At 31.8% G+C, this 72,089-nt stretch overlaps 4 protein-coding genes across 6 annotated transcripts in view; 3 read left to right on the top strand and 1 right to left on the bottom strand.

The window, feature by feature from the left end:
* Window positions 1–22,767: 22,767 nt before the first annotated feature.
* Window positions 22,768–36,615, top strand: LOC139485668 (mucin-2-like). The gene is made up of 6 exons (XM_071270299.1): window positions 22,768–23,996; window positions 24,462–24,541; window positions 28,295–28,561; window positions 31,247–32,180; window positions 32,644–33,359; window positions 34,089–36,615. The coding sequence occupies exons 1-5, from the start codon at window positions 23,836–23,838 to the stop codon at window positions 33,281–33,283; spliced, it is 2,082 nt and encodes a 693-aa protein (XP_071126400.1). The 5' UTR covers window positions 22,768–23,835; the 3' UTR covers window positions 33,284–33,359; window positions 34,089–36,615.
* Window positions 36,616–38,725: 2,110 nt separating this feature from the next.
* LOC139485666 (endonuclease 8-like 3) lies at window positions 38,726–59,852 on the bottom strand. Of its 3 annotated transcripts, none has more exons than XM_071270295.1 (10): window positions 59,664–59,852; window positions 53,718–53,839; window positions 51,814–51,957; window positions 50,746–50,923; window positions 48,613–48,648; window positions 46,093–46,167; window positions 45,155–45,324; window positions 42,052–42,245; window positions 39,741–40,036; window positions 38,726–39,074 (listed from the first exon to the last, which is right to left on the bottom strand). In XM_071270295.1, exons 1-10 carry the CDS (start codon window positions 59,760–59,762, stop codon window positions 38,913–38,915), a joined length of 1,476 nt encoding a protein of 491 aa, XP_071126396.1. In that variant the 5' UTR covers window positions 59,763–59,852; the 3' UTR covers window positions 38,726–38,912. The 3 variants fall into 3 exon arrangements, with proteins under 3 accessions (XP_071126396.1, XP_071126398.1, XP_071126397.1); XM_071270297.1 differs by having other exon boundaries at window positions 59,744–59,852; XM_071270296.1 differs by having other exon boundaries at window positions 42,055–42,245; window positions 59,664–59,851.
* Window positions 59,853–63,336: 3,484 nt separating this feature from the next.
* On the top strand, window positions 63,337–64,894 carry LOC139485667 (UDP-glucuronosyltransferase 1-2-like). Its single transcript, XM_071270298.1, has one exon. It carries the CDS (start codon window positions 63,677–63,679, stop codon window positions 64,643–64,645), a length of 969 nt encoding a protein of 322 aa, XP_071126399.1. The 5' UTR covers window positions 63,337–63,676; the 3' UTR covers window positions 64,646–64,894.
* A 6,042-nt stretch (window positions 64,895–70,936) lies between these two features.
* LOC139485665 (UDP-glucuronosyltransferase 1A7-like) overlaps window positions 70,937–72,089 on the top strand; it is a 4,127-nt gene continuing 2,974 nt past the window's right edge. The window contains exon 1 of the mRNA XM_071270293.1: window positions 70,937–71,011. The gene's annotated coding sequence lies outside the window, so the exon portion shown is untranslated. The remainder of the gene's footprint in view (window positions 71,012–72,089) is intronic.

The following is a 72,089-nucleotide window of genomic DNA, read 5'->3' as shown; positions in this document are numbered from 1 at the left end:
ATCGTAAGCACATACAAAAGCATTATTCATTTTTACCGTTAAAAAGAAAACGATAGGTTATTTTTTAAATAACCTGGTTCGACTTAATTCATCATTATATTCAAAGGATTTATTTTTAATTTGGTTTAGTATCAAAGTTTAAATTCTTTGTCATTCAGGATGATGCAAACAGGTCCTTATTGTGTCTGTCCAAATTATAACAATGAAGAAAATTTTAATTATATAGATATAAGTATAAATCATACGGTTACCCATAGTAAAATGTATCAAAAATCAAAACAAATAAAAACAAAATCTTGTGTAAAGAATAGGTAGTGTTTCTACGCAGAAAATAAATTTATAAAAAAAAATAAGTACGGATTCAACTTTTAAAAATCTTATCTCGATTTAATTACTTCAAATTCAATTTCTATATTTGTAATGCGAGTAGTAGTTAAGGATGTTATATTGATAATTACAAATATTTTATTGTAAATATCAAGAGTTTTACCGTAAAAATCGAAAATGACAACATTAAAAAGCAACGCTTAAGTACAAATTAATAATTAATTATATTTCAACAAACATGCATTTATTGCAGGTAAAATTACCTAACTTTTAGCTCCGTATTCATTGGTATGAAACGCATCAGAGTTAAGCTTTCATTAATTACGTAATAAAAAAATGCCAAAAAAGATTATGTTACAAGAAACTTAGTGATGGATCTAAAACTTTGAAAATAAGGATAGGCACACAGTTTTATATACAAGTAAAAGTATACGTATTTTAGAATTCATAATGAATTACCTATATTTGGTTTTTCTAAAGGGCTACAAAGTCTCCGATAGGAAAATGAAAATATTGTAAATACCAAACTGGAGGCAAAATAAGCAAGAAAGGAAAACGGACAACAATTAGTAATATTATCAGCAGACTATCTGTTATAAGTTTGATTAGAGGAAAAGAATTAAAACAGCTGAACATCATGGACATTTTTAATTTGATTTACTCTTAATCGATCCCATTGCCAGCAGGTTGTTACTTTTAAATGTTAACATTTATGTATAGTGTTAGTTTTGGAGGGTGTCAGCGAAATTTACCTTTTTATTTTAAAATAGATAGTTTGACTTAGTTTTAGAGGGAGCACGGAGACTTGATAGTATTAGACTTTGCTGTCAATGAAGGTACAAGATGTCTGGTTTGGGGGGGGGGGGGGGGGTGTGATTGTTGCTTTCGAAAGGTAGCAGGAGACCGTGGTTTCTTACTACATTCCTAGTGATGTTACTTTATAATGACAATCCCGAGGTTTTGAAAGCAAATGTCGTTTTTATTAGTGTAGAGAAATTCATATTCGATCGCGACCCTCTAAATAAAGTAAAAAACCATAAATGTATGTTCAACTTTACTAGAGGGCGAGGAAAGCATCAACACTGAAAAGATGTTTTTGAAAGCAAAAGTCGTATTCATATGTAGGGATTCTCAATAATCGCGACCCTTCTTATAAAATCGCAAAATATACATGTATGTTCAACTTTACTCGAGGAAGTTGAAATCTTAGTTAAATTCGAAAACTGATGGTCAAAGAATTCAATTTAATCATAGGCAATGCAGAACCATTTATGTGCAAAGTCATAATGATAATAGCAAATACAAATTACATGTAAAATGTTTGTTTTGACTGATTCTCTTTTTTCGCTGAAGTTGGTATTACGCAATCTTGTATTGTTTTCTTATTTTATTTGTTAGGTTTAACTTTTAAACAATTTTGCTAGATTTCATTCGTGAAAATGTGAATTTTTTATAAATTCTACATGCAGAGGAAGTGTAGTTATTGCATATCAACTATATACAATTTAACATATCATTTATAAAATCCTCGTGTTATATAAAATATTTAAAACGAATTATTATTTTAATTTAGATAAATTAAATTAGACCTACCTTAACTGAAAACCATGAGCGAAAATATCCAAAATAATTCGAAAAATAAAAAAATAACTTCTACATGCATTCATGTGACGAAAAGGGACAATATTTCATCTTTCTATTAAATTTATGTCCAGAAATTCATTAAGTGTCCCACCGGAATCAGATATATTTGCGAAGACGAAAATCTATAATATTTCACTTCATCAGATGCGGAATGATAAATGACCAATTGTTTGTTAAATTGATTAGATTTAATTGCATTTTTTAAATTTAATGGTAGATTTAGTACAAAAGGTTAAAATTCGGATACACGTCAGTGTTCTCAGCTTCCATTTAAATGCTTGAAATACTTTAAACGGGTTCGATCAAGATCTTAACCGAAATATTTGGAATGTAGCGATGACATTGGTAACGTATTTTATTCCTGATTTTGTTATTTTAAATAGTAAACAAATAGTATGAATTAAAATTATATAATATGATCTGTTCATAAACAAATACGTGATTTAGTACATCTGACTTAACCTTTGTCTATTTGTTAGTCTTTTTTGTGTGCTTAGTACCAATTTGATCAGTCAAACCATCTTAATGTTGTACTGATGCACCACCAACATGGCAAGGTGAAGGTTAAGTGTTTACAAACATGTTTCACCCTGCCACACTCAGTGTGTGCCTGTCACAAGTCAGGAGCATGTAATGCAATGGTTGTCGTTGGTTGATGTCTGTCATATGTGTCTTTGTATATAGTTTTGCTATACAGCTTGCCGTTTATATCTGGACTAGACGGTACCATGGTTTTTGCCTATTGATGAAGGTCGTACACATGCTACAGTGGTCTATAGTTTCTTACATTCAAATTATTTGGACTCCAGTGAATAGTTGTCTCTAACAAGCAATCATTCCTCACCTCCTTATTTTGATTCCCATGCTTTTTATATCAGAGAAACACTTTTCCAAAAAAAAAACTTGAGTTTGTAGTTATTATGTTGATTTGAAATGTTTTTTTAGATACTGGAGCCGGATGGCACGATTTGGAATGTAGGACGCGAGGATGAACATGTGAAATCTTGGAAAGAGATGAAAACAAGTGAGAAGTTTGAAAACAATACAATAAGCGAGATTTTTTAAATGATCACACTCGTGTCACTCCCCTAATTCTTATACGTACAGCGTATGTATTAGCGTAAATAAACCCGTATACTGACGTTTCTATCATGTTTTATTAATCCTGGTTTTTTTTTAATCAAGATAACATATATATTTATATACTTAGTAAACGATGTTGCTTCATGAAGTCTTGAAAGAAATACCTTTTCCGATGTTAAAAAAGATTATTTTTCAAATGCTATATATAGTGCTGAACTTACTTTCAGTAACATTTAGTAACATTTTTTCTTTAGTTGTAGCAGTTTTCTGTTGTTTTGACGTATAAATTGACTCAAGTCCTCTTTCTTGTTTTATTTTTCTTTTGCGTTTTTTTTTAATTTTACTTATAAACCACTAAAGCATACATCATCAAAATTGGCATTGCTCTTAAATGGTGATGTATTAAAATACACTTGATAGTGAACGGATGTTCTGATTTTTCCTCATATTTACTGATTTCATAAATCACATTCACCATAAAATAAAATATGAACAAATCTTCCTTACTGTTTTTGATTACATAATGCGTAAGTTAGTTCGATGAGTTCAATGTCATGATTTTTAAGTTCAAGGTCAGACAAATCATCAATATTATAGGAAATCATATACCTTTGTTGTTAGTATTATGTAAAACTTAACATGCATGCAAGCACGTCGTACAGGTATTGTTTTGCTCCTTTGTTCGATCAAATTAAATCTTGTGAAATAAAAATTTTAACATGCCAGAATAAAAAAAAAACCCAACATGCTGTGCAGGATCATCAATAGATATAAGAAGATGTGATATGAGTGCCAATGAGAGAACTCTCCATTCAAGTCGCAATTTATAAAAGTAAACCATTATAGGTCAGGGTACAGTCTTCAACACAGAGCCTAGGCTCACGCCGAACAGAAAGCTCTAAAGGGCCCCAAAAAAAACCCATTCAAACGGGAAAATCAACGGTTTAATCTATTAAAAAACGAGAAACGAAAAACACTTATGAACCACATCAACACACGACAACTACTAAACATCAGATTCCTGACTTAGGACAGGTGCAAACATTTGCAGCGGGTTTAAACTTTTTAATGGTAACAAACATCGCATAGTTCACATACGTGGATACAAAAAAACAAAATGCTTTTGGTTTTTTTCGTAAGCAAGCAAAGTAAGCAAAGTAAGCAAATTATTTCATAATTTGTGTGCATCTATACTTTTAAACATTCTCAAGGGAGACCGATTTCATTGAGCTGCAACTCCTCTGAAACCATACAAAGTCGGAAATATTTGGGATATGACGTATCAATGTAGTGTTTTGTACTTACTAAATTAGTTCTTGAAACAATCTTTTTTCAACAGAAAATTCCAAATTTTGAAATAATATCGAAATTTGGAGACCGTTATCGATCCGTACTGCCCGCGAAATCCAAGTGAAAGTAAGAAGAAAGTTTTTAATGATGATCTTCTAGTTACATGTTAATATGAACAAAGGAGATATATGGTGTATATACGTCAACCCGCCATAACAACACAAAAACAAAAATGTTTTGAATAAATGCCACAGAGACCATCCATTATCTGTGATCAACATCACGTAATCAAAATGACAAAAACAAAGATTTTCAAAATAAAGAGTTGACTATATAGGATTTTGAAAAAGTTCGTATGATTGCATGGGTATCAGATTTCAATGATTTATTATTTTGAGAAATCATCATTTAAAAATTACAATTTTCAAAGGATATAATTAGAAATAGAATGAATGGTTTTATTCTCATAGACTGTAGTACATAGCTACAGTAAAAATAACATTTATATATAATGTATTTTTTGTTTGTTTCACACATGTGTGAAAATAATTAACAGTACAATAGTATTACAGTTCCTGTAACCAGGGAAGATAGACTTTCACTGATATGTTCGTATAAATCTTCATATTTTTTCTCTCTCAAGATACATGTTGGATGTCACTTTGCCCTGACGGGAATTAGAACAAACTGGTACTTCGGGGGCGTGGGACCTTTTTCTTTTCTGTTACATAGTAATCATATGTTATTTAAAATAATCTTTAAAATTCATATGGGGATATGATTTAAAAATTTGATAATTTTATCGCTTTTACTACTCCATTCAAAATCTTAACAAAATCAGTTAATAAAATCTGTATACTGTACCTAAATTGAAATAATACAAAACTTTAGTCATGTAGTTTTTTTTATTGATTCCTTTTTTTTTTTCAATAACCAGATATTTGATAAGATAAATGAGGTTTTATTTCTAGTTAATTCATATTTGAATCAGAGATACGTTATCTCTTAAGAGCGTTACAATGAACTATAGAAACATGTACTTTAAATATGTCATAGTGAATTCTTTTACGCTATTTATATATTTTTATATGATTTATATAATACGTTACGCCTGACCGTTCCGGCGAATCATATTTTAATTCAGATTTTTTTTAAATCTTATATATGGACATCGTTAAAATTTATGATGATGTAGATGGGGCTTACAGAATGGAGATTAAAGAACAAAAACATAATGGTGCAATAAAATCGGTAAATGAAAAGAGAAAGAAAACATTTCAGCGATAAAACATAAAAAGAAAAACAGAAATTTGGAAGAAGAAAAAAGAAGAGAAAATTAATAAACATTGGAAAAAAAAATCTCGTTCTTAATATCGATGAAATATTTGTCACTGAACATTCTAATCTTATCAATTAATCGTGAACAATTTTGTGACACTTTTGTTTTAGTGAAGTTGCTTTGCATAATGCATTTCGTCTCTTGCATTATATATTTCACTGAATTGTGAAAATAAAGTGGCAATTTATAATTAAAATATTTATCAACCATAACTTGATTATATGAGTATAATGCAATCCGACATTTTTCTAATGTATTAAGGCAGTTCACTGTTGTGAGCTCTCTGCGCAAGTGTTGAAATTCAGTTGCATGCGAAATGGTTGACTTGCCTCGTACTTTTGGGATATATATTTTAGACAAAAGTGTATCTATATATTAAGCTTACTGAAGCATAATCACATGAATCAGGAGCTTAACAAACTTATGGGGAGAATTTTCTTGTATATATCCTAAATTTTGTGTTGTATGTGTCAACTGTTATTCATATTTTGTATAACCGAGATTGAATTTCACTCGACAAGGAGTCCCGTATTCATTTTTAGACTTTCGGACATTTCTCAATCTGATGTCGTTTTCAAAAATATATTTTTTACTGTACATACTATATATACATCAAGGAATTCTAAGAAGCCATCGACACTAAACTTAATTCAAGCTTAAAAAGTTTGTTCCAAAAATGAAAAAAAAATACACTTGAACACGGTTACACGAGGATGAATACATATCTACGGTAATTTTTTAAATATTCGTAGGCCTTGATTTTTCAAATTTCTACATTATTCTGACCCTTGACAGGAGCAAAGCTCTGTACATGTAAGGTTTTGTTATGAACAAACACTTTTTACATGGAAACTTTCCCTTACATGAACACACAAGATCCTGCAAGAATTCTGCTGACATGTGCCCTTCAAAATGAACGGGGTGTAATGAATAAGTTAATTTTCGCCAACCGTATTTTAAGGGTGACGGAACAGGGTTTTTAGCAATGTGCGATGCGGTCAAAATTGCCGATTCACAGAGAGGTAATCTGACTATAAACCTACATCTTCACTGGTGGCAAGCTTGACACGCATTTAATTCACATCATGATTTATAGAGATTCTTCAGATCATACATTTTCGAAACTATATTCTTGCACAAACAAGGGCTTCATCTTCGTCAGTACTCCCAAAGCTCTGTAACTATAATAGTCATGCGTGTCCTTCAAAATCTTGTAGACTATTTTTTCACAGAGACGAAGTTGTGTCGCATCCGGTAAGAGTATGTACAGCAGGAGGCAGTTTATAAATTTTTTGGGGAAAGCAAGCACAAAGTTGGTGACGGGTAAAAATCTTCAACTATTCTTTACACTGCTAATGTTCCCCATCTGCACCTACAACTCGCCTGTATGTGTCATCTGTTTGTAGTAGTGAACACACAGAACAATCACACCCTCATCAGAGGTCCGTATAATTATTCTGTCGCTCTTTCTCATTTCTGTTAACTTCATGTCAAAGTATAAGGCATTAATTATCATACGAGTATTGGCCCTTGTTGATTGCTAACCAAGTTACGACAGCCATTAACTTTATTGTTTGAAATGACTTCGACAATTTCGGATTTACAAACGTTCCCGCTAAGTAAAGTTCACTGTAAGGTGGAATCCTAGGGGATATGTCATAGTTTTGGAGAAGAAAAACAACAAAAGAAATTAGGGAGAGCCTGTTGGTTTTCTTTAACAGAAAGAAACTTCTTCCAGTCAGGAATCATTCTTCCTTCAATAAGCTGATACACTTTGGTGGAAGCTGTAGTCTTTGTGTGGCTTTCCTTTCCAGCAGACAACTTTTTTTAGTTTTTCATGTCGTAGCGGTAAAAAAAATGGCTGCTACTGTGTGCGCTAGAGAAAAGCATTGGATAATATTTTTTTTAATAGTCGCTGCAAGGTCGCCAATTATTTTTCCTTTTTTTTTTTTAATCATCAATACATTTAAGCAATGTCATACCACCTCAACAAACGACTCATACTCTTCAACACATTGCTGGCAGATTCCATCATTAAGTCTTTCAACAGAACTTAAGAGGCAACGTTAACTCTTTACAGTAAATGAAGTGATTCAGTACTTCTTCTCTTGCACACGATACATTTTTCAAATTAAAACACATGTGTTGCCTTTTTTAACCACTAGGACCTAATCGCATAGGACTTCCTAATTCAAACATTTTCCAGATAACTACATGTCCAAATTCAGACTTGGTTGTTATTTTTTGAAATATATAAAAAGAAAAAAATCCATATCAAATAAACATACGAAAATAAGAAATCTTTTAAAAATACATAAAAAAACACGATAACGAACACGAAATGGTACCATGAACAAACAAAAAAGATCGTATTGAACAAATTTTAGCAATGAAAAATCGTTGTGATACGAAATAGCATTTATAAATTTAAAAAAATGTATCGGTCCGGTTCAATATTTTTGTACAAGTCGAATTTCAAGAGGAAAACCTGTATCTTCATTTTGTAGTGTATATTTTGTTTCAATGCACAAGTCGAAATAATGCTTCTGAGATAAATGATTTTGAAATTGTTGTTTTATAAAGGTTTGAAATATCATATAAATGTTGATTATTTTACATTTTGCGTAAAAATAAATGAAGAAAAATGAATTGAAACGTACTCTATTAAATGCAAATTATTCGTAGTGTTCAATTTAAAAAAAAAAAAAAAACTCTTCAATAACGGATTAATTTTGCTAAACTTTGTTTGAAATTGTTAAAATAAGGTGTTACAACGTATATAATAACAAAAAGCATATCACGAATGTTCTTTTAGAATGTAGCCCTAAAACCTTTTGAAAGTTATTTTTTCTTTAAAGTAAGGGAACGAACTTCGAAGCCCATTTAACAAAAATTGCACCGTACGATTTTTGACGACAAGTCAAAATGTTCTAGTGTAACGTTTGAACTACCGATACTGTGATTTAAAGCCATATAGTCCGAATGACGACTAAACTCCTTAAATAAGCGACTTTTTCTTACTTGGTCACCGTACTATAGGAACGGGAAGATGGAGAAACATTCCAAAAGAAAAAAAGAATACGTCACACATGTCGTTATGGTATTTACTGAGTTATATTATCTTTTTGAAAGTCGTATGTAAATGTGAAATAAACATATTCCTTTTCATTATACTCGATATCCAAGTTATCAAAAAATGATTTATATGCTTATTAAAACTATGTTATTAAAACTATTAAAACTATGTTATTAAAACTATGTTATTAAAACTTAGAAATTTGTAATTGTTATTAGTAAACTCATAATTAACATTTTGTGAATTGACTGGATAGTCTGATATTCTTTTTTTTTTAGTAATTCCGTCTTAGATTCATTAAAACGACTTTGTTACGTCCATGTAACAAAATCTGCATCCGTATACAATTGTCAATTGAACAATATCATATAAATTAATGTAAGCACGTGTAATATCGACGGCTCATGATATAAACTATTTTGCTCTTGAACTGTCATGATATTATCATTTTCATTTATACGTATTACTCGAAATAACTTTAATATTTATATTTTTGTTATTAATGTATTAATTTATTGTTCATGATAATATATTAAGTGAAAAATTACTTCCTACCTTAAAACCAAACACCCAAATTTTCACTATACCAAAACACTTGCGAAGAGATGGCTACTGTTGAAAAGTTATATATTTATTTGGAACAATTGTTAAATTGGACTTGAAAAAAATATATATTACATCTGATTATTATTTCTTATTAAAATTTCCGCTACATTAATTCATTGCAGATATATTAAACAGTGTATATATTTTAAACTTTCAAACACGATTTTTTTCAAAACAAATGTAACAAATGAATATAATAAATTTGACACCTATAGAAATTATGTTAATGTAATTCGGTTTGGACTCCTAACGAGCATTTTTATTTATATACAAACAGATTTTAATTTTGAATTATATATGAATTGATTTATCTTTTAACTTAAGTCGTTCGACTTAATGATACTAAATAAAAAAGATAATTTTATTCAGGTAAAGGCAAAATATTCAAATTATTAATACATATAAGATTTAGAATCTTAGATAAATACAACCGTAAAATAGAGTAATGATTGTGACTTTAGGTACATCTAATGCCTTAATTAACTCAAGAATGACCCATGAACGCTTACACGCTTATTTCCCATGGGATCCTTTTAGTCTGGTTAACATAAGAAAAATCATGTATCATTTCTGAAGGTTTTTTTTTCTTATCGACAAAGAAATGGATTAAATTTTAAAGATATACACCCCAGGGGCCGTGTCAACGAAGCTGTCCTAGGACTAGGACATGTCTTAGGATGGTCTTAGGACACGTCTTAGTCCTAAGTCAGATTAACGAATGTGTCCTAAAATAAGATATGTCATAAATTTGGTCCTAAAGTTAGGATATATAAATAGGTGTCTAAGGATAGTCCTAAAAGTTACGATGTCCTAAAACGAAATAAAAACAACAAATATGGCATAAATCCATTAATAAAAATACTAATACAATAATAAACTAGTATAATGTTATAAAAAATTAAATAATTACACATTTTTTTTCAATATTGCTTAAAGATTCAATTGTGTTACATTATTTTCAATTTGTAGACAAATTTAATATTTTAAAATACTTTCAGATATAAAAAAGAGCGTTATTTAAAATGCTTCCAGATATAAAAATAAAAGCGATCATAGTATTAAGTTTACGTTTTGGGAATAATAAGCATATCACAAGACATTTGTGTGGGTGTGCTAGAACTTACATTGAGATATTGCGAACAAGTCATTTGGTGAAATGCTTTTCTGTACACAACTCTATATATATATATGAAATGGACATCAAGAGAGAATCTCCAAAAACTATGTTTGACGAAGTCATATCGTTACGCTCATACATTTATATGGAATAAATGGGGCTGTCCTTTTTGGTTAAAAAAATACTATCATCATGAGTAACATGTTTTGCACCTAACCAAACGGTGCTACGTTAATTTAAATGTGGGGGAAAATGACTTCCTTTTACTTAATCCTTATTCAATACATTTGCAATGAAATCGAGTGGACCCAAAGACAAAACAATTTACATACTAACATAAATTCTAACACGAATCGAATATCTCATTTATAAACAAAGTTGTGTGACTATTTAGCTTTGTTGTCGTGTGAAATTCATTTATATTTTTTGTCGTGTATAATAACGTTCTATAAGTATTACGTTTAAACTTTTATTTTGAACAAATTGTTTTCCATAAAAGAGTCTTTCTGCCTTCCTTTACACATATAGTGAAAAAGAATAAAAATATATGTCATTGAATTCCCTACATATTTTTTTTTCTCAATTGCATACATGTGCTAGGATGATCTTAGGACCATCATAGTTAGGACTGTCCTAAGATACTTTGTTTTATATCCTAAGACATATCTCAGACACGTCATAAGACCATCCTAAATAATGTCCTAAGACATATCTTAGGACATATCCTAGGATACTTTCATTGACACGACCCCAGATAATTTAAGTAGAAATCACAAATGTGTCAAAAAATTGGACTTTTTCGTAAGGAAAACACATTTTGAGTGCAATGTAGAATATTTATGAATAACATTACAGAATATATTGATAGTGCCTCGGTTGTTAATATTATTATGTCTTAAATTTTTAATAAATATGTTGATCAATGATGCAATTTACAGTCAGAGAAAACTTTATCTGAAAAAGATGGCAACAAACTTCGAACATATAATTCTTTTTAAAACAGTTTTGAAACTGAAACCTATTGTGCAATTACAAGCCATTTGCACAAAAGTTCTCTTGTCAAATTTCGATATGAAGTGGCATCATTTTAAAAGAAAAAAAAAAGAAGATTTAAAAAAAATACTTTTAGAGGAGCGAGTCTGTGATAATTGCCGTGATATTGTATCGTTTCCATTAAATGACGATTTTGGAAAAAAAGATAATTTGATAAAGTAAAAAAAAAACAAAAAAAAGTTAAAAATTGTAATAGTGATTTTTTTGTCCTTTGATGATAATATAAAATTGGAGATTTTATTTGCAGATATTAATATGATTCGTAAGGATTTATAAAAAAAGTATGTATCACTATTAAAGACAAATATTAACTCGATTTTTAGTTTTTGATTTGGACGCTATGTTTCTATTTATATGCATGTATTAACGGTGGGTCAATATTTAAAAAAAAAATCCAAATACTACCGTTATATATAAATTGACGATCAATATTAAAAAAAATTCAAAATATAAAATAAATACGAAACATTGAATTATTGACTTTCGCTCAGCTAATACGTTATATGGATAACAGACACATGTCATGACCACTTTTAAAAAGTGCGTCACCAGTAGATAGTGGTCATGACGTTTGTCTGTTATCAATTTTTGTCTTCTAAACTACACAAATTGTACCTAAAGATAATGACATATATAAAAACTGGTTTTGGGCTTTTAACAGATTTTGTGTTTTAGTAAATATCCGTATTTCTTGGATATTGAAACCAAACTTCACTAGAATTCAAATTGTTTGTGTAACATTTGATCGTTAAAAGAAATTTTGCAGTTTTAAATACCAAAGCACTTACTTCGAGTTTAGTACAAAAAGTTATTTATTTGGAATTTTTGAATAATGTATTATATCGGATTGTATTTCTAATTAAAATTTCCGCCTCATTACTCGATTGCAGAGATATCAAACCGGATATATTTTTTAAAATTTTCAAACATGATTTTCACTTTTTTTTAATATTGAATGAATATTATAATTTGATAACTTGAGCATAGTAGATTAATCGAATTCAGTTTGAATGAAGAATTGTTTTTATCGTCATATGGTCTTTTGTTGAACTACTAAGGCTTTTCTACCCAGGAATAGATTACCTTAGCTGTATTTGGCAATTTTTTTTGGAATTTTGGTCCTCTATGCTCTTCAACTTCGTACTTTTTTTGGATTCGAGCGTCACTGATGAGTCTTTTGTAGACGAAACGCGCGTCTGGCGTAAATACAAAATTTAATCCTAGTATCTATAATGAGTTTATTGTTAGCGGGATTGTTTCGGATGTTAAGGAAGGAGTGCATTTAGTTTGTGTTTTACTATTTGCAGATTGGCTATCAAGAAGATGCCAAGTAGGCGAGTCAGACAAGACACATCTTCCCAGAGTCACGAAACGTTATACTAGAAATAATTGATAAAATGCAGAGGCAAGGTTGCATTTTTCTCTGTATGTTACGCTGAACGCTGGCGTGTTGTAAATTGTGGTCCTGAAAGTTGGTCTATTTATGCATCAATGGTCTAATTTATAATGAACACAATGATAGCTGTTTTTATTTGCATGCGTACAATTTTATAGTGTTAGCTTTTAAAAGGTATAAGAAAAGTTTTGGCTTTATTTTTAGCAGAATCGAATTTTCTTAAATAAATATTTTGCTGAACCGTGCAATGGTTTGCAAATTGGAAAAAAAAATGAGCATGCGAGTCTAATATATTCATTATAATTGTCAATATATCTAATTATATAGTTAGGGAGTTACGAAAAACAATCTACATTTTATTAATTCATCATCGTATTATTGTTTGGACATTATAGCCGTATCCCCGACAGGATTGGATGTTTGTTAATACGGGCACAGGACGTTTGCGCTTTTTTACCTGTAAAACGATAGGACATTTGCGCTTCAAATACTATGGACATTTGCGCTTTTAATTTTGATTCACCTGTATTAAATTGACCGGACATTTGCGCTTTTTACCTAAAGTGGTCTACCTGTAATCTTAATGAGAAGTAATCATTAAGTTAAAAAAAATAACTTATATTTGTCATTATAGTTAGTTCACATTTACACAGTCTTGAACATGGAGTTTAAAGTTATAGAGACTAGTAAATGAAAAAAATGTTTATGATTAGGTACATTAATGAACAGGCTCCCCAAACAAGAATTGAGAAGTAGAAACTCGATCATTTATTTAAGTACCAATCAGGACAGATAACAAGAGCAAGATTTGTTCACTCATTGGGCTTCGAATATCAAGCTATAACTGACCTGTAATTGTGATGACAGTACATGCATGGTTTTATTTCATAAGAATGTGTACTTTTAGCTGTACATAAACTTTTAAACAAATATCAACAATATGACATGTTTGTGCTATGAAATGATTTTTAAACTTTTAACCATAAAGAATGACTTTAACTCTGCCCGGTCAAACCTGCCGGTCCCAAGCCCGGATAAAAGAATAGGGAAGTCATAGATATATATATAAAAAAAGCGCAAATGTCCTATGTGAAAAGCGCAAATGTCCATTTTTAAAAAGCGCAAATGTCCTATGTTTTGAAGCGCAAGTGTCCACAAAAAAAAGCGCAAATGTCCTATGAAAAAGCGCAAATGTCCCGTGCCGGTTAATGGGCAGTTAATACCTACAATCGTTACGGTTCATTAATGACGTATGTGACAGCACCTTGGATGAACGAATAAATTGACCTTTTCAAGAACATATGACAAACAAATATTTTTTTAACTTTGACACTAATTGATATTTGTTCAACTAATGTTTAAAAATTGTAGAGGTAGAAACTCTGACTATATCATGAAGTATTTTAAATATTGAAAATGTACCGTTATAGAACTGTGAGCAGTATCATTCACAAAACTTCTCGTTATAGAACGTTCATAAAACCGAGAATGGAAATGGGGAATGTACCAAAGAAACAACAACCCAACCAAAGAACTAAAGGTAGCCGAAGGCAAACAACAATAATTCTTCAACACAGCGAGAAAATCCCGCACCCGGAGGCGGGCTTCAGTTGGCCCCCTAAAAAAGAGTACTAGTTCAATGAAAATGAACGACACACCAAACTAAAATAACATATAAATGACCTAAATTTAAAAAAAAAACATGCAAGACTAACAAAAGGCCAGAAGCTCATAACTCAGGACAGGCACAAACATGCGGTTGGGTTAAACATGTTTTGTGATATCTCAACCATCCCCTTTATCTCTAGCCAATGTTGAATGAAGAAACACACAGGTCACACAGCAATACGCTAAGTGAAAATATCTAGTATCAATTGCCCAAATATTTTAAGTATACGCCTGCGTCATTTTTTGTTTATTATAGAAAAATAACCCATTTTTATTTAACCCGAATAATTGAGTCCCTCGGATCCCCGTAATCGCGATCTCTGCTACTTGCGAGGGTTAATGCGAGGGTTAATGTAGTAAAAGAAGATCAGCGGAATATCACGACTGAATTATTCGGTATAATTTTTATTATAACAATGATACCTTCTTTTATCCTTGCATTTAAAGCACTGTCTCTCCACACTGGCTATGTCGTAGTGTAGAAATAGAATATAAGTTTAAACAATATTTTATTTTATTTTCAAAGTGCACGAAATACAATTATATAATATAAATACTGGCGTTCGGAAACATTGCAAAAGGATGCAGAGAAAAACAACCTTCTTGTTAGACGACCTTTTGAGATTAAAAACTTAAGGTTTCTTAAAACGGAAACGTGTTCTCTACAGGTTCGTTGTCTTTTTAATACTGTTAAATACATTTGGAATTGTTATTGTTAATTTAATATCTGTAGTTATGTCTGGTACTTACGTTGATTGTTCCATATGTACTGCGAATTATTCAATGGAGGTTTTGTATTATATACATTTTTATTAACTTTAATTTCTTTAAGACGAGCCCATCTTCAAACAACACTTGAATGTACAATCAGCAATTATAACTTATAGCATCCGAATGTGATAGCATATTTAATTAAAACGGCAATCGCGCGCTGCTTATCAATTAAAGGATAGCAGTATTGACTATGTTGTTCAAAACCAGCTTATTTGTCCACTATTCTTTTAGGCCCATTTATTGCATAAACATACAGGCGGAAACCTTGTTGAAATTAAACAAAAGAAATGGAACTCTTTGTTAGAGAAGGTAAAAAGCAATATCGGTTTATTTGAATTGTCAGTAAGTTACATCGATGTATTTAAAAGTTCAATAAAGATGCATAATTTATGATTGTATGCTTCTTATATAAATGTTTTTATTTTACTTGAATTATAGTATTGAGCTTCGAGATATTTGTATAAAGTTTTAAATTATAGACACCTTTTCATAAAACTGTCGATTGTGGCAGGATCAAATCGATGAGGATGTTTTTTGTGTGAACAAGCATAAATTCCGTCGAAAAAACCTTTTTTACAGCATTTATTTGCATCTCTGTCCCCGGCGATAGACCCAAAACTCAAAAAAAAGTTGTGCCAATTATAGCAAAGGTAATCTAATAAATCAAATATTGGCGGAAATGATATATCTTAAATAGCAATGGGCACAAAAGGACTGAAGCCATGGAATTTGCATAATTTCCCTAAGTTAACTATAATGTTTCTGACTAACCTTTACAGGTAACAAGTAGAATCTGAACGACAGCAACTTTAGTTTGTTGAGAAATGAAGATATATATTCCGTATATAAGTTACAAAGCATTTCCATTTGCACTTGGGCCAAAGTCTATATTAAAATAATATTACTTTTATAACATTAATTTATATTAGCTTTCTTACGCAAGAATGTGTATAACACTCAATTTATTATGTGTTTTACATGTCGATATTGAATACATAAACTCTATATATATTTGATTATTGGCTTGGGTGTTGGAGAATTTTCACGCTCCAGGTGGGATGACATATCCTCCCCTGAACTTTCATGTCATCCAGTGAAGTGTCTACCATGTACGCTTTACGCGTGTCGGTATAGAACAACGAATTAACAGACACTCATATATAATTTGGTGCGTACGCGCTTTCTGTGTAGAATTTCATTAGGTCCCATCGGTTCTAAAATTTTTTAAAGAAATTAAAAACAAACATAGTTTTTTTTAAAGAAATTAAAAACAAACATTGTTTTTTATAGAGATATGAAAAACCTGTGACGGACCTTTAAGAGAAGATGGGCATTTATCAATTTTTATGATGTTGTTTTGTAATTTTATAAAAGATCAATATGTGAAAAATAAATAAAAATAATTTATTATATAAATCCTGCAAGATTAGTGAAGTTTATTATAACAAATGCGAAACATAACATGTGAAAGCTGTCATAGCTTTCACATAACAATCTTGCAGGATTTATAGATACGATATAATAAATTATTTTTATTTATTTTTTCACATATTGATCTTTTATAAAATTACAAAACAACATCATAAAAATTGATAAATACCCAGATTTTAAAAAGACTTACCAGGAGCCTGTAATTCAGTGGTTGTCGTATGTTTTTATCTTACATATTTGTTTTTGGTTCATTTTTTGTATTTAAATAAGGCCGTTTGTTTTCTCATTTGAATTGTTTTACATTGTCACATTGGGGCCTTTTATAGTTGACTATGCAGTATGGGCCTTGTTCATTGTTGAAGGCCGTGCGGTGACCTATAGTTGTTAATGTTTATGTCATTTTGGTCACTTGTGGACAGTTGTCTGATTGGCAATCATACCACATCTTCTTTTTTTATATATTTATGGCACACTGTATATACAAATAAAAGCTATAAAAATAAAAATACTAAAATATCTTTAACAGAAACATAGTGATGTTTTACATCTTTTAAAAATTTATTATGTAAGAAATAAAAAAATATTAAAAAAACAAGTTATAATTATATTATAAAAAAAATAAGTCCCATAAAACATTTATTTAGCATGAGAGCCAAACGTGGTTGGATTTTAACTGAACGTGGGATGTTTTGCTTTATATATTGTTCTGTTTTATCACTCATTTCCAGTAGGTTGATTTCTGTCATTAAAGAGATGCAAGTTCATATTACCATGACTTGTCAGTTTGTCTTTATTAGATGTACTGCTGTTTAAATGACATTTGAGTGTTGTTGACTAAATCTGCACATTCAATAGAGATTATAAAACTGATCACTTGCTTGTGCCATCAATTTCGACGTCTTGAAGCCGGGTCTGACACTGCGTAATAAGTCTGTCATGTCTGTTCGTTTTAACCACATTCACGCACTCCTGAGTTTGATGTTCGTTTTCCAATAGATAGAAATAATTTGCATGCTTTGTTTTGAACTTTGTTAATCACACCATATTGCCTTGTTCCAAATATACCATTTCCATCGAATAAGCAGGAGCCTGTAATTTAGTGGTTGTTTATTGTATATGCGTTACATATTTGTTTTTTGTTCACTTTTTAATATGAATATAAGGCCGTTAATTTTCTCGTTTAAATTTTTTCTACCCTTCAGTCATGGTCTTTTGACTTTTTGCATTCATTGTTTACATGGTAAATGTCTGTTTGTCTGTCGATCTGTCTGTCTGTCCATCCGTCTGTCCATCAATCTGTACGTCCTTCTGTCCCTTTTGATTTGTATAAATTTAAGATTTTACGTTTCTGAGTTATGGGGTTCTATTCATTCAAAGAGGGGAATTTCCTAGTTTCAAACAATAACTCAAAAATGCTTTCAGCAGTTTTCATGAAACTTTGGTGAATTGTTGTTATCTATTGATGTGAGCTCCTTTTGGATTTTTATTAATTTTAGAATTTCTTTCAGAGTTGTGTAATTTTATTCATATTTAAAAAGGTGGGATTTTCATACAATGCTTTGAGCAGATGAAACTTTGGTGACTGGTTTATATCTATTAACATGATTAAGACAACCTCCCTTTAGCTTTTAATGAATGTCTGATATGACATTAAAAAAATTTATTATACTTTTTCTTTGAATGAACGATTGTCTTGTCATGCGCTCATGGCGCAGCTGTTTATCATATGGTACATTAATGTATTATCATGAACAAATGTTATTGCCATGGAAATAGCTTGGCCTTTATATCAGTCATGGTTAATTTTTTTTAACTTTGACGATATGACCACGGAACACATTGTGATAACCAGAGGAACCATGTGTGCTGTTGTTTCAATGATAAACAGTTTATTTTGAGGTACATTATATAGTTCTTCACCGTCAGTCATGATTCACAAATTTTATAAATTTTCCACAATTTTTAAGTGCTTCTATTTTTATGTCAACATTTGCATTATATTATGGAGAGCAAAACAAATTTGCAGCCGATTGCATTGAATGTGTAGGTAACGTTAATATGTTTGGTTAGCTTACTTGCAAGCTGAACCGTGAAGTCATTATTAGGTAAGGTAATTTTTTTTCTCTCAATTCAATACAATATTTTATTTAAGTCTCATCTCTCAATAATATATAATACAACATTACATTAAATGTAAAAACATATGAATATAAAAAGAGAGCAATTCTGTACAGAATTACAAGAGACTATAACAATAAAAATCATATAAAGAATGCATCTATTATAAAACATATTGACATTAACATTATTTACAGTATAAAACATTTCTACGTCTATTTAAAATAAGATTACAGGCTTTGGCACAGCTACGAATCATATTATTATCTGTAAATAAAAACATTAATTTCTGTTTATCATCAAAAGACATAAAATCACTATTAAAATGTGTTGCTTCATCAAATAATTTTATTCTAAAATCGTCATATAAAGGACACGATAAAATAACATGGGCTTCATCTTCTAAAATATTCGTACAATTATCACGGACTCGATCTTTTAAAATTAATTTTTCAAATCTCCCCGTTTCTATTCTTAGTGGTGCTACAACACATCGAAATTTGGCAAAATAACTCCTTTGCGAAAATGGCATTGGAATTTTACATTAGGTTTCCGTTTCAAAACTGTTCTTAAATATATTATATGTACGAAGTTTGTTACCACCTTTACCACATAAAGCTTTCTCTGATTGTAAATTGCTTTGCCACTGTTCGACATATTTATTGAACATTTTAGACATAACAGTATTGACAACTGAGGTACCATCAACATAGTCTGTAATGACACACAAATGTTCTGCATTATACTCAGAAAATGTTTTCCTTACATAAAAATTCCAATTTTTTATACACTTATGTTTTTTACTCATAATCTCTGCCCATATGAACTGCAGCATTTGGAGTATATTTACCCACTCCAAGAAAAAATCTGCAAGCTCTATTATGGATGGCATTTATAAAAGAAACATTTTGCAACCCCAAATACCAGCACCATATTCAACAATGGGAAGCACCAAACTCTCATATAATTTTGAAAAGACATTATGAGTAACACCACCTAAGATTTTACACTTAGCTATAACAAGGCCAAATGCTCTATTTGCAGAAGCTGCAACAGCTTTAGCAGTTACATTATAATCTAAAAATTCACTTTAAACTAAACCTAAATATGTATATTATCTCATTGCAATCGACAGTAAACCTGTGTTGAAGACCGTACTTTGACCTATAATTGTTTACTTTTACAAAGTGTGACTTGGATGAGAGAGTTGTTTCATTGGCACTCATACCACATCTTCTTATATCTATTAAGTGCGTCATTACTGGTTCTGTTTTGATACTTTTATATATATTTATATATATATGGTGAATTTACTCTTGAGATAACTCTTCTCTTGTGTGTTACACTTCATTTTCTCTGTCTTGTTTGTTTATGAAAATAGTAGTGCAGACAACCAGCACTACTTTTTTAGTTTTTTTTTAGTTGTAGACCTTTTTGGAGCAAAACAGATTTTTATCATATGAATTTGAGTTATTTCCCTTTGAACAGAAATTTAATTAATAAGTATTTCACCAAAAATTGAATTATATGGGTTCTTTGATATGCTGATTCTAACAATGTACTTAGATTTTGGTTATTACAAAATTATAGGTAAATGTCCATTTTTTCAGTTCTGTAACACACCTATGCTATGTCAAATGTTCAATCAAAATCCAAATTCTGAGAGCAGTTTTAAGCTTATATGTTGTGTACACACTTGCTCAACTGTTCATAGTTCGAGCTCGAAAGTCTGGTTAGCTGTCACTCTGACACGCTCTTGTTGAAAATATGTTCTACATTTAATGTAGATATGATGTCAGTTATGTTTTATAGTCGGTCAAAGAGCTCACCAGAGCTCATGTTTTGCTTGTTTTTATGTATATATATATGCCGACTTTAAATAAAATTCATTTACTTACTTACTTACTATGATTGAACATGGACCCCTAAAATGGCTCTTTGATTTTTTCTCGCTTCTCTTGTAGAGGTTATCAAAAAGTGTATGGAATAAAAGATTAAAGAGCTCGAGGCTACTATTTGGCTTCAATAACCGGAAAGCGCAGCAGGATATTTTACAGAGGTATAATTCCTTTTCACCTGTTGCTATCAGGTCTATTAATTATAATATGTAGTGGTTTTATTGCCGGGTAAAATACTCTTGTACACGACTGTCCTGCATTTTGTTGAGCAGAATGTTCACTGTCATCCTGTTCTGGTCAAAGTTAATCATTTAACGGTTAAAATATTCATTTACAAAATTCTCAAATCTATGATTTGTACAGAAGAGTGGATTCTAGTAGATGCAAAATCAAATACTTCACATATAAGGAAAACAAACTTGACATGGATATATACGACGAGTAAAATAATAACGAAAGAGAGTTTTCTATATGATTTTTTTTGTAAAGATCAAGACTAAAATTACTAAATGGACTTAAATTTGTACAGAAAATTAATTACCAGACGCTTTTAAATTAATTAAAATCATAAACCACTTTTGGGATTGCAATCTGACTATGTTTAAGGTCAAGTCCATTTCAAGCTAATTAAAAACAAATCATTGAATTGCATCCGTTCTAATATGTCGCGCATAAAGGATTTAGATGGGTCTATATCGCAAAAAAAAATTTGCAGAACAGTAGATTCCGTAAGACTGCAATCTGAAGTGAATATGTAATCAGACATATTTTATGAGAGAATCAGTCTATGGAAGAAGCAAATCGATGAAAACGTTTCTCATAGCAAATAGCGATATTGTCTAATATGAATTGTAAATATGCAGCCACTATACATGCGGGAAAAATTGTTTTCGGCAACGAAATATTAAGAAAATACCAACTTTTAAACATAATCTTCAAATAAAAAACCAACTTTTAAACATATTCTTCAAATAAAAACAACAATAAAGTCTAAAAATATATTAATACTTCGCTAAAAGCAAGAGTTTATGTCCGTGTAAAATTTGAAGTGCTGTGTTTTTTTATATGTACACAAATAAAAAAAATTGCTTGATTGATTGATTGATTAATATGAATGCGATATTCGTCAAAACGCCAAAATGTGTTGGTAGTATTATTCTAATTTCTTTTTTGTTTTTTGAAGTTATATTGTCCTAACTGTTCAGAAATAAGGGGCCAAGATTTTTTTCTGGTTTCAAGATAAAAACTTGTATATAAGTGTATGGATCTCTTTGAAATTGTACGACAAGCTTCCATGTGTCAAAAGGAATGTTAGGATTGATTTTGGGAGTAATGACCTCAACCACTTAGGAACTTAGTGGCCCAAAACTAGGATTTTCATGTTTCATGACAATATCTTGAGTACATGTACTCTGTATATGGATCATTATGAAATTGTGTCACAATGTCTCATAGTTTTACCCAAAAAATAGGGTTTGGAATGATTTGATGCCTTTTGTATTGTTTATTACTTGAGAATTTTTAATTTGGGTCGAATTCAGTCTTGAATTCTTGGGTTTCTTTAATATAACTCTATATATTTGTATTCGATTTTGGGAAATTTGCATTTTCGATTTTGTATTTTATTTGGTTGGCCCACATCGAGGTATATGGTCCAAAATAAACTTTGTTTGATTTCAACAAAAATTGAATAAATGCGATTCTTGGACATGCAAAATTTAACCGTGTATTTAGATTTTTGATTTTGGTCTCGGTTTCCAATTGGTCCATATTATGGTATATAATACTTAAATAACGAGGTCTAATTTGTTGTAGCCGGCATGACGTAAAAAAGGTCATGACGTAAAAAAAAAATGAAATAAAAGAATTCCACTTTATATATATATAACTAATAAAGGACAATGTTGTTGATTGAAAATTGCACCATGCAAGGCCATTAATATTCAGGTGAAGACCAACTCAGAAGTGATATTTTTTTAAAAGAAATGGAACTCTTTGTTAGAGCAGGTAAAACGGGAGAGATCTGTTTGCGCCAAAAATGCGTCCTTTTGCGCCACAACTTTTTCTCTCAAATGCTACGTTTGCGCCACATGTTTTAAAATTACATGGTATCATTTGCACCAAAAATAAAACATACGATTTCGACAATTAGAAGAACAATTACTTCCTTTGTTCGGACTTGGAATAGGCATTTTACACGGCAAATGTTTCCTTTTCTGAAACATATCTTCTTCTTACTGTTATTGCATGGGTAATCCCCAATTAAATGTATGTAGTAGCTTGTAACTTCACTTTTCTGTCCAAAAATTAACACAAACATTGAAGGTTGGTGGCTGTTATTCTGTAAACATTTAATTTTCACCCCTTTTTTCTCTATTCTTCAAAAAATTAACCCCTTTTTTCTCTATTCTTCAAAAAATTAACCCCTTTTTTCTCTAATCTTCATTTTTTTTGCCCGTTATTCTCTAATCTTCATTTTTAAGGGCATTATTCTTTAATCATTTAACCCCATCCATACCCTGAGCCTCAGTAATTGACGCAAAAGGACTGCTGCCGGTAAAACAGGCCAAATTGGTAAATTTAATTGTTTTTGTAAACGTGTTTTTCTATAGACTTAAAAAGTTTAATGAATTTGCCTAATGTAGGATTTAATGCATATTATGTACTAATATGTGTTTTAACTCAAATTTTGGGATGGAGCTTTAAGAAATATTTGTAAACTTTTACAAAACAGCCGATTGTGGAGGGGGAGGGGCATTCTGGTAGATTTCAATAACGGCAAGGTACCAGTCTAAATTATTTCTACAGGAAAAGCAGAAAGGTCAACGTCAAATAACGTCATAATACGTGAACTTATCATCCAATTCTTGCACTGAATTTTGTAGATTATTTTATTTGAAATTGCATCATTAATCTAAATAGAATAAAATTTTCTCTTCAAAAAAGTGAAACTGTTAGACAGTTAAGTAAAAACAGCTCTTACGGTCTGTTCATAAATCATACATAAGTTGTCGCATGTACTATTTTATTCCTGCGCAAAGAGTAAACTTCTTGTTACGTCATAGTAAGTCACTCTTCCACAGCTACGACATCGTACAGGAAGAACATAAAGAATCTCAAGAGTATTTTAGTTTTACCAAAGATTCTGTTTGCTGCAGAGCATCATCGTTTTTCAAGTAAGTAAAACATTAATTTTCATTTACCTGTGTGTTCCATCACATCATTTTATACGGACTTGTTTCATTGTTTGCAGACTTTATTTTTTGGTGTTGCTGTTGAAAAACGAGGAGCAAAATAAAAATTAGCTGTCATAAGCTAAAGTTGAAGGGAACTAGTTACTACCGAAGCATCTTAAACATCACGCGTTTAATTTTTTATTATATTAAGCATCATTTTACTGCTTTAAAATTATACAAGTAAATAACTTGTTAGGATGAGATGCTTTCAACCCGATTTCCCGATATTCAATCTGCCGTCTGTATTTGCTGATGGTATTTTTTGTTTTTTGATTTTTTTTATCCATTATAAAAAATATTGAAGGCATTCCAAGCAAAACAATATTATACGCTGCTTACACGACATAATTATGGGTTAAGGTTTATCCCAAAAAGTGTTATTATAACATTTTTATTTTGTTTCAGAATGTTTCCTTCTCCAGGGCGCAAGTCTCGGAAATCATCACCTAAGAGTATAGGTGACATGACCCTTGCTCAGGAAAAGGGTGAGTAAATTGTCAGTCTGAAAAGTAAAATGATTTGCATGTAAAAATCAAATAATTAGTTCTAAGCTAAATACACCAAGTAGGTCAAACTGTTATTGTAAACTAAGCAGTAAAGTTAGATTGACACAAGGTATGTGGCTACACAGACTAAACAGTAAAGTTAGATTGACACAAGGTTTGTGGCTACACAGACTAAACAGTAAAGTTAGATTGACACAATGTATGTGACTACACAGACTAAGCAGTAAAGTTAGATTGACACAAGGTTTGTGGCTACACAGACTAAACAGTAAAGTTAGATTGACACAAGGTATGTGGCTACACAGACTTAACAGTAAAGTTAGATTGACACAAGGTATGTGGCTACACAGACTAAACAGTAAAGTTAGATTGACACAAGGTATGTGGCTACACAGACTTAACAGTAAAGTTAGATTGGCACAAGGTATGTGGCTACACAGACTAAACAGTAAAGTTAGATTGACACAAGGTTTGTGGCTACACAGACTAAACAGTAAAGTTAGATTGACACAAGGTTTGTGGCTACACAGACTAAACAGTAAAGTTAGATTGACACAAGGTATGTGACTACACAGACTAAACAGTAAAGTTAGATTGACACAAGGTATGTGGCTACAGACACTAAACAGTTTAGCTAGATTGACACAAGGTTTGTGGCTACACAGACTAAACAGTAAAGTTAGATTGACACAAGGTTTGTGGCTACACAGACTAAACAGTAAAGTTAGATTGACACAAGGTATGTGACTACACAGACTAAACAGTAAAGTTAGATTGACACAAGGTATGTGGCTACAGACACTAAACAGTTTAGCTAGATTGACACAAGGTTTGTGGCTACACAGACTAAACAGTAAAGTTAGATTGACACAAGGTATGTGGCTACACAGACTAAACAGTATAGCTAGATTGACACAATGTATGTGACTACACAGACTAAGCAGTAAAGTTAGATTGACACAAGGTATGTGGCTACACAGACAAAACAGTAAAGTTAGATTGACACAAGGTATGTAGCTACACAGACTTAACAGTAAAGTTAGATTGACACAAGGTTTGTGGCTACACAGACTAAACAGTAAAGTTAGATTGACACAAGGTATGTGACTACACAGACTAAACAGTAAAGTAGGATTGACACAAGGTATGTGACTACACAGACTAAACAGTAAAGTAGGATTGACACAAGGTATGTGGCTACACAGACTAAGCAGTAAAGTTAGATTGACACAAGGTATGTGACTACACAGATTAAGCAGTAAAGTTAGATTGTCACAAGGTATGTGGCTACACAGACTAAGCAGTAAAGTTAGATTGTCACAAGGTATCAGTTAGGTATGTGACTACACAGACTATTAAAAAAGCAGTATAGCTAGATTGACACAAGGTTTGTGGCTACACAGACTAAGCAGTAAAGTTAGATTGTCACAAGGTATCAGTTAGGTATGTGACTACACAGACTATTAAAAAAGCAGTATAGCTAGATTGACACAAGGTTTGTGGCTACACAGACTAAACAGTAAAGTTAGATTGACACAAGGTATGTGGCTACACAGACTAAACAGTAAAGTTTGATTGGCACAAGGTATGTGGCTACACAGACTAAGCAGTAAAGTTAGATTGACACAAGGTATGTGGCTACACAGACTAAACAGTAAAGTTAGATTGACACAAGGTATGTGGCTACACAGACTAAGCAGTAAAGTTAGGCCGTGTTCACATTGACCTAAATTCGGTGTTGTGTAAGTGTAACTCACACGTAAACTAAACAAAATTGCGTTCCCATTGATAAAACTCAATGTTTACATGTAGTTTAAACCATGTTTTATCTACACACAGTCGATAGTCAATGTGGGGCTTGTGTAGGTTAAGTGTACACAATACTAGGCATTTAGGACATTAGTTTTACCGTGTATATATTTAAGGAGGACACTATTTTTGAGTAAAATTGATATTTTTGATAATAATAAGTATAGTTCTGTACAGAAATTGTTGTCTAAATTTTACAGATTTTTTTTGGTAAAAAAAAATTCACGTACTTTATTAACCCCTGATCAAGACTCAAAGCAGCATCATTGCCGAACCCATAAGGCAGCAACCAATTGATTTTCGGGGGGGGGGGGAGGCTATTATAGTTGAGTATAAAACATAAAGGCAAGGGGTGGGGTGGTGAGCTATGAATTTTGTTTTGAAACAAAAAATGTTTCCAGTATTTGGCCCTGAAAAAAAATTTGTTTGTTTCAACCTCAGCTGCCACTATATATAATGCTAAAATTGATTTCGACTTGTCACCAAAATTTGTCCTGAAAAAAATCAATAGCCAACGCCCCTCTACCCCCCCCCCCCCCCCCCCCCCCGCTCCCCTCCCCAAAAAATGAAGTAAATAGTTGCTGCCTAATTCATTTGAAAAGTTCTTCCCGAATCGACTTGACGTACACAGAAATATTCGCCACTGGTCTTTACTCAAACAACGATTCACGCATTAATGCATGACTAAAAAAAAGTGTTGGGTAAATGATATGTTTGTCTAGTATTTCGATCAGATCCGTTTAATAACACTTAAAATAAATAAAAAAACGTTACCCTATTCTTTTACGAAATACTCATTGAAGAAGAAATACCATTTGAAACAAACAGAAAAGATAAAAATGTAATATCTCAAATCTCAATCCTTTTTTTCGGCTGTAAGCACGCTTCTGCAGCTAACGTTTTCTAATGCGTAATCGAGACATCTCTAGTATATTCAAACTACAGCAAATTATAAAAATCGCTTATATAAAGTAGCAACCCCTTAACTTAAAAAAGGGGGAGGGTTATTTTTTTTTATCCGAGTCAGATTGTTTTTTTGCGCGTACGTTTTTATTTCTTTTTTTTCGATGCTGGTGATCAAATTTTTTTTTTTCAATATTTAACACTATAATGTATGGGGAAACTCTTGATTCAGAATATTTTTTTTATCATCTGTATGACCATTTTTTTTTTTATCAAATTGGGGATCGGAAAATTTCCATTCCCACCCCCACCCCCCTTTTGAAGTCAAATGGTTGTTCCCTTACCGCTAGAAAAATTGTCCAAAATTTTTGAATTCAGTTCTACGTAATGAACATTTAAATGACATATTGTTTACAAGTGGGAACAAATCTTATGTACAGGTAGCTAAACAGGGTGTATAGATGTGAACAAATGTAATGTGAAACCAGTGTACACTACACTAAACTAATTGTAAACATGTTTACTCTACACGGCGTTTGGTGTGAACACGGCCTTAGATTGACACAAGGTATGTAGCTACGCCGACTAAACAATAAAGTTAGATTGACACAAGGTTTGTGGCTACACAGACTAAGCAGTATAGCTAGATTGACACAAGGTATGTAGCTACACAGACTAAACAGAAAAGTTAGATTGACACAAGGTATGTGGCTACACAGACTAGGGAGTAAAGTTAGATGGACACAAGGTATGTGGCTACACAGACTAAGGAGTAAAGTTAGATGGACACATTGAAGGTATTTTGCTACACATACTAATTAAGCAGTAAAGTTAGATTGACACAAGGTATGTGGCTACACAGACAAAGCAGTAAAGTTAGATTGATACACATGGTATTTTGCTACTCAGATGAGAGGGCCATACAAACTCCATCACAAGAGATGGAAAAGAGGGCCATACAATTTCCATCATCATCACTTGAAGAGGTAATAAGATCATTTTTCTCATTTTATATTATAGAGTCGACCAGAACACAACCATCACCACAATCGAAAGAGATTATCAAATCTTCTCCATCGCCACCACCACTTGATATTGAAGATGTGATAAAATCATTTTCATCTCTAAACATTGATGAACAGACCACAACACCAAAAGTTGAGAAGGTGACGAGAATGACAGGGCTGACTCAATTACCACCATCACAAGAGGTAGATATTGAGGCCATAGAAACTTCATTACCAGTGGCAGTACATATTGCTTCACCAAACATTGGACATGTTGGAGGTAATAATTTTTCCATTTTTAGCTCACCTGGCCCGAAGGGCCAAGTGAGCTTTTCCCATCACTTTGCGTCCGTCATCGTTAACTTTTACAAAAATCTTCTCCTCTGAAACTACTGGGCCAAATTAAACCAAACTTGACCACAATCATCATTGGGGTATCTAGTTTAAAAAATGTGTCCGGTGACCCGGCCAACCAACCAAGATGGCTGCCACGGCTAAAAATAGAACATAGGGGTAAAATGCAGTTTTTGGCTTATAACTCAAAAACCAAAGCATTTAGAGCAAATCTGACATAAATAAAATTGTTTATCAGGTGAAGATCTATTTGCCCTGAAATTTTCAGATAAATCGGACAATCCGTTGTTGGGTTGCTGCCCCTGAATTGGTAATTTTAAGGAAATTTTCTGTTTTTGGTTATTATCTTGAATATTATTATAGATAGAAATAAACTATAAACAGCAATAATGTTCAGCAAAGTAAGATTCACAAATAAGTCACAGTGAAAGAAACTGTCATGTGACCTGTTTAGGAGTTATTGCCCTTTATAGTAAATTTTTAACAATTTTTCGTAAATCTTACCGGTAGTTATCTTTTACAAAAATCTTCTCCTCACTACTGGGCCAAATTAATCCAAACTGGGCCACAATCATCTTTGGGGTATCTAGTTTAAAAAATGTGTCCGGTGACCTGGCCATCAAATCAATATGGCTGCCACGGCTAAAAATAGAACATAGGGGTAAAATGCAGTTTTTGGCTTATAACTCAAAAACCATTTAGCATTTAGAGCAAATTTGACATAGCTAGGGGTTAAATTGTTTATCAGGTCAAGATCTCTCTGCCTTGAAATTTTCAGATGAATCAAACAACCCGTTGTTGGGTTGCTGCCCCTGAATTGGTAATTTTAAGGAAATTTTGCTGTATTTGGTTATTATCTTGAATATTATTATAGATAGAGATAAACTGTAAACAGCAATAATGTTCAGCAAAGTAAGATTTACAAATAAGTCAACATGACCTAAATGGTCAGTTGACCCCTTAAGGAGTTAATGCCCTTTATAGTCATTTTTTACCATTTTTCGGAAATTTTTGTAATCTTTTACAAAAATCTTCTCTGAAACTACTTGACCGAATTTAACCAAACTTAGCCACAATCATCATTAGGGTATCTAGTTTAAAAATGTGTGCTGTGACCCGGCCAACCAATCAAGATGGCCACCATGGCTAAAAATAGAACATAGGGGTAAAATGTAGATTTTGGCTTAAAACTCTGAAACCAAAGCATTTAGAGCAAATCTCTAAAAGGGGTTAACTTGTTTATCTAGTAAATATTTATCTGCCCTGAAATTTTCAGATAAATTGGACAACCGGTTGTTGGCTTGCTGCCCCCCAATTGGTAATTTTTAAAGAAATTTTGCCGTTTTTGGTTATTGTCTTGAATACTATTATAGATCTAGATAAACTGTAAACAGCAATAACATTCAGCTAATTAAGATCTACAAATAAGTCAACATGACCAAAATGGTCAGTTGACCCCTTAAGGAGTAATTGCCCTTTATAGTAAATTTTTAACAATTTTCATTAATTTGGTAAATTTTGGTCAGTTTTTACAAAATATTTTCCTCTGTAACTAAAGGGCCAAGTTCATTACAGAAAGAGAAAATTGTAAGTAGCAAAAATGATCAGTAAAGATACATGATCTACAAACACATCACCATCACCAAAGGACAATTTTGTCATGAATCCATCCATTTCCTTTGTTTAATATGCACATAGACCAAGGTGAGCAACACAGGGTCTTAAGAGCCTCTAGTTGAAACATACTGTTATTAATTGTATTATATAAATAAGAAAGTAATTTTACTTAATGAATGGCTATTCATTTTGAATTTATTGAACCATAAAATTCATTTTTGACTCTTTCATCAAGACATTGAATAATCTGCGAAGCGGATTGTGTAGAATGTGAAGAGTCAAAAATTAATTTTATGGTTCAATAAATTCAAAATAAATGATTGCCATTCATTATAAATAAATTTCTATCAAAAATAAGACTCAAATAACATTTTTTTATTATTTATATTAATAACAACGTACACACATGTTGGCGTATGAATACACAACATCAGAGTGGACATGTCGCCATAAAAATTGACGACATTGAAAAAAAAAGTAATACTTTGAACCAATCAGAAGACAGTTTATATATACACCAAATTTAGTTATTACAGATTAGGAGAAAACATTTTTTTCTTCAATACTTTGTGTTTGAAATTTGTATGTTTTGCTTGTTATTATTTTTTTTTATACCTATATATTTGCCATAGAAAAATGAAAAATGTTCACCTTTATAGATGATACTTTTTAAAGTTGTTTATTTCAAGATGCATAATTTTATCATATTTTTAAAGTTTTTTTGTGATTAGATTAAAAGTGCACTGCACTTGAAAAAGCAAAATAAAAATCTGAAAATAAATACTTTAAATTACAATTTTTTTCATTCTTTTAGAAACTGCACTTGTAGAAGAAATTATCTCAAAATGCATACTTTCATCATCTTTTCAAAATTTTTTGGTAAACAAAATTACAGTTCAAAGCACTTGTAAAAAAATCTGAAAATTTATGCTTTACCTTGCAGTTTACTTTTATTATTTATTATTACTTTTATTGTTTAATGTTTTTTTTACAGAGATGATTATATCAGGAACTGCATTTACTACTCCTGGAGCTATTGAGATTGATACAACTACTGGAGCTATTGAGATTGATAATATTACTCCTGGAGCTATCCAGATTGATACTACTACTCCTAGAGCTACTGAGATTGATAATACTACCCCTGAAGCTATCCAGATTGATACCTCTACTCCTAGAGCTATCAAGATTAATACTACTACTCCTAGAGCTATCAAGATTGATACTATTACTCCTAGAGCTAACAAGATTGATACTACTACTCCTAGAGCTATTGAGATTGATACTACTACTCCTAGAGTTATTGAGATTGGTACTTCTACTCCTAGAGCTATTGAGATTGATACTACTACTCCTAGAGCTATCGAGATTGATACTACTACTCCTAGAGCTATCGAGATTGATACTATTACTCCTAGAGCCATTGAGATTGATTCTACTACTTATAGAGCTATCGAGATTGATACTTCCACTCCTAGAGCTATCAAAATTGGTACTACTACTAGAGCTATCAAGATTGATACTACTACTAGAGCTATTGAGATTGATACTACTAATCCTAGAGCTATCGAGATTGATACAACAAATCCTAGAGCTATCGAGATTGATACAACTACTCCTAGAGCTATCAAGATTGATACTTCTACTTCGAGAGCTATCAAGATTGATTCTTCTCCTAGAGCTATCGAGATTGATACTACTACTCCTAGAGCTATCAAGATTGGTACTATTACTCCTAGAGCTATTCAGATTGATACTACTACTCCTACAGCTATGGAGATTGATACTTCTACTCCTAGAGCTATCAAGATTGGTACTATTACTCCTAGAGCTATTGAGATTGATACTACTACTCCTAGAGCTATCAAGTTTGATACGACTACACATGCCATTGATGGCCATGATCGACTCAAGAAGAAGGATAAAGTGTAAGTGATGCATTAAAAAAACTCTTGTGTAATGGTATAATTTTCATATTAAAAGCTATCAAAGTTAACTTACCAATTAACATCAGTTAGACATTCCTAAGATTTTGGCTATGTAACATTCTGACAGTAAATGTATTTGTATAGGCTGACATTAACTACACTTCCAGTATCAAACTTATATTAGTCACTGGAAGCTTAAGAATTTTGAGCATGATGCGTGAGCTCGTGCCTCAGAATAAAAAAAAAAATCTCACAAACACATGATTTTCAGGTGATATATGAAATTATTTTGTGTTTTTTCATTGAGGATATCTCAGAATTTGAAAATAATAGCTTATTTACAAACAGGAAAATTGAGGAAATTACCTATGCAGCATTATGATGTTGTTTACTAGAAATACTGTTTTATTTTTCTTAATTATCTCCATTTCATAACTGATTATAACTACTTGTATTTAAATAGATTACTGGATATGTTGAAGAAGTATAACAATGAAGATGCTGATATTGATAAACTCAATAAGGAAATGGATGCTGTAAACTGCCTTCTGGATAACATTGAGAATGATATTGATAGCTTGAAAGCACATAAGGAAATGAACCAATATCTGATTAATAAAATCATGAATGTGCACAAAGTTATCAGAAATGAGAAGTACTGCATCCAAAAACAGCTGGAATCGGCTAGTAGAAGTTGCAGTAGGCAGAACAAACGCAAGAGCAAAGAGTTTGACCTACTGAACATCGCATATAATAAATTGGATCAGAAGGAGAGAAGCACAAGAAGGCGCATTGCTAGTTTGAAAGCTGAGCTCTCCCTCGTTATCTCAAAGCTAGACATGCCAAAATCTAAGAAGGAAAAGCCTATTGTTCCTCCTCTTGATCTGTCAAAACTTGGTGAGCGCAAAGTTTTGCCACCATTGAAGAATGCACCAAAAGCATCAAGAGAAGGTATAAACATAAATTCTTTAGCCAAGGAAAACTTCACCGATTACAACCCTGGTAACAAGAGGATGATGAAGGCTCCAGAACCAAAGTTGTCTCGCAGTACACCTATCATGCAGAATCGAGTTTGTGAGACCAGCTCCTTCTGTAAGAGATAACAGAAAAATATATCCAAATAAAACTGGTACACTAAATGGTCCATGGAACCAGCATGATAAGAAGACCGTCAGACAGGTAAGATAAAATATAATGTTGACTGGTGCCATTCATGAAAGTGACAATAAGATAATATCACCTGATAAGAGGACTGTCAGACAGGTAAGATAAAATATAATGATGACTATTGACTAATGCCATTAATAAAAGGGACAATAAGTTTAAATATCACCTGATAAGAGGACTGTCAGACAGGTGAGATAAAACATACTGTTGACTGAATTTATAAAAGGAACAATAAGGTAATATCACCCAATAAGAGGACTGTCAGACAGGTAAGATAAAATATAATGTTCACGGATCCCATTAATAAGTGACAACAAGGTAATATCAAAGGGATTTATATAAGTTGCAAAACTTGTTTCCCAATCCACTATAAATAAATGTTTAAACTAATATCATCTGATAAGAGGACTGTCAGACAGGTAAGATAAAATAATGTGACTGGTGACAATGATAAAAGCGACAATAGGGTAATATCACCGGATAAGAGGACAGTAAGGCAAATAAAATAAAATGTATATTCCATTGTTTATACATATTGATCATGTTAATGGTTTATAATCTGATATATATTTTATAATTTGATTGGTTCCGACTTTCCCACCTGTCATTGAACAAATCTGCATATTCTTCTTTGAAATGTCATATATGTAAATTTGTCTCCTGAAAAGTACCAATGGGAGTAGGTAATATGTAAGCAAACTTTTTATCATAATTATATTAATTTTTACCATTTCTCACTAGGTTATATACAATAAGCCAGTACTAACAAGGAAAGAGGAGGGCACACAAGCAGATGTTCTAAAGCTCCCTGATATTGTTAAAGGATCTCAGTTGATAGATAAATCTAATATTGTACCAAAGCAAGCCTGTGAATCAAGAAGAACTGCACCAAGGCGTGCAGCTAGGAAACCTGCTTACCAGGAGAGACCACCATTTTGTTTTTAGATCAAGTCTACTCTATATTTCTCACACTCAGATCACTAAATTGGAATGATTGAACAATTTTCAGTATAAATACTGATAATAGTTTTACCTATATGGAATGGTTTATGTATATATTTTGGTGAAGTTTATGTTTTGATATTTTCAGTATATATATTTATATCTCAGGGAATCAAATTTACAGTTATCAAATTTATTCATATCTTGTCCTTTTATACATAGCACAGCATTTTTTGATACTATGATGTACTATCTTAGACTTTGATTTTTTCTTTAAAGTAGAATATTTTATGAAATATGATATCCTGAATACTATTACTATTACTATAAGTCAGATTGGTTGATCTTTTCCTTAAAGCCAACCATTTATTCGACCTTCTTAACTGTACTTTAGATTATTGCAAGTCAGAAACTAAAATAAATAAATCAAATTTCTCATTTCAAAATCAGAACTTTAAATCTATTTATTTTTTTCATATCAATTTTTTTTTTGGTACGTGCTGTCGTGGCATTTTAAAAACCTTTTGTTTGTCAACCAATGAGGGGTGTTATACTTCTACAAACCGTGTTTGAGGAAAAAATTAGGACTTCCTGATCTTGTTGGATCCATACATGAATCTCTTACAAAATATTTCTGTTAATTTGAGAATTGTTCAATCTGCTTACATTGCAGAATCTGCGTCCATGCTTTGCTTACAAGGATATGACAACACTTGGTTCTTTTTTTTATTTTTGGTAATTATAACATTAGCCAATGATTTCTGCCTCCAAAGTTTTGAAGGTGTGCATCATAACAACACACCAGAGGATCATGAATGTCCCGTCCGCGTCTAACGTGCGACACCTCGATGAAAATTTCACCCACGTAAAAAAACAGAAATTAGAACAGAGCATTTTCAGATCATTGTATGCAAAGCATGGACATCTGTTTTTTCAATCACATTGAGAATTCTTGTATAAAAAAATCATCTGATAATCTTCTTTTTACTTGTCTACATTTTGTTAAGTTGAATTAAATGTCTGTTTTTTTTTAAATGCTGCTAGGTTTTAAATGATAAAACCTTCATCCTGAAATATTTGCTTTTATAGTGGAAGTAGGTCACTGTGATTTAATTATATTTGAATTTGGTTAAGTTGAAAGGGTACTGTATTGCATCTGTTCATTGAGTCTCATATTTCGTGGCTGCCTTTCTGGCAAAAGAAGGTCACCTGGACCTAACTTTTATACATGTTTAAGATCTGATGAAAATTCAATTTAAATCCAAAAGTAAGTTTAAAATTTTCATATATTTTTAAGAAGGGGAGAACATTTTTTTTCTTTAAATTTACTGGTGAAAAACTGCATTGCTCTAAAAACCATTAAACTTAAATTAAATTTTACTCAAAAAGCACAGAATATAAATTGTGCATCAGTACTACATGATTTGGAGACAGGATGCGACCTCTTGTTTGCATGATAAAGTTGTAAGTCACTGGCGTATATGGAATATGACCGTAAACTTACCTTTTGATTGCATGATGAGGTCGTAAGTCACTGGCGTGTATGAAATAAGACCGTAAACTTGACCTGCTGCAAATCAGATGGTTTGGTTTGGGCTTCAAAATTTTCTTTTTAAAGGGTAGGGGTTAGGTATTTTTGTCTGGGATTTAGAATTTTCTTTTGTTAAGAGTGAGGGTGTGATCTGGTAAATTGGTCTGGGATTTAAAAAAAAAAATCATTTTAGCTAGAGTAATGCAGTTTATGATGCATCATTTTGTATTTGTAAATTCAGATTCAAAAATTTCAAAATTTCTTTTAAAATTGGACTTTTTAAATTACAGATCTGTATTTTGTTTTGATAGAAATTTTGAAAATGTACACTATTTTATTTATATTTTTTTTTATATTTAATTGAATATTTTTCCTGTTATTAAAATCTGTACTCAAATTATCAATATAACCTTAATTCCATGTTATTTTTTTCTTTGTTCTGGAGGGAAGTGCAATTATATTCTTTGGTTAATTTACTCTTTTTTTTTTTACTTTTTTTTTCAAGGGAATAGCCTAATTATTTATTAAAAAGGTGACATTGCTATTGACTAAGCTGCATTTTTAGTAATGCAAATAATAATCTGAAATGGATTCTCTTATTATTTTTTTTTAATCTTCAACTTCAGGATTTTTTTGTATGTGATAACAACAATTCAATATTGGCAGCTAACTCATTTTTTTATGTACTTTTTATGGATTTTTTATACCTCATTTGCTGAATACTCTGTGCCAAAGCGCAATAACATTGTAAATATATGTAAATAATATTGTTGAATAAAATTATGCAAAGAAATATAGCCTTGTTTTTTTATCCAATATATGCAATTTAATCCAACAGATATGAACAACAGAAATAATTGTCAATGAGACAGAAACCCCAATACAAATATTATCAAAAGAGATATCAAGCAGGGAACGATCTGAAGTCTTTAATGATAGGGTTTATTCGAGACACACAAAAACAAACCTAACCACTAAAGCTTTAAATTGACCAATGAACCATGAAAATAAGGTCAGTTATACGATACATACTACACAGACATGTACAACTTACAATCATAACAGTTCCAAGAAACCTACTTTGTTATAAGCTTTACAGTCGCTATACAAATGCTATAATGACAGCATATTCTGGGCAGTTGGGGTAAATTAACAGTTCACCCCATGGTCCAATGATCAAGGCTGTTTTTTTTCCCCGAGCCTATTTTCCCTCTATATAAATGACTTACCCAAACGAATTAACAATCTTCAGTGTGAAATAAAAATAAATGACATTATTTTGAGTATAAAAATATAGTATATATACCGATACACATAATTAACAGCGCCGGTTTCGGTCAAAAAGGACCTTCATCAGAGGCAGAATGGTGGATTAATGTTTGCAACCTATTTAATAGATATGGTAACCGGTGGTTTAGATATAACCAGCAGTTCAGTATGTGTCATATACAAATTTCTCGGCATCTTAATAATATAAAAAAGATGTTGTATGATTACCAATGAGACAACTCTCCACAAGAGACTAAATGACACAGAAAATGACAACTATAAGTCAATGTACGGCCTTAAACAATGAGCATAGCCCGTCACTGCATAGTCAGCTATAAAAGGACTGGAAATAAGAAACGTAAAACAATTCAAACGAGAAAACAGTTTCTCTCTATAATAGTTCTGCAAAAATGGGTAAATTCGTTTTTCAAGGGCATACTCCCATAAATGTATTTTGGTTAAATTTACAATTTCAGCCATATGAATTTATTTGCAAATTGTCTTCTTTTTGTCATATTTATCTCTTATTTTTCTTTATTGCTATAATACATTTTAGGAGCAATAACTCTATGGCTTGTCTGATTTATCAAAAAGCTACTTTTGAATTCTCTGATTCTGTCGTGCTGTTAACTTCCGGTTATGAGCAAGAGATATTCACAAACAATTTGGAATTTTCATGTTTCATAAATTGTAAAAAAAAATCTGCCATATAGATATCAAAAATGAGAATGCATGACAAATGAGGAAAGAAGATATCCTGGTCTTTCTAGTGGATGAGTCTACTTCGTTTTTCAACATGGTTAGAAAATAGGACTTGTCTGCAATTTTTATTCATTAGTTTTTTTTGCTGAAGATCATTCATTATTCACCATGTTTTCTGAAAGTTGGTAAAGAAGAAACTTGAAGCTGTTTTTATTTTGTAAGTGAAATGAGGATTCAATTTTGTGTGTCAGTGGACATACACCCATTTTCAAAATTATATAATGATGACATGCACTGTTTGTTTAAAACTACTATGCAATAATATTTAGAACTAAAATATAAGAAATGATGATACAATAGCATACCAAAAATATTGTTAGTAAGCTGAAATATATATATACAATTTTTTTTACATATTTATGTCTTGTAAGGTATTTTTTTTCACTGACTGACTAACTGAACCTTTACATCATCATGTGAAAAATCTGTAAACCAACAAATTAAAAAACTCTGGCCTGTCAAGTCAAGGAAGGATGTGCAGTGGTGGATCCAGATTTTTTCATAAGAGGGGCCCACTGACTGCCTTAGAAGGGGGGGGCTCCAGTAATGCCTCAGTGATTTCTTATATACCGTAAACAACAATTTATTCCCAGAAAAGGGAAAAAAAAACCTAAATCTGCCTCTGTTCAGCCTTTTGTAAAGGAACTATATTTGTAAAGTGTATTGGTTTTGATATGAATTATCTCCCCTTCTTCAGTTGCCATTCATTGTTAACAATTAATATTAATATCAATTTATCTTCTTTTCAACTTTACATTTTTCCTCCAATCTTTGTAATATCAAAACCTTCTTATGTTGAGTGTTACATAAAGACATGAATGGATATTTTAACTCTAATATTTCATTTTATTTTTAAAAAAGATAGGACAGAAGAACTTTATCTACCCCATTTATTCCAAACTGCATTAAAACAAGTATTTTAAAACTTGAAAGACATTCTAAAGTCATTATCGATTGGCTTATATCATCTGATCCACAGACAGATTAGGATTTCATTTAAAAGAGGTTTAACTCTATACATTAAATAAAATAAAAAGTACTAAAATGCTGAAAAGTGCATATCAATCATATCCAATGGCCCATTCAAAATATCCACATTGTTTATTCTTTGGAAAACTACATGTGAAAAATTTCTTTCCATTATTTTGTCCCTGCTTCATCACAGTTCTTATTGTACAGGGTTTCACATGTCCGTCACACAGCGGAAAACTCTCATCTGCCCACTGAAAGAAATAAACATAAAATGATTTTTTTCCCTGGTTTTTGTGATTCATTATTTTAAAGTGGAATACTGTGGATTCATTATTATTTGTTGAACACCAGTTTCTATTGAATTCGTGAACCACATGGACTAATGTTCAACGAAATATAAATTTTCTTCTAGAGTGTATGTAGACCTTGTCCAAACCACAATCAAATATCCACGAAAAATGCAATACTTCCTCAATCCACTAAAATTGATACCCAAGAAAATAAGTGAATCCACAGTACCAATTTTTCCAAATGATTTTCTCATTTTAAGTTATTTTTTACATGTATTTTTTGGCAAGTGAAGAATAAATGAATCTCATGTTCTACTATATTGAAAACTTTCACAAATGCCTGCTTTTTTCTATTGAAAACTTGTTTCTCAAAATAATTGTTTTTTTAAACTTAGCAATCATAATAACCCAAGAAATTAACAATTCTATAAGAAATGATCACATGAAAACAAATTATAATCAATTTTTACTTCATTTTGTCAATGTTGCTTATTTCTTAAAAATGGAAGTCGAACCCATTTTTTTTTTTTTTTAGATTTTATTATAATAGTAACCAAGCATTATTTGTTTTAATTTGTTTTAAGAATATATTTTTCTCTAAATAATGAAAAAAGACTTGTTACAAACCTTGAAAAATTTACACTGTTTTGATCTTGGCAGACTACAACTGAAAAACCATCTGAGATAGTTATCTCCCTTTTTGCGTACTTCTGTCATATTGCATTTTTGTTTATGTCCAGGACAAGGAGGAATTTTACTGACGACAGCATCTTGTTTTTCCTCTTTTTTGACGACTTTGTCTATTTTTGGTCTTTTAATGGTATTTGATGTAACAGGATCGGCTGATTTTCTCTTTTGAGAATTAGCAGTTAAGTTTATAGGATTGTCTTTTGTTCCATTTGTCAAATGTGGAGCAGTTTTACCTGAAATAAAAGTGAAATCAATCAGTAAAATTGAATTTGAAATTACTTTTTTTATCTGTTATTATTAAACTTATTCACTTTTTAAGAAATGTGAAAGAAAGGATCTAATGACATTAAAAATATAGGTTTTAAGGAACAGGCTCTAACCAGTATAAAAAATCACACTACTAACACAAATTTTCCTTCTTTTGATACATAACACATGTAAGATGAACATGAGATTGGAAAATATATGGTTAAATAAGGGTGAGTGACATTTCTCATAGATCTGTTATACTAAATAAAATAGAGAATTGAAATGGGGAATGTATCAAAGAGACAACAACCCTACTATAGAGCAGACAACAGCCAAAGGTCACCAATAGGTCTTCAATGCAGTGAGAAACTCACGCACCCTGAGACTTCCTTCAGCTGGCAATTAAACAAATATCTACACCAGTTCAGTGATAATGGACGTCATACTAAACTCGGAATTATACACAAGAAACTAAAATTAACTAGAGGCTCTAAAGAGCCTGTGTCGATCACCTTGGTCTATGTGCATATTAAACAAAGGACACAGATGGATTCATGACAAAATTGTGTTTTGGTGATGGTGATGTGTTTGAAGAGCTTACTTTACAGAACATTCTTGCTGTTTACAATAATCTCTATCTATAATAAACCTGGCCCAGTAGTCACAGTGGAAAATATTTAGTAAAACTTTCAAAATTTATGAAAATTGTTAAAAATTGACTTAAAGGGCAATAACTCCTTAAGGGGTCCATTGACCATTTTGGTCATGTTGAATTATTTTTAGGTCTTACTTTGCAGTACATTATTGCTGTTTACAGTTTATCTCTATCTATAATAATATTCAAGATAATAACCAAAAATGATAAACAATTTAATCCTCTCAGATTCGCTCTAAATGCTTTGGTTTCAGAGATATGATCCAAAAACGTCATTTTATCCTATGTACTATTTTTAGCCATGTCAGCCATCTTGGTTCACGGGCTGGGTCATCGGACACATTTTTTAAACTAGATACCCTGATAATGATTCTGAACAAATTTGGTAGAATATGTCTTTGTAGTTTCAGAGAAGATTTTTGTAAAAGATTACAAAAATTTACGAAAAATTGTTAAAAATTTACTATAAAGGGCAATAACTCCTTAAGGGGTCAACTGACCATTTTCGTCATGTTGACATATTGGTTGATCTTACTTTGCTGAACATTATTGCTGTTTACAGTTTATCTCTATCTAAAATACATCTTCCTTCCTTAAAGTCATATAAAACCTCAAATTGAAAAAAAATGATGCATATGTTTTTTATAACAAAATGGATAGTTTTCATTATTAAACTTATATACATGTACATATACTTTTTCAGAAGAAAATTCTTTAATTTGTCCACATCTAGAAGAAGTTTACTTTTTTTTTTTAATTGCTTGCTTCCAGGAAGCAATTCGTTGACATATTTTCCGTATGCAAAGTGACCTTAGCGTGAACCTTCTCGTAAAAATCCAGTGATCACAATACGCATGGATCTGTCACTGGAATAAACTATTATCTGATTGTACATGTTAAACACATGCTCAATATCCATGCTTTTTTGTTGATTGTTTACTGTAAGGTGACAATTCGTAAACTTCGGAGTCAAAATACAGCATTTAATGCGCTGCCATATTTGACAAAATCATAAGACAGAGAGAAAAAAAAAATGACAATTATAAGATATATTTGTGTAAAAAATGATAACATTGTGCACAGAAGACTAAGTTTATGATATATACATGCATTGGTTCAAGAATTGGTTAAATATTATTTTTCACCAGTCACTCGTTTCATATGACTTTAATATTTGAATTGAAAAGAAACTAAAGTCTGTTTACTTAAGATTCACCCTTTGTTCATTAAAAAATAGTTTTTAATCAACAGATAGAAATTTGAATCAGGCATTAGTACATACAGCATGAATAATGCCTATAAAAAAGATTTTTTTCTAAATCTTAGTCTGATACAAAAACTTACTACCTTGTTTTATCACATCTGGGGTAAGATTTCTCTCCCTTTTAGTCATGCATGCATCACATGTGACTGCTGCTGCTCTATTTACGAGGGTACAAACTGAGCATGCCCAGTCAACTGCTTCCTCTTGTTGTGCCATCTGCTGCAGTTTCCCTGTCTGTACCCATCCAAGTAAGCTATTCTTTGTAGGTAATGTTCTAACACATAAAAAAAAACAGTTGACAAGTCTGAATAATATTTGTGATCTTCTCATTTTATATTTGCTTTTTGACAACAAACTATTCTTTTTAAATTAAAATGACATTACAAACATATTCATAAGCCCAGTTTTAGATTTATCAACTGAAAAGTTTTTAAAAGAAATAAATCTGAGTTTCCATATTTATTTTTTGGGAATTCATTTTTAATTTTTGCTACAAACTATCTAACTTTTGAAAATTCCAATGGGGGTTTAAGTGCGCAACAAGATTTTGAAGTTTTTTAAAATTTTTGCAACGTTTCTGTTTAGCACTGTATTTTACTCTAGAAATAGTATCATGTTTTCTCTTTACTTTCAGTATACTAATAATGAGCTAAGAAGTCTTCTTTATTTGCATGAGTTTTGTACTTCTTAATTGTCTTAATAACTCTAGAATAAGAGAAAAATGGCTTAAAAAATAAAGAATAGAAAAGAAAGACCCCACTCCTCAAATGACCTTCTTAATATCTTCACAAAATGACTCAAAATACCCAAACCTACATGTCCTACAGTTAGAAGGTTGGAAACAGACAGGGGTTAAAAAATCCACTAGCCCGACGCCCGGGACTAGAGCATTTACGCTTTGGGCAATCAAAACTCTTAACCCAACATGCCCGACGGACTAGTAACAAAACATTCTTGGCGTTTCCAAAATAGATAGTGGAAAATCCCTTCATCCCTACTCTATCTTAGCTTATCAGATTCAATTACGTCATCCAGGATTCAAAGCATTTGAACTGGTTTGTACAGGGCTGCGTTCAATATCAACGTGTAGCTATATACTAGTTGTTACATATATATTGATAGCAGCTACATGGCGGCTACACCGTTGCTACGATATTGAACTCAACCCAGGTCCAGGGTTGCGTTCAATATCGTAGCGGCTACTTAGGGCTACGCAGATTTATGACTATTGAACGTGTAGCTAGCCTAGCTGCTACATAGATATTGATATATCGATAGCAGCTAGGCTAGCAACTCGTTCAGTAGAAAAAAATCTATGTAGCACTACGTAGCCGCTACTATATTGGACGCAACCCATTTGTACAGTTACATGTTTTAACAAGAATGTGTCCTCAGTACACGAATGCCCCACTCACACTATCATTTTCTATGTTCAGTGGACCGTGAAATTGGGGTAAAATCTCTAATTTGGCATTCAAATTAGAAAGATCATATCATAGGAAACATGTGTACTAAGTTTGAAGTCGATTGGACTTCAACTTCATCAAAAACTACCTTGACCAAAAACTTTAACCTGAAGCGGGACAGACGGACGAACGAACGAACGGACGGACGAACAGACGGACGGACGAACGGACGCACAGACCAGAAAACATAATGCCCCTCTACTATCGTAGGTGGGGCATAAAAATAGAACAAATAACTCAGGGTGGCCAGGTATCATCTATTATCACAATATCTCATACTTTCAATATCGATTTCTCAGTACAGGGGGTATTGTACATTGCTTCTGTCGAGATTTTCAATTAACCGTACCTGTTCTTATGTATTGGTCTTGTCGGACAACTGTTGAACATGAAACAATACAATACAATATTTCAAAATATTTTAGATCGGGCACCCCAGGAACTTCGTCAGTTTCAAAGCAGTAATCGGTAGATGATGGGGTTACTAATGAGGCTGAAAATTCATCCAAAAAAAAATGTAAAATACGATCAGGAAAAACGGAATAGAACATATCTATTGACATGAACAGAAAGATTCCCCTGGGCAAGGTCGGATGTGGCGCCGGGATGAAAAATGCGAGACCATGTTCTGCAAATATTGCCAGTGTTTTCCCGAGCACGCCAATAAAAGGTCTCCCTTGTATGTGTGGACAACAAATATAATAATTTAACCACTTGTTTCACACGATAAAACCAATGAACATGTTTTATCTGCCAGAAAATATTTAATGACCCATAGTACTACAAAGGATAAAAATGAACTAGTTTAATAAAGTGTATAATGTCCCCTTCAAAACATGACACCCATCCTGTATTGTGCAGAAAACTCTGATTTGTAAGGCATACATGGGCTAGCAGGTCAGTTTTGATGGGCTAGCAGTTCTTGGAACAGGGCTAGTAAAATCCTGCTGCCAATAAGTCCTGGGCTAGTTAGCTGTAACAACATTTTTTAACCCCTGACAGATCTTTAGTTAGTGAATCAGAAATGAGAATAAGGATAACATTCTAGTTATCTTTCTTTGTATATATTATAAGGTTGTCCAAATTGGTGAAGGCCTATACACAGTAGATGTCAAAATCAAAATAGGTAACTAACAGCTGAATCAGGTAGATTCTGTGAAAATCAAGATTTTACTTGTTTTTTTATGATGCAGATATCTGGATTCAATTTGAGACATGAAAATCAAAATGATAACACAAAATCAGAATACTGTGGATTCATTTATTTTTTTGGTTACCAATTATCATTGCTTTGATGAAAACTTACATGTTATGTTGGTATTTGATTCCTTGGTTTTGTCAAAGTTTGCATGCATGAGGGGGGATAGAACCTTTATCGGGACTCCTGAATCGGGTGTTTTTAATCATAGGATTTCGGGATTAACCCTTTCGGTATCCAGGAATTCTTTTTTTCGGATTTCGGGATGTCAGTATTTACTTTATTTAAATTCGGGACCTCAGGATTTTGTTTTTAAGCCCAGGATTTCGGGATCAGGACCCCTCCTATCCCCCCTCATGCATTCTTTTATAAAATGTAATTCGGTGTACATTGGAATTCATGCTTCCTAGCCATGGTAACAAGGAAATCCATGAAAATTGGTATCAACGAATAATACTGAATCCACAGTAGTTTGATTCTGAAGCTGTTGTATTTTGGTTAATAAAGTATTGACTTTACCTTGTTTGTTTTTGTTTGAGGTTATTATCCTGACATTGTCCACAGAAGTATGTCATTCTATCGTTATCTTCCCCAAGTCTACATATTACCACTTTACCCCCACACTGAGCACATTTTCCTTTGTTGTAGATTTTCATAAACTTGCCCAAATTTGTACCAGTACTTCTACACTAGTACATAAAAATAAAAAATGTATATAAATCATAAAAATATATTGTAATTAAGTGTCGCAAAGTGTTTTGACAATATCATAGGACTTTCTAATAAAACTTTGAAAAAGCTTGATGGTCAAAAATACATGAAAGTGGATAAATTAAATATACCTTATTGAAAAATGTTACAGGTGCAGTAAATTGTTCAGTTCATGCCTGCAATATTGGCACAAAATACCTTTGAACAGACACCATTTTGATTGGGTTGAACATATGGAATATGTGTGACATAGATGATTAAACATATTTTTCCATTGTCATAGCCAGAGTCATGTCCCCTTGACTTTGATTTTAGCATCAGCCTCTATGAGTGATCACCAAAATTGTAACTTGCCATGAGTTACGTATATATATGTTACAGTGAATTTGTAAAATCAGGGATTTTGTATAATCACTGAACTGATTAGTGTTTTTATAAAATCCCTAGTTTTGACTAGGGATTTTACTGAAATAATTAAGATTATTTTTACAGATTCCTTGATTAAATTTAGTAAATTTGTATATCAAAGTTCTTCTTTATTATTTAAAAATTCAAATTTTGATGGTGCTACATGTACTAGTTTTCTTTGTAGTGAAGTATAGACGGCTGTTAGTTTTCTTCTTTTTATTCTACAATGTTCTATTGCCCATTGTATTGTCTGGATATTTTAGAGTTATGTCCCCTGGTATGTTTTGTCTCTTATTTATTGGGTCTAGAAGGCAGAGTAATAAATATAATTTTATTACCTTATAGAATATCATAGAGAAATCTCTGGTCATCTTCACTAAATGTAGTACATGTTCTTCTTTCAATTCATTTATCTGGAAAAAATGTGATACATTCAATCATTGTAAGGCCAAAAAAGTATGTGTGATTACTGTACCCGTATGACCTACCCAATATTTTTTCTTCCCTAAAGTTTATTTTGCCATTTTTGATTAAGCACAGTTAAAGTCACAATTTTACTCCCATAGACTTAATGTTAAAAAAAACCCTTCCAACCTACCCTAGTATTCTATTCAGCATTTGACAGTTAACACTTATTGTTTGGCCTAAGAAAATACAAGATAATTCTAAAAAACAGCAAATATTAAGTTCATACTTGAACAACTTTTTCTTATAAGGCCAATTGAAATTAATTGCTAGATTTTCATCCCCGCCCGCCCCTCTGAAATCGTCCCGCCCCGATTTTTTTTATTTAACAAAAATACGATTTCCGGATTTTATCATGTCCGTTACCGGGAACCATCGATAATTTCGTTTCTTTCAACACTTCCTGTTTCAAATTTCGTTTTTGTATTTCTCCGAGTAATCTAATAACGATATGATTGAGTCGACATATTCTGCTGCTCTATTATGACAACATCTACCGAGAATAGAGATTGATAACGAGAAGGGCATGAAATATTCGAGTAACGAGTAAAACGCCGCCTTGTCATTTAACGCAAATTGCGGTAGTCACAAGTGAATAGAAAACCGTGTTTTTTCTTTATTTATACGATGACTTTGTGTCAGGAAATTTGGACTGTAAATGATATCCAAAGCGCAAGAATCGTAGACCAAATTGGTACAAAAAACATGACTGGATTAAAGAAATTGACACAAGCACGAATTTGTTTGATTTATGACTGTATATTGAGAAAAAAAGTCGACAAACACGCATTTTAATTCCCTTATATTTACCCATGGCTGTTGTTTTTGTTGACAAACAGCAAACACCCTCTGTAACTGTCCCAATACCCTCAATTTAGTCATTAAAAAACTACTTTTTGGTTAAGTTCATGTTTTACATCACATAATTACTTTCCACACTGAGTTTACATTTCATTTTGTACTCATAATACTTGTGTTGCATACAATTGTACCAATACATTTTATTGATTTTATGGGGACTACAAACCATTGCTTAGAAAGCGAAATAAATTTGGTGTAGGTCTAGTCCAACTGAAGAGAGCATTTCTCTTCCCTTTAATGTATACTATAAATAGGTTTCTAAAGCGGCAATTACATGTATAACAGTGGTTGCCAATCAGGGATTTTTATTTAAGAGTTTAAAAAATAGTGTCAGATTCCTTATACAACATGTATATACATTATACAAGCTTGTTTTCCACTAGCATATACCCCGCAGTATGAAGAACTTGTGACAAGGGTTTCATATGAAATAAAATTTAAAAAATAAAATCCTCCCACCCGCCCCATGTTTTTCAAAAATTTGGATGAAAATCTACTAATTAATTTTAGTTGGCCTAATGTAGGTGGATCTTAAAATGCATAGCTTCAAACAAAAACAAAAATCCTTTTAGGGTGTGTTATTCTAGGGTTATTAGTCCTCAACCTCTGAAAATGTTCAGTCTGCCCTTCAACGAAATATTTAATTAGAATATTTTTAAATATTTTTGAACTTCTACCAAATGCCACCTGACAACCGATCAGATAATAGTTTTAAGTTGAATGAATGCAGAAAAGTACACTTCTACAAAATGCCACCTGACAACCGATCAGATAATAGTTTTAAGTTGAATGAATGCAGAAAAGTACATTTAATCGGTTAATCGGTTGGATTGTAATGGTGCTATGTAGAGAAATTTATTGGTTTTCAAACTTAAGGCCATCCCATGAATGGCTTCCATGTTATGTTTGTAGAACTTAAAGGGGCTTGAGGGTATAAAAAAAAAATTAATATAGGATTTTGCTATATTTTTCTATAAATGATATTTATCAGATACTTAATAGAAAAATTAAATAAAAAAATAGGGTCACCGTTCATTTAAGTTCACAATCGGCCCCCAAATGAAGCATACATTTTTGTTAATGTCCTTTTTTTTCCTGTTGAAATAATAGGAGAAATAGAGGTCATATTGAAATAAAATAAGAACTAAATTACAGAAACCACTTAAATTTTTACAATTATTAACTTTACTTACAGCTTATTTGAAAACAATAATAAAAAATATAGGTCACTGATAAGTTAAAAAAGATATTTCAATTTCAATAAATGGCAGTTTTGCACCAAAGGGAGATAATTTGGAGCTTTTTCAATGATATAAACATTTTAAAGTCATCTGGGGCCAAACCAAATCGAATTTGTTTGGGTGATTTTTGTACCATATTATAAGGTAATAACTAAAAGTGTAATAAATAAAAATTTGTAATGAAAAACAAATGTTTAATTTTTTGCTGAAATTTTTGTACCCGCCACCCTCCTTAACTGGTGTAATGGAGAGATAATTTTGACAAAGTAGAATTCTGACTGATATAACTACCTTAGAATCTGGTTTTATTCCACTGTCAAACAATGCCTGAAATTTAGTAAAACATATATAAATAAATATGAACAACAAAGTATCAAAGTCTTATTTCACATTGATCATTTTAAGACTTTATAAACAAGAATGTGTCCATATACACGGATGTCCCACTCACACTATCATTTTCTGTGTTAAGTGGACCGTGAAATTGGGGTAAAAACTCTAATTTGGCATTTAAATTAGAAAGATCATATCACAGGAAACATGTTTACTAAGTTTCAAGTTGATTGGACTTCAACTTCATCAAAAACTACCTTGACCAAAAACTTTAACCTGAAATTTGCACTATCATTTACTATGTTCAGTGAACTGTGAAATTAGGGTCAAAACACTAATTTGGCAATAAAATTAGAAGATTATATCATAGGGCACATGTTTACTGAGTTTCAAGTTAATTAAAAACCTTAATCTGAAGCGGGACGAACGGATGGAAGGACAGATGGACGGATGGACAGACTGACAGACGAACAGACCAGAAAACATTATGCCCCTCTACTATCATACATTGTAGGTGGGGCATAAAAACATTGAATATTTCTTTGTTATAATTATCAATTTGTGTTAATATCACTTTTAGACATCTAATACTTTATATGATGTCAGAACAAATTCTCCTATGAAAGTTTTTTTTTTGCTTAAATTCAAATTCACATGAAATGTATGAAGAAATTATAATTTATTGCAAAAATTAGACATATCAATAATAATGATGTCAAGAAGCAATTTAACCCAATGAAATGTTCATGCATTGAAACATCAAGTTATCAATTTGGTTCATAGCACTTTAATAATTTTAGATAAGGGGACAGAATTTTACAAAGTTCAACATCAAAATTGTTTGTTCTTTCACTAAAATCTAGCAATTACTATACAAAGTTTCTTTAATTTCTCTAAATTTTAAGCATACTGTGGATTATTTTTTTAACGAGGTTACCAATTTTCATGTATTGAGGAAAACCTACGTTTTGGACAATATCTCATTTTGTGATTTTTCAAAAGTCTGCTTAAATTCCTATACAAAATTTGTAATCCTTTAGGCATTTGAATTTGTGGTTTCCATGCCTTAAGGAGGCTCGAGGGTATAAAAATTTCAGAAAAAAATTAAACATTTGTTTTTCATTACAAATTTTATTTATTACCTTTTGTAGTTGTTACGTTATCATATGATACAAAAAAACATTCAAAACAATAAATTCGTGTTGGCCACAGATGACTTTAAAAATGTAAACATCATTGAAAAAGTTCCAAATTATCTCCCTTTGGTGGAAAAATGCCATTTTTTGGCTTTAAAATTGAAATATCTCTTTTAACTCATCGGTGACCTATATTTCTTAATATAATTTTGATATATGCTGTACTTAAACTAAATTATTGTAAAATTTGAGCGATTTCTGTAATAAATTTCTTTTTTTATTTCGATTTTAACCTTATTTCTCCTATTAATTCAACAGAAAAACACCACTTTTATGCTTCTTTCGAAGGCAGATTGTGAGCGCAAATGAACGGTGACCCCATTTTTTTATTTTATTTTTCTAATAACGATAAGATAAAGTTCATTTATAGAAAAATATAGAGAAGTCCTATATAAATGAATTAGACCCGCGAACCCCCTTAAAGTCATAAATTTTCTCAGTGCTGGGACCACAAAAATCATGCTTGAAACATGAAATCCAGCATTTTGATTGGTTGATTTAGGAGAATGAGTACAAAAAACTGACTCTAAAGTTTTATGACTCCAAGGCCAGGTATCCACTAAATCCACAAAAATTGGTATCCCATAAATAATAATGAAACCACAGTAACATTCATGACCTGAATGGCAAATAACTAATTGCATGACCAACTACTATGCATTGCTTTGGAACAAATTAAACATTACTTGTGTGTGTTTTGTTCATTATTGGTATGTTATGCTATGAGTGTTTTTTAATTTAAGTGCATTTATATGTTCTGGAGTTTAATATGACTTCCATTTTCACTGAATAAGTACACATTTATGTTTAGGGGCCAGCTGTATTCTGCTAATTAGGAAGCCAAGTTTGTTTATAATGCCACAAGCAAATTCAAATATGTTCTTCATGTTCTTACCTCATTTTTAATAATGTTTCCAACTCCAGGTAAAATATCTTGATCCAGTAACACATCACAGACCATTCTGTTTGTTTGTTCCATCACCATAGCAACAGCTCTTTTCTGGTTGAATACTGGGGAACAAATGTCAAGGTCATGAAAATTTTCATATCTTTCTTGACACACTTGGGAAGATCTTGATTCAAATTAGAAAAAATGTATATATTTAGTTTCAGATTAAATTTGTTTAATACATGTATTTTAAAACATTTATAATTATATACAATGTTTATTTGTTCTTTTTCAAATATTTTCTGAAGAGGGGATGGGTATTCATCATGTTCATGATGTTTCTGCAAAATTGATCATGCACACCTTTTTAAAATTCAAATAATATTTCTTTTTTGGGGTTATAATAAGCAAATGGGTGGTCAGAGACATTCCTTAAATTGTTCAGGGAAATCCATCCATTAATACTGTAAAGATATAAACAGGGCCAAAGGGTAAGTTTATTCTCAAGAAAAGGAAGTTGACTATCTGAAAACTATCGTCATCCTGTTTGCAGTAGATGTTTGCTTTTAGTTGTCTAATCAGCATTAATTTCAAGTAAAAATATATAAAATGTTGCCATGCACAATTCATATTGCTGTACAATCCTAGAGATGTTTTTATGAGATACTCCTTCGTCAAATTGTTTTGATCAATATTTCTGACATTGTAATTGAAAGATATTGGTTGATCAGTGTCTTTTTCTCCTGGTCTTGTTTTGTATAATTTATGCTTCATGTGAGAACAAAAACAAATCAGCTAGAAGGGTCATACAATTAGCATTATTTATAACATAAAGGCTATATTTCTTCTTGCTTGTAGTAAGTTTGTGTATCAGGGGAGAAAAAAGACAAATATTTAGAAAAAATCAATTTTGAAAGGCATTATTCATACAGTACTAAAGCCTGGTTTCAATTAAAATTTGTTACAAGGAGTCTATAATTGTTGCTTGTACATAGCAAAATTAAAATCTTATGAACTTATTTTACCTCAAATAATTGTAACTCTGCAACAATAAAGCAAGGGTTAATAATTTACCTAATGATAACACCAGATTTATAGAAACTTAATTTGTCTTCAGAGAGTTGTATTTCTAGAGAAGCTGTTTCTGCAGTTCCTCCATGATCATGATCTAACTTTTTGTTGTTCACAAGAAATGACCCTGCCATCAGGAAGTGCACTCTGTAAAAAAAACATAAGGTGCTTGTTATCACTGAATGGTAAAGATTGTTTTAATTTATCAGTTGGTAGTAAAAGTGAATATACATTGTATATTGTATAAAACAATGATTAAAGTTGACTCAACTACTATTCTGGACAAAGAAAGATAACTCCAATCAATTGAAAATTTCTTGCTATTGCACAATTAGATATTTCTGGCTATTGCGCAATACTGTGCAATTGAAAATATTTGCTATTGCACAATACTGTGCAATTGAAGATTTCTTGCTATTGCACAATACTGAGCAATTGAAAATTTCTTGCTATTGCACAATACTGTGCAATTGAAGATTTCTAGCTATTGCTGAATACTGTGCAATTGAAAATTTCTTGCTATTGCACAATACTTAATATAATAATTTTGGATCCTGATTTGAACCAACTTGAAAACTGGGCCCATAAACAAAAATCTAAGTACATTTTTAGATTCAACATATTAAAGAACCCCAAGGATTCAATTTTTGTTAAAATCAAACTAAGTTTAATTTTGGACCCTTTGGACCTTAATGTAGACCAATTTGAAAACTGGACCAAAAATTAAGAATCTACATACACAGTTAGATTAAGAATATCAAAGAACCCCAATTATTCAATTTTTGATGAAATCAAACAAAGTTCAATTTTGGACCCTTTGGGCCCCTTATTCCTAAACTGTTGGGACCAAAACTCCCAAAATCAAACCCAACCTTCCTTTAATGGTCATAAACCTTGTGTTTAAATTTCATAGATTTCTATTTACTTATACTTAAGTTATGGTGCGAAAACCAAGAATAATGCTTATTTGGGCCCCTTTTTGGCCCCTAATTCCTAAACTGTTGGGACCTCAACTCCCAAAATCAATCCCAACCTTCCTTTTGTGGTCATAAACCTTGTGTTTAAATTTCACTGATTTCTATTTACTTATACTAAAGTTAGAGTGCGAAAACTAACAGTATTCGGACGACGACGACAACGTGATAGCAATATACTACGAAAAATTAAAATTTTTGCGGTCATATAAAAACAGAGGTACAAGTATGCTAAGCCGATAATGTCTGAGTTATCTCAATAATCTTATCACAAACTTTAATGCTTATCAATACACCAAAGTATAATGACAGAAACAACATGCCTAAGTCTCACTTTTTAGGTAAAGATTGCATGAAATGAAATCAAAACCTTATTAGACTGACTTGTTATCTATATGTTCCAAAGCTGATCTCTACCTTTTTTGATACACAAAACATCTATAAAGTGCATTGACTATAACATTCTATACATACTATCCATAAACATTTCCAGAAATGTTTCGATGTAATATATGCTCAGATATTCAAGGCACAAAATGATGTTACACTTGTCAAGAACATTACCTAACTTTTGCAAGGTGCAGGAATCTAATATCTGTTCTAAAAATAAAAATTATGTCATTGTTAACCTCATCTTTAAAAATTGGAGTTATCTTCCTTTGTCTAGAATTGCTGTTAAATCAACTTGATAGTTTAATGACAAATAAAAAGTAGTTGAAGTTTCATTATCCATATTTTTGATACTAAAACTGGACTGGGTGAAAAACATTATATTTTATATATGGATTATAGATTATCATGATTATAGATTGAGACTTAAAAAAATCACAACCTATACCAACCCATTACTTATTAGAAATAAAAACCCTAAACACAGATTACTTTTTATTGGCCTAAACTTTAAAAGAACTTCTCCAATATAATGAATCAAACCTTAGACATATTTCTCCAAAGTACATGAACAGCTCTTTTCCTACTGTTTGTACTTCATCTAACCTCCGACCAATCAGCTGATGGAACTGTGATGTTGTTATACCTTTAGTCGGTTTAATCTCCTGTAATGAGGATGATAAATTTAGTATATTTAGTTTCTTTGTAAGGCCTAAAAAAAACAAGAGGCTCTCAAGAGCCTGAATCGCTCACCTTAATTCTTTTGGTTAAATCTCTCATCAATGATTATTTTGGCTTTTCAATTTATTTAAATGTTTTTTGGATCGTCCTATTTTCTTCAAAAGCCAAAAAAAATAATCATTTTCTCCTATGTTCTATTTTAGCCATAGGAGCTATGTTTCTTGACAAGGAAATAAAATATAAAATTTATACTAGATACTCTGAAACTCATTTAGCCCAAGTTTGGCTGAAATTGATACAGCAGTTTCAAAGGAGAAGATTTTTTAAAGTAAGTCAACATGATGAACAAATTGTGAAAAAAGTCTTTAAAGGGCAATAACTCCTTAAGGGGTCAATTGACAATTTTGGTCAAATTGACTTAATTGAAGATCTTACTTTGCTGAACATAATTGCTGTTTACAGTTTATTTCTATCTATAATTATATTCAAGATAATAAACAAAAACAGCAAAATTTCCTTAAAATTATCAATTCAGGGGCAGCAACCCAACAACAGGTTGTCTGATTCATCTGAAAATTTCAGGGCAGATAGAAATTGACCTGATAAACAATATTACCCAACGTCAGATTTGCTTTAAATGCTTTGGTTTTTGAATTATAAGCCAAAAACTGCATTTGACCCCTATGTTCTATTTTTAGCAATGGCGACCATGTTTGTTGATAGATCATAACTTCGGATACAATTTACAAACTAGATACCCTAAGGAACATTCAGTTAAAGTTTGGAAGTATTTGGCCCAGTAGTTTTAGAGGAGAAGATTTTTGTAAAAGATTACTAAGATTTACGAAAAATGGTTAAAAATTGACTATAAAGGGCAATAACTCCTAAAGGGGTCAACTGACCATTTCCGTCATGTTGACTTGTTTGTAAATCTTACTTTGCTGAACATTATTCCTGTTTACAGTTTATCTCTATCTATAATAATATTCAAGATAATAACCAAAAACAGTAAAATTTCCTTAAAATTACCAATTCAGGGGCAGCAACCCAACAACAGGTTGTCTGATTCATCTGAAAATTTCAGGGCAGATAGATCTTGACCTGATAAACAATATTACCCCATATCAGATTTGCTCTAAATGCTTTGGTTTTTGAGTTATAAGCCAAAAACTGCATTTGACCCCTATGTTCTATTTTTAGCAATGGCGACCATGTTTGTTGATAGATCAAAACTTCGGATACAATTTACAAACTAGATACCCTAAGGAACATTCAATTTAAGTTTGGAAGTATTTGGCCCAGTAGTTTCAGAGGAGAAGATTTTTGTAAAAGATTACTAAGATTTACGAAAAATGGTTAAAAATTGACTATAAAGGGCAATAACTCCTAAAGGGGTCAACTGACCATTTCCATCATGTTGACTTATTTGTAAATCTTACTTTGCTGAACATTATTCCTGTTTACAGTTTATCTCTATCTATAATAATATTCAAGATAATAAACAAAAACAGCAAAATTTCCTTAAAATTACCAATTCAGGGGCAGCAACCCAACAACGGGTTGTCTGATTCATCTGAAAATTTCAGGGCAAATAGATCTTGACCTGATAAACAATATTACCCCGGTCAGATTTGCTCTAAATGCTTTGGTTTTTGAGTTATAAGCCAAAAACTGCATTTGACCCCTATGTTCTATTTTTAGCAATGGCGACCATGTTTGTTGATAGATCAAAACTTCAGATCCAATTTATAAATTAGATACCCTAAGGAACATTCAGTTAAAGTTTGAAAGTATTTGGCCCAGTAGTTTCAGAGGAGAAGATTCTTGAAATAGTTTACCACGACAGACGACGGACGACAGACGACGGACGCCGACGGACGCCGACGGACGCCAAGTGATGGCATAAGCTCACTTGTCCCTTCGGCACAGGTGAGCTTAAAATGTTGTGTTTCCGGTCACCCGACCGACCGTCCTTCAGACCCCCCGACTCAAAAGTTTTTAAAGCTGATGTGGGAAAAAAAATAATTTGTATACCTACCGACCGTTTTTTCTGAAAGAAAATAAAAAATTCTAAGTCCCTCGATCTTTTTATCGCCCCAAAAGAAAACAACGCTAATTTTAAACTCTAGGCTTATTTTTAGAATGAATCTTCTTGGCTAATTATATATGCAGGAGCATGCGCAGTAGTTATTTTCGTTTGTCAGTGTTTGAACATGGCAACACAACGCGTCCTATTCAATGTTCAACGCGGAAAGTGTGACCATTTCGCGGAGAAAAAAATATTTCTAAATTTTACAGAAAGTAACACCTTTTTTGACATTAGCAATGAAATTCATCCAATGTCTAACATCGATGAAAAAAAATACACAACACAAATTTTGTGCTCGGCCACCGGCAAAAATGACTGGACAGAGATTGATGACAATAACACAACTGTTGGAACAATGCAATCTTTTGGAATTAAATTTCTCAAATTTTCATGCCAGACCCTTCTTCAAAATGAACCTGATATTAATCCATCTGAAACTGGTCAGCCAATCAACGCTTTAGACATTCTGATGAAAAGCCACGTACATGTATGCTTTGCCAAAAGAAGGTGTCCTGCCAGGGAACAGTGTATATAATATATTTGTCTATCTGTAGGTTTGGGATGATGTTTGGTTCATGTTCCTATAAATGAATCTGCCCCACATCTTCTCAATTTCTTTCTCTAACAATTCCAAACTTTTGGTCCTGAAATAGGGGAGTTGGGTTTAAAAAGCTTATTTCCTAGGGGAAGTGTTGCCCAATTTTTTTTTAGGTTTGGACTTAGTTTTTTTTCAGGGGTATTTTAAAAGGGGGTATAAAACTAAAAGTTATTTCAGGGGGATTTTAAAAGGGGTAAACTAAAAGTTATCTCAGGGAGATTTTTAAAGTGGGTAATCAATCTCTTTCTATTAAATCCCAAACTTTTGTCTGGTAACTGGAAATTGAGTTTTATATAACTTGTGCTTATTTCATAATATTATAAAAAAAAAGGGGGGTAAACTAAAAGTTATTTCAGGGGGATTTTAAAAGGGGTAAACTAAAAGTTATCTCAGGGAGATTTTTGAAGTGGGTAATCAATCTCTTTCTATTAAATCCCAAACTTTTGTCTGGTAACTGGAAATTGAGTTTTATATAACTTGAGCTTATTTCATAATATTATAAAAAAAAAAAAAAAAAAAAAAAAAAAAAATCCCTTCCTACCGTCCTTTCAAAATTTCAAGGGGGTGATCGGAAACACAACATTTTTTTTTTTAGCCTAACTAGACCCCCTTTCAAATGTGTAAATAGGCTAATTTTTCATGCATGATGTAACAAGTGAGTAGCTCACGAATGGTACCCTTGCCCGCTAAAAATCTACGGTAAACAGGAAGTTGTTGAGTGATAAATCTGAAATTGCATCACAAGGTAAAGGTGAATTACGAAAAATATTTATTGGATGAATGGATGAACTGATGGACAGACAGACAAGTAAAACAGTATACCTCTTACATTTTTAAAGCGGGGATATAAATCAATATTCCAAATACTGAAGAATAACATGTACTACAAACAATGAAGACTTTTTAATCTGAATTTTCATTAAAAATTAATACATTTTGTATTCTATAAACATGATAAATCATCTGATATGCATTAGTTTGTTTTACAAATCTAATAAACGTATCAAGCATGTAGGATGTTGTCCTATGGCCAATACATCTCTTCCAGGGGTTGGAACCCCCTTTTTTTTGGACGATCAATGCATTTGAATGAGGACAGTTTACATTAGTTGGAGCCCTCCCTTTTTGAAATGGCTGGATCCACCCCTGTGGCCGATACATTCAATGGATGTCATGGCAGTATGGACGTGACGTCCCGCATCAGTTTAGTCAGTGGTTATAGTTTGTTGGTGTGGTTCAGTATTGTTTTACCTGTTTTTTTTTTATATACATGTCATTTTTGCATGTAGAGAAGATTGATTAGAAGGTTGGAATTGTTTTACACTGTTCATCTTTGGGGCCCTATATAGCTTGCTGTTCAGTGTAGGCCCAGGCTTTGTGTTGAAGACCACACATTTTTACTTTGACCTTCTAGTCAGTCAGAGCTCAGACATAAACAAGTCGATTTTTGTTTTTGACTTACAGAAGCTTAAGTCAAAACATGTATTTATTATAAGAATGTGTTTTCAATTTGAGACTTATCTAAGTCAGAAAATGACAGACTTGTTAAGGTCTATTTATGTTGATTAAAAAACTGAATTTGACTTGGTGGCCAAAGTACACCACCTATGACAGCAAAAACCTGTCTGAGAGTTCACAAGGACTTGAGCTACATGTATCTATATTTAATTATTTAATTGAACATTATTACTAAACACAGATGTTTTACCTCATTAAGTGAGGCTCCAGGTGGTTGCATTGTAAGGTTAATTTAACATTATCTTGATTTTTTAGACTCTCATTCATATTTTTCTTTAAAAGACAAAGCATTGTTTTTCAATGTTGTCATTATTTGATTTAGATGCGTGACCTTTTTATAAATATGCGTAGGTCTTGAAGTTAACCAATTTTGATAACTTATCGACTTGTAGGAGTCGATATTTGCAACTATTTGATTCTGGTCAATTATTTCTTGCTTAACAATATTTGACTTATTAAAGTTGTATTTTGTCTTGCATTAAAGGGAGACAAATCCTAAAACTTACAAATTTAGACCTCTATGAGTCAAAAGCAAATTCAGACTTATTTATGTCTGAGCTCTGACTGCTAGTACAAAAATGTATAATAGTTTACTTTTACAAATCGTGACTTGGATGGAGATGTCTCATTGGTCCAAAAGACAACTAAAATCTGGGACAAATTAAAACAGTTGATATTTTATTAAATTTCTTTGTTTGATAAGTAAGCCCTTATGATTCACATATGGTGCCCTAGTTAATAAATGTACTGGAGCCTAATCACCCTTGTAATTATTTCTTAAATGTCAGCATTTATGTGCCCTACATGGAAAATATATTTCCATATTTGTATCAGGTCTTGAAGCGCAAAAAGAAGTGGTATTAGAGGGTTGTTCCTGGGGTACCTTTATGACGAATAACTGTAAAATTTATCATCAAATTAAGTTAACCCTTATTTTTGGTGCATGATGATAAAATATACTCTTTCTTTTACACAATACAAAAATCGACTGATTTTGACAAATCACATTAATTTTTTCCAAAAAGGATGTTAGAGATATAATAATCATTTGAGACCTCTGATAAATGTCTCGACAAATCACAGTAAAATTTTACCATTTTGACGCTAATAGTAGCCGAAAATGACAATTTTACACCTGACGGTAAAGGGCAAACGCTTAATCGCTATTTGTCTGCCATTAATTTACTGTTAATCACGAAAGTTCCTGTTAAAATTGGACGTCATAACAGAAAATATCATACGCCACAATGGGAAAGTGATTGTTGTACGACGTCAAAAGATCAAGTGGGATAGATTCTCAGGTCAAGCTTGACAGAAATCAAATTAGCAATATGGTGCATTACTACATGTACCGGCTTCATATAAAAGAGAGAAAAAGCGCAAGATAAACTTTTTACCGACCGTGTAAGGGCTGTATAGGGACTTCCATTTGTTGATAAACTGTCGTTGCAACATAAGGATATTTTTGTTACTATATGTATATTAATACTTAGTTTATGTGACTTATAATTTAATGGTAAGGTGAAGATGAGTAGAATTGGTCTGTTTGTTTACAGGTTTCAACAACTTATAGTTTCGAAAATCTCAACAAAACTTAGAGAACCTTATCTACTGCATTTCCGTGAACTGATTTTACTATCTTTCCCTTTAGTTTTCCTTTTATTTTTTCTCCTTTTATCTTACAGCCAGGTCCTTCAACCATTGCGAGAGTAAAAAGTCTTGAGTTATGTAAGTAATGTTTTTATGTTTCCCGCTAACTTGTATCGACAGTAGTCTCCCTTTAGGGTAGTTCTAAGACTTGGTAGTTTGGTCCCGAACTTTCGCTAGACAAATAAAATTCAGGACAGTTATTTTTCATTTCATTTTTGGATACATTTTCACCTGTGATTTTTGTCTAACTATTGTCAAAAGTATAGTTAAGAACAGGGATATTTTTGTATTATCTATAGTGTTTTAAAAAATTAGAAATTTACCATGATGATAAACCGGGTATAACCTCAAATGTAATATGATATTAATTAATTTTAGTACGTTTACACAAGGATTTTATAGTTTTACAATACAAATCATTGGTTTACAAAGTTAAAGGAATAATAATTCCAAAAAATTTAAACGTAAACCATTTTTTTTGCCATTTAAAGTTAAAAAAAATCCACCATCCCATGATTATCATAGTATCCTAAGTTCGAGAACTTTAAGTTTGTAGAAATTCGTTCAAAATCGAAATGTGAAGTTGAATATCCCTTTTATTTTTAAATGCATCCTATCTTATCTTGCATGTTTTTCATGGCAAAGTTTGAAGTATTTATAAGCTTTATGATAAAATAGAATTTTATGAACTTATATTTCGTTAACACAAAAACAAAACAAAACAGCAACAACAAAAAAACAAAAAAACAAAACGAAAACAAACTATGTCAGGACTATGCAGTTGTGCATATGAAATGCACTATGCTGTAGGCTACTTTGCACAAATCAAGTCAATTACAATCAAATACTTTCAAATATTTGACTATCATGATTAGAATTAGAAACTGCGCCAGCGCAGAAGAAAAACACTTCGGTGTCCGACACATTGTATAGACAAAAACCTACATAACGAAAAGCATATACATATTTCCAAAATATTTTTTTTTCAGTTTGATCTTAATTTGTGCTGTCAGATGACTATTCCAGCAGCAGTTTGAAAAAAGGGGGAATGTGCGCTCAAATACATGTTTCACCACGCCACATTCTGTAAATGCCTTCCCCAAGTCAGCTGCTCTAGTTACATGAGTTATGAGGTACAACTGCACGATACATGACAGTCGGGTATATAACTAGTTAACTTTTATTGACTTTATACTGAAGGTGTGCCTATATTGGCAGAAAATATAAAGATACAGATACATACAGATGCAAAAAGGGAAATATGAGTTAAAAAAAAAGAACCAGTGTAAATAAAAAAGTTATGACCGACTTTTAACTTATTTCTGTTTATTTTAAACCCTCGTTGTTTCAATGTTAATACTTTCTGAACAGAACGATTCAGTCGCGCAATTTCTAACTTACCCATGTATATAAAAAGACATTTGACTTTAACTAGTTTTAGGTCATTAACACAGATGTACTACCCGTCGTATTTTGAACTTTTAAATCTCAAGCCTAAACAAATCAATTCTACTTTATTCTGGGGGGGGGGGGGGGGGGGGTGGGCAGGAGGATTTTTTGATCGGTTATTTATTCATGTCATTTTTGTAACTAAGAGGACAGATTATTAATTTTCTGCACTATTGAAGCAAGATTTTTCATTTTCATTAAAGCAAGGGACTGATTATTCATTTTTCACAACTATGTTTATGATATTTGAAAACATACAATTTTTAAATGATTTGTTTATTATAAATAATACATGTATAGTCAAGTCATTATGTACAATTTAATCAGAATTAATCCTCCTCCTCTACAGAAATGAATCTTTTATATTCCCAACTGCATATACATGTATTGCATAGATGCATAGTATTAAAGTAGTTTGGGTGTAACTAGCCACTATGAAGAGTATTGGGAAACATATTTAGACGAGCGGAGCGAGGCAAAATGTTTTTGAAGGGTTTTGGAGCCATTGAAGGCCCAAGAAGCTATAAAACAAATGATCCAAAATCATGCTTTCTGGGTGTTCCGAAGACCCTTTCATAATCTGAAATTGCAAGTTTTGTTTTAATAATTTTTTTGACAATATTTTGGTCTCAAAGCAAAATGTATAAATTCAGTGTAAGACTTAAGTTTCTAGGGGCAACAATAGACCAGAATGTACAAGATAAAGCAAAAATGGAATATTCACATAGTTAAGTCTGTGGCTGCTGTTTTTTTAAACTCATGATCAAGTTCATAACAAAATTACTAGATTACAAAAGGAATGCAACACTAACCATGCTATTAACAGAATACAGAAGGGCAATCAATGAAATCAATGAACAAAAGACAAATAAATAAGAAACATTGATCCCGATAAATCAGGGCTACGTCTGAGGGAAAACAGAACTTGCTTCTTGCAAGGTAATTGCCGTGAACACAATTTGATATAGAGACAAGCGTTTGGTGTTGAAATTTCCTACATGAGGCATTTGCCTCAATGTAGTTACGGTCCTGTTAAAATAAAAGTGAGGTAAGGTTTCATGAAACAATATACCTCAAGTTAAATGAAACCAATTTTCAGACATTTCAAGTATATTTGAATAATATTTATACCTTTATTATTAAAAAAATAGGGAAGTGTTTCCCGATTTTATTTGGGAAAAAAGATGGATTTATGGAGAAACTGGTGCCATCTCATACTTTCGATTAGACCTGCTGAGTTATTTATTTTCAATACATTGCAAGTCAGGTAATTTATTTTCAAACTACAAACCATTTATTTTTGTGATTATCAAGGCTGAGTTATTTATTTTCAAAATCCTCCTGCCCCTCCCCCCAGAATATCAAATGGTCGTCCCCTAACAATTAATACTAAGTACTACTACTACTACTACTACTACTACTACTACTACTACTACTACTACTACTACTACTACTAATAATAATTATTATTATTATAATGAAGACATTGAATTGTTTATAAATTGTTCATTCATAGGCAGAATATAACCAGCCAGATTAATTGAGGCAAGTATCATGTCAAGTGAAACAGTTAAAGCTTACAACTGCCATCGTGTGTCCGGACCTGTTTCCTTAATTGAAGTCTTTTTATTTTCAAATAACTGTTAAGAAATGCAGACGTAAGGCGTCTACGACTATATATGTTTTAGACAAATAAAACACTGTATATAAAGATAACGATGTTTCATTTCTAAATAATGTCTCTGTATTTGATACATGTATTCCAGAATGAAGTTTGATTGTCAAAGATTAATTAAAACAATGACCCTCATATGTTTGTTGTACGTCTATGATGAGGGGGGATAGGACCTTTATCGGGACTCTCGGGATTTAGGGATTGACCCTTTCGGGATCCGGGAATCCTTTTTTTCGGATTTCGGGATGTCGGGATTTGCTTTATTTAAATACGGGACCTCGGGATTTCGTTTTTTTAAGTCCGGGATTTCGGGATCAAGACCCTCCTATTCCCCCTCTATGATGTAGAGGGTAAAAAAAAATCGTTTTTATAATTCCAGCATTATGGAGTAACATCTTGCCAGTATTAAACGTTTTAAAAGAATTAGAGACGTACAACCACTCAGCAACATTTGTTTTGTCAACCGCTATGGACAAGAAGATACGAATGGGTGGAATATCTGTGATAGCAAACAGTTTTGATAATATATCAATGGATATAGTAACACAAGTTGTAGCTGAGAAATTGAATCGGTCAAAGTCTTTTCCATTTTATCAAATATTGGAACGAGCATCTAAACATTGTCATAACTTTATGACAGATGGTGAGCTTTTCCAACGTTTATCTTCTGAACAGTTTGCCTATGCTATCGTTGCCAATGCTCCTGGTATTCTATGTTATGAAATCCTTGCTTACAAACTTTCATTGCCGTTTGTTTTCATTGGTGCACATTATGACTCTTTACTGAATCGTATATTAATCCCGTTACCACACCGGCATTATGGTCAGGATTTACAGACAAAATGACGTTTGCACAACGTGTCTTAAACTCCCTGTCCTATATTATTCAGCTGATCAAACCAACAATGCCTTCTTTTGAAAATCTTGTCAGCAAGTATGTTCCGGAAAAGCCTTTAATATCAAACAGCGAACTAAAAAATAGCTTTATTCTACAGATAATTGATGGCGATTTTTTAATTGATTATCCACTTTTAACTTCACCAAATGTTATTATGTGCGGAGGTTTAGGAACAAAACCAGCTCAACCTTTGACCTCTTTGATAGAGACATTTGTTAAAAAGTTTATAGAAGGCATTGCTATCGTTTCATTCGGAAGTATAATTAAGTCATGCTCTGAACACATGTTGAATACATTTCTTTTAGCCTTTCAAAAGACAAAACGTTTGAATTTTATATTTCAGTATGGAGATGATAAAAAAGAAAAAGGTTATATTTTACTGTTGCCATGGCTACCACAGAATGATATACTTGGGCATGTCAAAACGAAATTATTTATCACTCACTGTGGAAAGAGCAGCGTCTTTGAAGCTCTCTACCATGGCATACCAATGATAGGGTTTCCGATAGTTCACGATCAAGGTGCAAACGCTGCAATTATGGAGGACAAAGGATATGGAATATCAATGGATATTTTAAATTTTTCTATAGACGAACTAGTTAAAACAATTGAAAATGTAGCGTTTAATAAAACGTTCCTACGCAAAATCAAAGTGGCGTCTGAAATATTTCACAGTCGTCCACAAACACCGTCACAAAGAGCAGCTTATTGGATAGACTTGGTAATAAGATATGGAAAACAACATTTCAGACCAACATCACTAGATATGCTGTGGTACTCTTATTATATGATCGATATTTATCTGTTTATCGCAGTTGGACTAGTCTTGGGATTTTCCTGTTTTAAACTTTTCTTAAACCTTTGTTCCCTAATATGCCATAGAAAAAGGAATGTCAAACGAAAACAGGACTAAAATTTAAAGCCAATTTTCCAAATTTTTGGGCTGTTTTGTTAGATACATTTACAATTGAGTTAAAATACATACGTTATTTTATTACACCAGACGAATATTTCATTTACACAAGACTCATCAGTGTAACCATAATCAATAGTTTGAAAGCCAAATTGAATAGAAAAAAATGAAGAGATCAGAAAGCAATAATTCCAAATCAGCTGTGTATAAATTAAGGCAACAGCAGTATACTGGTATTCCAAAGACATAACATCCGGGTTACAAACTAAAACCAAGGGGTACACATCAACAATAAAAGGACAACAAAGGAACAACAGGAACAAAGAAGTGCAACAAAAACAAACGCCAACTTACATTTGATAACAAATGCCATATTCCTGACTTGGTACAGAAAAGGAAAAATGGTAGTTTGAACCTGGTTTTATGGCTAACCAAACCTGCCGTTTGAAACCTTAATGTTTCGAATTATGTAATTTTTAGGACCGATTTGTTTACATATAATGGTAACCTCGTCAGCGTCAGTGACATTTTATACACAGTATAGACTATGTAGCAACATTCAAACAGCGCCTGCACATGTAGTATAATGAATCCCTTATTTAATCATGTGATATTGCCTAGCTTGCAATTCCTATCGTGATTGTCTTGATAGACGTTTGCTGCTTACAAAGAAGCTCTTTTCGAATCAATAGTTCGGATGCAATCACAGATTGGCGAAACTCTATTTCCATCCTCATTCCCTCGAATTAGACTTACCAACTGGGTTTGTAGTTAAATGGAATACACATGAACAATACAAAAAAAATTGTCTAGCGACCTATAACTTAAGTTGGAAACAATTTTTTGATTTCTTCTAAGCATATACCTCCTTGGCCTGATAGAATTCTAAATAACGGCCTTTATTTCTACCAACAGTAAATTAAATAAATATACATAACACAAATTCATTTAAAAGAATTGTACAGAAAAAGCACCTTGAAGCTCTTAAAGTCATACAAGTTCTTGTCATTATAATGTCAAGGAAAGAACTCAATTCAGTTTGCAATTCACGTTTAAAAAAACACCTGTTACACATCCGGACATTACGTATACTGTGGATTCAAATATTTTAGCGGGTACCATTTTTCATGGATTGAGAAAGCTTACATACATTGTACTTGTTGATATTTGATATTTAATGTCGTGATTTTGGCAAAGTCTGTATATATTCCTTTTGAAAATTAATGATACGCTGATCATTTAAATTTGTGTACCTACGAAATCCACAAAAATTAGTATTGAACGAATATTAATGAATCCACAGTAATTGAAAAAAAAATATTTCGGGATTGTTGATCGAAAAATGTAACTGCTATGTAACTTCCGATTGTTTTTTTTTATCTTGACCTTGATCATCAATTAAAACATCATCATGGAGCACCTAGAAAATAAGTCAGATGATAGATATATAGTTTTTTGAAATATTTCTAAGCGTTCTGAAAAATTCTAATTTTCAAGTTCCATCTTTCAACGGCAATTATCTTTTTATTCAACCTTTTTTTGGAAAATTTTAAGTTTTAGTCTTAACTAGAGTATATATTGCACCTACTATTGCCAATTAAACACACCTTTTTATATCTGACAACAAAATCATTCAAAGAATATCCAAATTAATTTAAAAGACTTCGATTTTCACAAATATGTTAGATTATATAAGAAACTTGTTACGTACTCGTCTGTTTATATATTTGAAGCAAAATTTAGCAAATTAAGAAAAACATTTTTTTTCCCCAATAGTTAATTTCCCTCCTTTAACAACTGGGATTATTCACCTGTGGAAACAATTGAAAGACCAATATTTGATATCCTACAATGCAATGAGAAGAGCATCATTTCCTGAATGTATGACTCCATATGTATAGGTGATTGGCAGTCAGTTTGAAAAAATCAGAGCTCACCAAAGAAACGAATTTAGTGAACAATTATTTTGTTGTTTTCTCTTAGAGTAGCTCTTATGTGTACCTTCTGAGAATATTTGATTGTCATCACTATAACATTAAATGTGTTTTTATAGTATTTTATCAAATTGATATGTAGATGGAAGTAAACTTTTACACAATTCAAATAAAAGGACAAACAGTTCTGTGTAATTCATTTCTAATACCTGATAAAAAAACCTAAGCAAAGTCATAATCAGTAACATGAAGGATGTTGAAGGACAATTTCACTGATGAAACACAAAGTTTTTCTACTATATGCAATCCATTGCATATAAAATAATTTATTATTAACATTATATTAAATCAAATTATCATAAAAGACATGATATACAATAATGGAATTAAAAGACAAGTTTTAACTTTTGATAACAGCAGAGATCATTGTGCAATTCTAGTATAGTAGATGGTAAAAGAAAGGAATTTATTTTTGAACTTTTAATTACCTAGGCAGATTTTTCATCTTGCAAATAAAGTTTTAAATGATAAATGCCATTGATTGCTGTTATCTTTCAATTGTGATCAATTTTTAATGATGTATTTGAAACTATGAAACAAAGGAATTGTTTTGAAAAAATAATTCGTTCCTGTTACCAACTCTGTCCTGTTACTCAAGATTCTTTCATGTTAATGGCATATCAGACTATAATTTAGTATATTTCTTAATCTTTCGTATTGTAAATGCAAATCTTAATAATTGGCATTTGATAAAATATTGTAGGAATATACTAGTAAACCAGATAACAAAGTATCTCAAAGAACAAATATTAAAAAACATGTGGAGTAAACGTCAATGAGACAGCAACACAGCAATACAAAGGACCAAATACTTTGTTATCTGGTTTACTATCTTTAACTTATTCTTTATTCACATAAGAAATGTTTTCAAATTGATTAACTTTGGTAGCAGGAAAGAACTGAAATTTTTGATACCACATTTAACAATTGTTTTATTTACAAACAACAGTTCCTGAATCTCAATGTTTGTTCTTTGAGTTGTTCTATTAAAATACAGGTTCTAAAGACATTTAAAAAAAAAAAATCCTATTGCCAAAAAAAAAAAGGCATTTTTCCGATATTGTCTCATTTGCAAATTCAATTTTTTCGTAAATGATTCGGTGTATTACTTTGTCATATAGAATCACAATTTACATTCCATGTGTGATTAACTTTTTGTTCTGGTATTTCGCTCACATCTGAGCTGTGCATTTGCTTAAGTTCGAAAGAGAGGTATCATGGTTAAGATCACTGCATACAGAAAAGATGTCGACCAATCAGAGTAATGGAAGACAATAATCCAATCGGAGGATTTGGTATTGATATAGGATTTTCTTTAATGAAAGTCAATGTACACACATGTATATAAAACTAATTAACTTTGTGTTTTAAATTCGAAGTATCATATGACTAAATTGACCATATAAGTAACAAAACATAAAAAAGTACTCTGTATAAACAAATCGTATCCGCGGAAAGCAAAATAAAATTGCTTACTACGCTAATAATAATTCACACCATACTGAACTGGTTATCAGTTGATGTACTTCACAGACAAAAGTCATATTAACCACATACACAATACAGTAGTACTGTGGATTCATTTATTTCGTGGGTACCAATTTTCGTGGATTGCAGAAAAATCGCATTTTCGTGGATATATGATTTCGTGGTGTTGCCAAAGTCTGCATACAACCTACAAGATAATATGTAGTTCGTCGTACATACAGGTTCCTGGTTCACCTATACCACGAAAACCACGAAAATTGATATCCAACGAATAATAATGAATTCGCAGTATATGTTCACGTGAAACTACAAAGACAAACTTTACAGGAAAATAAATGAAGCAATTTGTTATATTCATTGTTGAAACGATATCCATCCGTTGAAATCCTCTAAAATAAAGACGGATTGTGGTATATTTAAAACAAAAACAGTATACCCCGTCAAATTTTCATAGTTAATCCAGGGGCCTCAGTGGCCAAGTGGTCTAAGTAGTTCTTCTATTGTAATCACTATAGCCAGTCATTACTTAGGTTGTTAGGACAAGCCCAACCCGTGCGAGTTGCACTTGACTCTAATCTTAATGGACTATAATTGTCAGTTTTCCTGTTTGGCATGCCACAAAACCAGATTCAACCCACTATTTTTTTCTTTAAAATTGTCCTGTACCAAGTCAGGAAAATGGCCATTGTTATATCATAGTTCGTTTCTGTGTGTGTAACATTTTTACGTTGTGTCGTTGGTTTTCTCTTATATTTTAGTGTAAATTCACATTACTATGAGACGTGTCACGGTACTTTTCTATCCTAAATTCATGTATTTGGTTTTGATGTTATATTTGTTATTCTCATCGGATTTTGTCTAATGCTTAGTCCGTTTCTGTGTGTGTTACATTTTTATGTTGTGTCGTTGTTCTCCTCTTATATTTAATGCGTTTCGCTCAGTTTTGTTTTTTTACCCCGATTTTGTTTTTTTGTCCATAGATTTACGAGTTTTGAACAGCGGTATACTACTGTTGCATTTATTTTTCCTATTGGATTTCGATGGTTTTCTCGGCGCACACCATCTTCTTCCGCCATGTCCATTAATAATAACTGGCTATCTTACGAAATAGCCCAAAAGTTGCTCTCAAAAGTTACTTTTAAACACCAACAATCAATCGATCACAGTAAACCCGTCACATCCGCAGTCACGTAAATCTTAAGTATAGTTGTCGTTTGTCATATCTTAAAATTTGCTTTTGAATTTGTATAGTTGTATGTTAATGGCAGTTGTATTGCTGTGTTGCTGTCTCATTGACGTATACTCCACATGCTTATTTATGTTTGTTCTTTGAGATATTTTGTGTACATTGTATATTGTCGAAGACAATTCTAATTTCATAAACTTGACAATCAATTTCGCTTATACATTGAACGAAAAGTGGTTGATTTAGGCGTTATCTATTATTCCGTTATCGGTTTTCATTTCAATTTAACTATTAGAACTCCATAGATCCAATTCAAAATTTGCCAGGTTAGGGGGAGGGTTGGGATCCCGCTAACATGGTTAACCCCGCCACATTATTTATGTATGTGCCTGTCCCAAGTCAGGAGCCTGTAATTCAGTGGTTTTCGTTTGTTTATGTGTTGCATATTTGTTTTTCGTTCATTTTTAATATAAATAAGGTCGTTATTTTTCTCGTTTGAATTGTTTTACATTGTCATATCGGGGCCTTTTATAGCTGACTATGCGGTATGGGCTTTGCTCATTGTTGAAGGCCGTACGGTGACCTATAATTGTTAATGTCTGTGTCATTTTGGTCTCTTGTGGACAGTTGTCTCATTGGCAATCATACCACATCTTCTTTTTTATATATATCCAAGAAACATCTAAATATATCCTTTTTATATAAAACTTATATCTAAACTCATTTTTTTGCTATATATGTTAAGCGTCGGCAAAGGAGAAACAAAAAAGAAAAAAGTTGAAAAGCTCTATGTGGCTCTATGTTTTTTTTTAACTGCATGGTTTATTTAAAAAAATCATATTAATAGCTAGACCCACAGTTCATCATAAAATGAAAATAACGATTGTTCTTTTTGCACACTCCGAAACAATAATCAATTCAAGTTAAATCTTATTTTTTCTCTAAGAAAATATAAATATAATTGTTATTTTAGAAATTAATATAATTCTTATGATATAATGTTATAATTTAAATTTGGATGTTATGCGTCTTTCAATTGGCTGATAGTGTCTTGTCTATCAGCTCAAAGACATAATTTTGTCATGTGACCGTGACGTAACCAACGATTTTCGATGATTTACCCGGTTTGAAATGGAATGTAGAATTAAATTATAAGGAATGCCTACGCAGGTTATTCAGTGTGCACCGCAATTTTTATGTTATTTGATTTTCTTCATTGACAGAAAAGTATTACAGTCAGTCCTTAAAAAGATCAGTTTTATTTGCAAAAGAATTTTCCCTAACCTCGGCACATTTTTCGGTAAACTTAATATTATTGGGCGAATGTGTGACATATTTAGATACAAGTCATTTATACAAAGTCTGTAGTTGTATACTGTTGGAATATGACATTTTTCTTGTCCTGAATATATATGCATGCAATGTTTGTCACTAGGCATTTAGAAATATATCGGAATTATCAAGATTTTAGTTTCAATTTACATAAATTAATTTATTAATTTATCGATTAATGAAGTACGGACAGAATTTTTGATTTTGGGGAAATCCCCTTATTTTTTTATTGGCTATTTTCTTGAATCTTTAGGTATAAATTATTGATAATATTCTGCAAACCCCATAGATACCCTCATACACTAAACGAAACTTAAGTGTAGGTTTTTCTAGCAGCAAGCCTATAGATGTCAACCTCAAATTGCGGTAAGTTTCTAAGTTATAACCAATCAGGCAAAGTTCTTACTGTTTTGAATCTACTTCAATGATAACCTAAGTTTCCATTAAATTGTTGTTTGAATACTAAACTGATTAATAACAACGGTGCACAGATTTAGATCGACATAGATAACGGATATAAACACTGATATAACGAGGATCACAAGAGGGTATATTTATCGAAGAAAGGGAAAAAGTAAAGGATACCAAGTTATGCCCTACCTGAAACGCAGTTTAATTTGAGTACATTTATATTTATAAAGATATCGTGTTTTAAATTGCCAACACTTAAGCCTATTCAATTAAATATTGCACAAAATTCGCAGTCATCAAATAGTTTTGATATATTTTTATAGTATACAGAAGGAAGTCAATATTATGCATGGTTGATTACATCTAGTTTTATTTATAAATTCCAATCAGTATAACCATCTGTATATGCATGTTTTTATTTACAAACATATTCTGTTTAACCATTTACATATTCATTATTTTGAATCTAGTTGTGAATTTTTCATGTTTCGTTGTATCTTATAAGATACGATATTTTTATTTCCATTAAAAGATTCATTTTGGGCAATGCAATTTATGACAATATATATTTTTTATAATTGAGAGACACAAATAATTTCGACAATCTTATATAAATATTAAGGATAACAACTCGTTGAAGATTTACTATTCGATTACGCGTTTGATTTACATTTACAAAATGGAAACGCAAAATTATACCTATTTTATGCATTGTTGTTGCATGTGTTGGTTGCCTTATGATCCTAAAACCCTCAACATTATTACCTAGGACTGGATAATAATCCAAGGAATTTAAACCGTTATTAATAGCTCATTTATTACATGTACTAATTATGTAAACAGGTAATAATCTCATCAAGAAGTTGATTAACATCTTTAGAAAAAATATTACTCAAACAACAGTATTTGGGAACTGTAAAAAAACCCCGCATTAAATGATCAACAAAGGGATCATGCTTAGAACTAACTGATGCCATTAACTATTTTCTGAGGGTCGAAACAGGGTGCAACGAATTTGTTCTTATTTAAAAAT

The sequence above is a fragment of the Mytilus edulis genome, chromosome 8 (assembly GCF_963676685.1).
Source record: "Mytilus edulis chromosome 8, xbMytEdul2.2, whole genome shotgun sequence".
In the NCBI taxonomy this organism is placed as follows: Eukaryota; Metazoa; Mollusca; class Bivalvia; order Mytilida; family Mytilidae; genus Mytilus; species Mytilus edulis.
This window is presented reverse-complemented; position numbering and strand designations above follow the sequence as displayed.

Excerpts from the sequence above, each read along its gene's own strand:
- LOC139485668 (XM_071270299.1), top strand. The coding sequence starts at position 23,836 with ATGTACTATTTTATTCCTGCGCAAAGAGTAAACTTCTTGTTACGTCAT. Across the intron at positions 24,542-28,294 it reads GACCCTTGCTCAGGAAAAGG|AGTCGACCAGAACACAACCA; the intron begins GTGAGTAAATTG and ends TTTATATTATAG. Across the intron at positions 28,562-31,246 it reads AAACATTGGACATGTTGGAG|AGATGATTATATCAGGAACT; the intron begins GTAATAATTTTT and ends TTTTTTTTACAG.
- LOC139485666 (XM_071270295.1), bottom strand. The coding sequence starts at position 59,762 with ATGGTTGAAGGACCTGGCTGTAAGATAAAAGGAGAAAAAATAAAAGGA. Across the intron at positions 46,168-48,612 it reads GAATAAAACCAGATTCTAAG|ATAAATGAATTGAAAGAAGA; the intron begins GTAGTTATATCA and ends CATTTTTTCCAG. Across the intron at positions 39,075-39,740 it reads AACAGTGTAAATTTTTCAAG|TGGGCAGATGAGAGTTTTCC; the intron begins GTTTGTAACAAG and ends TATTTCTTTCAG.
- LOC139485667 (XM_071270298.1), top strand. The coding sequence starts at position 63,677 with ATGACGTTTGCACAACGTGTCTTAAACTCCCTGTCCTATATTATTCAG.